General features: G+C 41.1%; 4 non-coding genes across 4 annotated transcripts; all 4 read left to right on the top strand.

The window, feature by feature from the left end:
• The first annotated feature begins 18,512 nt into the window (after positions 1-18,512).
• On the top strand, positions 18,513-18,631 carry LOC138706884 (5S ribosomal RNA). The gene has a single exon (XR_011334130.1). It is a non-coding gene; the product is annotated as a 5S ribosomal RNA (ribosomal RNA).
• A 12,808-nt stretch (positions 18,632-31,439) lies between these two features.
• Positions 31,440-31,558, top strand: LOC138706883 (5S ribosomal RNA). The gene has a single exon (XR_011334129.1). It is a non-coding gene; the product is annotated as a 5S ribosomal RNA (ribosomal RNA).
• Positions 31,559-53,322: 21,764 nt separating this feature from the next.
• Positions 53,323-53,441, top strand: LOC138706882 (5S ribosomal RNA). The gene has a single exon (XR_011334128.1). It is a non-coding gene; the product is annotated as a 5S ribosomal RNA (ribosomal RNA).
• A 15,969-nt stretch (positions 53,442-69,410) lies between these two features.
• LOC138706881 (5S ribosomal RNA) lies at positions 69,411-69,529 on the top strand. The gene has a single exon (XR_011334127.1). It is a non-coding gene; the product is annotated as a 5S ribosomal RNA (ribosomal RNA).
• The last annotated feature ends 2,560 nt before the right edge of the window (positions 69,530-72,089 follow it).

Raw genomic sequence — 72,089 nt, 5'->3', positions numbered from 1 at the left:
TTTTTGCGTTACCTTCTGCTATTGGCGTTGTTGGTTAGTAACGAATGAAAGGGGTAGGACGCGGAATCAAATGTCAAAAAACGATAGGGAAATAATAGTAACTGGTTGTATTTCGATCGAGCTCGGCGTGCTGATTCACCAGTGGGGTGTTTCACAAAGTTTACAATCTTTGGAAATTGTGAACTCTGTTTGTAAACTTCTGTTTCACAATCTTTGTTTGTAAAGGTGGACTGTACAAAGGAAATCAAATCTTTACGAATGAAATTTTGCGCTCTTTACAAGTGATATGTTTGTTTCACAACGAAGGAGTAATTTTACAAACGTGTAAACTAAACTTTACTAGTGAAGTTAGCACATTTTCTACAGTAGCCCTGTTGAAATAGCTTCTAATTGTGAATGAAAAAAATAAACACATATGTATAAAATCAATTTTATAGTAACAGGGTACCATTAAGAATTACACTGAAGCAGTTGTGATGTTATTGAGTAGTTCTAGCGACTCAGACGAAGATTTTGCATTTAGGCCTAACGTAGAATTTTCCGGCCACGTTCGTATCATTGTACGAATATTAATGAAAGGTTTCGAATGAATCCCGCGCTATACTTCAGAATACCGCGTTAGTTCTTATATACGAGGAACGTATTTAATAAATACTCGCACTTAAAGAAGAAAAACTTTGCACCGAAAACCAATCACTTAATAATGCAATGTCGGCATTACTTACGCAGTATTCTGAAGTCGTTCCGAATCCCATTTCGCTGTAATCTCTCCTACAAGATATGGGACATCACATGCAACATCTGAAAGGGAAAAGTGGTGCCCTAACCTCAAAGCGAGAACTGCATTGGTTGCATAGTAGCTCTCAGTTCCCTGCGTTAGCAGATAAGAACGGAATTTATAAGATTACAGTGTGCAAAAGTTCACACATGGTAGTTGATGTTGTTACAAGATTGAAAAAACTCGAGGCGGGTTATTGATCACCGAATGTGCTTACTCGGGCAAAGGATTTTTATGCTCCTCCTGCTGGGTTCCCTAATGTTGGCGAGGTTATGGATGAAACAATAAAATATACTGATGGACCAGCAGAGAGCGAAGTTGATTTTAATGGATGGACATGTTAGCTGCTCTATCAACTGCATATAACTACGTGGGTCAAATCCATTATTTATCAATTATTTGAATGAATTTCGCGCTAACTTTCGTCAGTTAAGTCGTAGGCTAATTAATGCATTGGTATGCTCGACCAATTGCATGCCGCGAAACTCCGTTGTCGCCGATGTAGCAAAATCTAAATAAAATATATATAAAAAAATATAAACATGTCCATCGATAGTTCTAAAATTACAGCTACTTTACCTCTGATCCTTAGTGATTTTTGTAAACTGTCGTTGGCGATTTTGTTCAACCAATTATGCGTATTTGTAAGTTTGTTTCGCCGATTTTGTAAAGTTCGTTAAAACATACAAGTGAATAAGATTGCATTGTGAAACACAGTTAACAAGCATATGTAATATTTCCGTTGTTAATTGTATATTGTTAATTTGTAATTTGTTAGCGTTGTGAAACATGCCCCCATTTACCTTTAGAGGTAATATCTACATTAATATTTAGTTAAAATTTAAAGAAATTTTAAACGAATGGAAGCTGCATTTTAATTCACCCCAAATTACTATGTTCCCTTTCAGATTATCAGCTGTTGTTGTTGTTGTTGTTGTATTGTAAGTTCTCACTTATTGTTAGCTAGCCGTACCCGTTCGCTCCGCTCCACCTGTTAGAAATAAATATAAAGTAATTACATAATTAAAATAGGACGTCTGATCCAGGGAACAACTTTTACAACAGCGCAAGATAATCTGCTTCGCATATTACCCAATTTTTTTTTAGCACTGCATTTATTGCATATATATTTTATGTATTTTAACACGATTCAATTGAGCATAGTTAAAATATGAATTATTAAAATAATGGATTGCCAAGCTAAAGTACTATTACTGCATACTAAATCAATACACTCTCGTTGTTCGTTAATTCTCTGAGATTAAAATGCGTGTACATAAATATTATTTTAAGAAATACAGAAAACGAATGTACAAAATAGCCTATCAAATTTTCTGTGCATAAGAAGCTATTTTAATCTTACCTGTCCTCGATTTACTCAGACGTTACTGTAATAACATTATAGCATTATGTCCATCTAGAGAAACTACAGTTTCCAATGGTGAAATAATAACTAATTATACAAATCAGTTAATTTACGAGCTTGTGATATTACTTCATACAAACACAGAAACATTCCCTGTAGGCTATGTTTAATAGCTTTCGATTGTTTGTTGATGTCCAAGGCCCCTGTTTCGATTGTTGTTGTCCAAGGCCCCTTATAGACGAAGTCATTTGTTCTTAATTCATTGCACCGTCTTAGATAGCGTTATTTTAATTTTAAAACTCATTTATCTCATTAAATATCAGTCCTATCAAAATGTTGTAAAAAAATAAAACTTAACGGAAATCATTTTTAAAGGAACATCTGTTATGTAACATTTTTTCTCAAATATCAATAATAAGCGAGATATTTCGATTTATTTAATTCAGGCCCCCTTATAACTCCCCTTTTAAATAATGTATTTCGAATGCCATATAGCCTAAAATCTAAGTTACAACAAACTTAATTTATATTCCAGTTTTCATATAAATCGGTTCAGCCATTATCGCGTGAAAAGGTAACAAACATACAGACAGACATACAAACAAAAATTTCAAAAATGCGATTTTCGGTTTCAGGGTGGTTAATTATATATGTTAGGACCAATTACTTTTGGAAAATCGAAACTTACCAGAAAAATTTCGGCTACAGATTTATTATTAGTATAGATAGTACGAGATACGACCGCAATTTTGTACGACTAGTGTAATGAAGGAATGCAAAAAATTATTTTGGAACTTTGCAATGTTAGTCTATCATTAAAATAAAATTAAATCTTAATTCGTCCCTTTTGCAGGAGTCTTCTTCATCCAGTATGTTGTTGGCTGATATGGAGGAGGAGGGGGGGGGGACATGCTCTAAAGGGATTAAATTTGCTTAGCAAATCGATATGGTGACTAACGCTTGCAATGCGTCATAGCTATAATTGTACTGCGCGGTAATTTCAGAGTAATAAGAGTTCAGTTCAGGGATCTGCTAATTTCTTCATATTGTGTTCGGCAATGGAATAGTACCGCAGTAGCATTAAGAGGTTTTTATAATTTGAACTGATATGTGCAGGTATATTGACCCCCCCCCCCTCCCACCGCTGGCCGACGCGGACTGCAATGACAACAGTAAGCCACACGTCATACGTAAGCCTTTCTTCTTCTTCATCTTTGCTCGCCTGGCAAATACAGTCTTGGATTTCACATATTCAATTTTTCACAGTCCCAACTCCCTTGCATGGACGTGTTTTCACGTACCTTTAAAGTTTCTCCTCTCATTCATTCAGTCTATTCGCAAGCCTGAGGGTTTTCCGTGGTTTTCCCTAAGGAGCTAAGACAAATGTAGGGATGAGCCCAGAAAGAAAAGGGCATTCACTTCCTTAGACCCTGGTAACTGCTCTTTTTAGAGGAAGGAGGAGGAGAAAGAAACCCCCCCACCCCCACCGACGTGGACTGCAATGACAACAGTAAGCAACACGTTATATGTAAAGCCTTTATTATTATTATTATTATTATTATTATTATTATTTACAATGGGACTAAAGGTGGTGTAGATACACTATGTCAAATGTGCCACAATCTTTCCTGCAATAGAAAGACGAGGCGCTGGCCACTAGCAATATTTTACAACATGCTAAATATTGCAAGTATAAATTCATGGATAATTTATAGTTAGAAGAACTCAGAAAACAATATCAAGAAAACAATTCATTTTCCAATTGTGTGAAGAGCTGACAAAACCGTGGATGCAGCACCGCTTTGCACGTCCTACTTTACACCGATCTCTGCGGGCAACAATTGAAGAACATCTGAACATTGCTGTGCAACAACAATGCCAGGTAATGCAGCCAGATGGTGAACGTACTGTTTGCTATAAATGTCCTGCAAAGAAGAGGAGAATGATGACAACATTTTGTGGACTTTGCAAAAAGGGGTTCTGCAGAGAACATCGCGCTGTTGTTTGCACTAATTGTAAATAGGACAATAACATGAACGTAAAGACTTTATGACAAACTTAAAATTAAATGAACACTAATGGCTACGAAAAGTGTAAAAGTTGTTAAATGTGTGATATTGAGTTGATTTCAGTTAATTAAAATGTGAGTAGTAAAAATTACGAATGCTTACCTTTAACATGAGTACAGTGATGATTACCTGTCTAGGGTTAAGTAGTCGCGTGGTGAGTTTAGGAATTCCCAGACCACCTCTAAGATTGTTTAAAATAAAGGTATTGTAATCGTACGTTTCTGTCTTTTGTCAATAGTAACGTTGACCTTTCTTTTTCGAGAAAACAAAATCTGTTGTACAGTTAAAGGTACTGAAATAGTAAGAAATTTTCTGAAATCCCCACGCGTTTGCAAGTGTAAGTCTCTGTTGTAACCTGTTGATTTACGAGAGACTGCGTGTGCTTCCGTACAGTGTTTCTAAAATGTGCAGTAACGAGTCAGAAATCATTGGAATGTAGTGTAGGTGTGTTTGTTATAACCGGGAATCAATCCGCAGTACTTGACCAATCAACTACGGGAAATATCAGAAAAATTGGCAGGAGTTAGCAAGAAAAACAAAGGTAAAATATCACGTGAACGAGCACCGATACCGAGCACTATGTACAATATACCCTAGAGAAAAAGACAAGAAAACAAAAGTCAACCGCTGCAAGTGTTACGAAGTGGTGTGTGAAACATATAATGAAGAATGTCTGCGGGAAGCGCATCTAGTGAGATAAAGGGTGAAATGGAGGATTCTGCTAAAAATAAAGAAAGGAAGAAAAATGTTTACAGTTAATACAAGTATTGTTTTCTCTTGTGGGTTTATGTTTAGTATAATAGATGTGTGTGTGTGTGTGTGTGTGTGTGTGTGTTTCATTAAAAATTAGCATATCCTTAATGAATACATCCTAAGTGGTATAAATGAAATTGTATAAACTGCAGGGAATCTTAAAATATGAAAATTGCGATAGTTGTTTTCTTTACAGTCCGACCTTTTTTAATAAACTAGTGTGAGATATGAAGTTTTGCACATTTAAGGGTTGTTAACATGAATGTAAGGAATATATATTATGATATGATATGATATGATTCTCAAATACTCTGTCCTGCTGACCCTTCACATTTCTGTATTCGGGCGAGTGTGTATTCTTCTTCTTCTTCTTCTTCTTCTTCTTCTTATTATTATTATTACTATTACTATAATTATTATTATTATTATTATTATTATTATTATTATTATTATTGTGTGAAGAGTTGTATCGGAAGTGCTTTATAGACTAAATTAATAATTTCTATCTTAACTGAAATATTTACATTATATTTCACACAGTATAGTTACAGGTAGCATAAATTCAGATAATGGTTTTTATATGGGAATCTACTTCTTGTGTTTAGAGGCTACATTTATACAGAGTTAATAATTTCTCCCCTATGTAACATATTTCCATGAAATTTTATACGCATCTATGCAAAAACGAATTATGCTCGTGTAATTAGGGAATTAGGGAAAAATTAGTGTTTCTGATAATTTTTAATGTTTTAATAGAAATTATGCTCCTAAAAGATGACTAGCCTGCCATATTTTTCGCAGTTGGTAACAAAATGCTAGATTCATGGATATACTCCATAATTTAGTTGTTCATTATATGTTCAAGAAGTGTTGAATTTTTCTTGGAGAAATTAAGCTCCTTCATCCAGACTCTGAAAAGTGGCTGCTGTCGAATTCGTAAAGCGCCACCAAGAGATGAATATAACATCTAAGTTTGCAGGATGTAGCAGCTAAATTTTAAGCCGTATAGAGTTTAATATTTGATTAATGTGTGGGTAGAAGAATTGAAAGTTAACTCAGGTTTACTTGTAATGCACAGCCTGTTAAATATGTCGTAAAAAAAAAAAAAAAAAAAAAAACTAGTTGCACAAATCTCAGTAAACGTGCCAATTAAATGAATGCTAACGTATTATAGATTGCTTTTCGCGTATTAAATGAAAGTACACATCTTGTCCTATGACCTCCATAAGGGAAGGTTTAACAATATAAAACAGCCACTGACCCCACGAACAAAAATCAACTGAAGAGCGTGACTTAAAAAAAAAAAAAAAAAAAAAAAAAAAAACTCATGTTTTGTCCCACCTCTTACTGATATTGATGTTTTGTATGTTGTTGTGCACAATGCCTAGCTTTTGTTTAAGCCTAGATATTACTTAAACTTCGGTTATGATGAAGTTGATTTTCTTACATAGTTTTGCGTTCTGGACAACTGTGCGCCGGCATCTCTCGGAACATCCGAGATCAGGTCCCTATCCCCTCCACCGCAAAGTCAAATAGCGTCTGTCACTTGATTTTGAATATTAAACAAACATACCATCACGGCATTTCCGTTATGGCATCTGGTGTCATCAATAAGCTACAAATAAAGGAAAGAAAGAAAGAAAGAAAGAAAGAAAGAAAGAAAGAAAGAAAGAAAGAAAGAAAGTAGCACAGTCACTGTCCTGAACAAGGTACGCAAGTATTATTTTAATTAATGCGTATCGCCTACCAGCCGCCGAAACTATTCGACAGGAGAGTGAATATCCTACACGGTCCTGTAAAAATGTTCTGAATACACTAAATGACGTGTAATTTTTTTTCTATTATTAGGACAATTGAACGTGTCATTGCTCCTGCGGGTTGCTTTGTTTCACACCACAGAGAATTCAGGTTCTCTACCCCCCGGGATTCTAGAGATAAGAGAGCGATGAGGTTAAAGGAGTAGGCGTTTGTTCGTGTTTTTGTTTTTACTTTAGAAAAATTGCGAAACGTGACGCAATAGCGATAAGTTTTATGAACAAGTTTGCTGAATCGACCAATTGAAGGTAATTTATATTTTGCTAAAGAAGAGAGGAGATTAATGAAATCAGTTATTGTAATAATCGTAGTAGATTGAAGGAATTGTTTGTATTCAAACTCCTTTTGTGAAATAAGCTGCTCGGATGCTTATCAGGGTGACGGTTATAAATGTTATCGTAATACCCACCCGAGGTCACAAAGGTCACAGTCTTCCGCTTGTCCTTTCCTAAGCAGACCACGTCTGTACTATCGAAAATAATGAGTCACAGTTATAGTTTCGTGAAAGTAAAAAATGTTAGATAGGAGACAAGTAGCTACTCTTATACAATCATAATCACATTTTGTATCCAATATAGTATAAACGAGCTACATGTAAGTACTGTGTAAAGTTTCATTAAAACAATATATTATATATGAGACAAGTCACTAATTTTTGTCAAAACGCATCGTCTATAAAGGGGTAGTTTCTCCTCTTATACAGTAGTGACTATAGTGCGAAGTTTCATGGAAATATGTCACATTTTTAGTCCAGCTAGATTTGCTTTCTGGACCACTTTGAGCCTTGGCGCTTGTGATCGGTCGGACGGAGGATCACTCGTCCCGGCGGCGTTAACCCTTAATTTGGTAAATATATATAATGTGCAATATTATAGAACTGTGAAATTTTTTTTTAATTTTCCTAAGAAACTTTGTTATCCATCGTTCTATTAAAAAATTGTTTATTAACCTATAGGATACATTGCGATATTTGTCAAACAGGCTGTGGGAAAATGCTGATACGGTGAGGAATGGAAAGGGAGAAACCATTTATATTATTGAGGTGACCTTGAACTGAGGGTAGTAGGAACGAGACCTGGAGTACGGTACAACCGGCTCTTCCGAGAAATAACTAGTGGCCCTGAAAAGGGCCTTTTTGCGGGCAGGAGTACCTTTGTTAATTCAAGCCCTCTCGCCGCGGATGCGCCTAGCCAGCTGAATATCCTTGGGCATAATGGTCACGCGCTTGGCGTGGATGGCGCAAAGGTTGGTATCCTCGAAGAGACCGACGAGGTATGCCTCGCTTGCCTCCTGCAAGGCCATTACGGCTGAGCTCTGGAAACGGAGGTCGGTTTTGAAATCCTGAGCGATTTCACGCACCAAGCGCTGGAAAGGCAGCTTGCGGATGAGGAGCTCGGTGCTCTTCTGGTAACGACGGATCTCGCGAAGAGCAACTGTACCAGGTCGGTATCGATGGGGTTTCTTCACGCCTCCAGTAGCCGGTGCGCTCTTCCTAGCGGCCTTCGTTGCCAGCTGCTTTCGTGGAGCCTTGCCTCCCGTGGACTTACGCGCAGTTTGCTTCGTACGTGCCATCGCTTACTCCTTCGTCCTCGCAACCCAAGTTGACGCAATACAGTCGCGCCCGCTGCCCCCAAGAGGGGTATTTATGTCTTCGCCCGTTGAGAAGCCACGCCCCTTCCGTAATGTGATTGGTCCGCGGGTTTTAGTATATAAACCAAAAAATGACCCGCCGTCGAGATCACTTTTAACCTTCGTCACACGAGCAACATGACTGGACGCGGCAAGGGAGGCAAGGGTCTTGGCAAAGGTGGAGCGAAGCGCCACAGGAAGGTTCTCCGAGATAATATTCAGGGCATCACGAAGCCGGCCATTCGTCGTCTCGCCCGACGTGGAGGCGTAAAGCGTATCTCCGGCCTCATCTACGAGGAGACGAGAGGTGTTCTCAAGGTCTTTCTGGAGAACGTAATCCGTGACGCTGTAACATACACCGAGCACGCGAAGCGGAAGACAGTCACGGCCATGGACGTGGTATACGCCTTGAAGAGGCAGGGGAGGACTCTCTACGGGTTCGGCGGTTAGACTGCCTACACACGTCTGCTGCCGAATCCGTCGGCAAAACGGCCCTTTTCAGGGCCATAAAATCCGTCTAAAAAGGGCAGTAGTTGTCGAGATTAATTTAATTCACCTTTACTGTGTGACCACTAGCTCAACAGGCCAGTGCGGAAAACAGAACTTATTTCGTAGGGGCACTTCAGTATCAGCAAAAGACGTTGTAAGAAATGCCTCTCCGTTTTTCAAATGGGTCTGACCCCAACGCTTGGTATATCAAGTGGAAAGACCGGATTCCTCTGTGAAGCCTTGCTCCTCGGATTATGTTACCTGTTACTGTAAACTTCTGTAAGTCAATAATCACTGTCCGAAGAATTGGTGGGTAATATGACAACGCAGGTAGGCAATGCTCACCAGACCGTAACAAGGAACCGAGGGGATTGACACATACTGAACATCACATCACCACGTTTTTGCAATGCCAACTTTTAGGTCATAGGAATCCAGTGTGGTAAACACTGGGGAGAAGAGGTACACATCGCATGTCAGAACACAGGACTTCGTCCTGTCAGACAACTTCCACGTATAGCTTGCGTCATTTCGGTTCGAACGAAACGACAGAGAGAGGGGAAATTCGAACGCAAATTGTCAAAGCCTTCGATTCCTACGAGAAGGTCATGTCATCATCTCAGTATTGGGGTTCCTGCGCGTGCGGCCAATATGTGCACCAACAAACAAACGCATTAGGAACTCTATTATAACGCCGTAAGTTGTTCACCAGTTATCGATTTCTTATTCAAAATTAGTTTCATTCGTAGTATGTAGTAAAGTAAACTAGTATATTCAAACGTATATGTCTAAAACCACGATGGGCACCAAAGAAGGGGACTTGTGATTATTTTCACGATAATCTCCATTACTCTAATATGATAGAAATATATTACATAAATTTCGAAGCCAACTATGTACCTTGGCATCATCATCTAATTTAACTCGTATTGTGTTAAATTATATAATAATAATGAAACCTTTCTATATGCATCAGTATAATGTGTTATCACACAATAGCCTAGTAAATGTACAACGGTTTCAAGTACTTCAGTGCGAACCTGGGACAACGACATCGTTCAGAGCACAAAATTACAGAATGATGATATTAAATCAGCCCACCGGTATAGAGAGAGAGAGAAAGTTGACACGCGTAATGAAATTACATTACGAAGCCGTGAGAGAGGATTAACAATACTGGCTATTTCTGACTTTTGTGAGGTTAGTGGGGCCCTTAAAAGGGCCGTTTTACGGAGAAGGGGCTTAAGCCTTCTTCTCGGTTTTCTTCGGGAGGAGAACCGCCTGGATGTTGGGCAACACACCACCCTGGGCGATGGTGACGCCGGACAGGAGTTTGTTCAGCTCCTCGTCGTTGCGAATGGCGAGCTGTAAGTGACGAGGAATGATCCTAGTCTTCTTGTTGTCACGAGCTGCGTTGCCAGCCAACTCGAGAACTTCGGCCGCCAGGTACTCCATCACCGCGGCCAGGTAGACTGGCGCACCGGCACCAACTCGCTCTGCGTAATTGCCCTTACGCAAAAGACGGTGGATACGGCCTACCGGGAACTGCAACCCAGCACGGCTGGATCGAGACTTTGACTTTCCCTTCACCTTGCCTCCCTTTCCACGACCCGACATGATGCTACTCCTACTTGCAGCTGTTTAACTACAAGAACGACGCCTCGCCCAAAATGATGCAGGGCCCGGTGTCAGAGTTGATTGCTGGCAGAGCCAGCGGTCGTTTTAGGGTCTTACATTACAATGCCCTCTTCGACCGTGAGTGCTTGTGAGTGCAGTGTTAATAGAATGTTGGATATTTAGGGCTTTTATGAGATTGAGATTGAGACGTGGAAAGAAGACAGGTGGGTAGAAAGTAAGAAAGAAGATTTAAGAAGCAGATTTTAAGTTCTGATTTGTTGTTATTTGAGGAGTGACCATGAACTGTTTGTGATGTAAATTATTTACTGGGCTTGCGTGAATTTTGAATGTATTTATTTACTGTTAATTATTCAACGATAGCTATCATGCATCACTAAGCAGTGGTGAGGGCAGTCACAATTTGTTTATATTGTTGTTATCCTTGTGTTTGTGCGTTGGCATTTTGACTTCAGCTATCCAGCAGTCGGAGAGATGTTCGCTGGTACGTTATGTTGTGGGTGGGGTATTTGATTTCGATTTCCTCTCGTTGTAGATGAAAGTGGATTATTAATTGTATGTGTCGGGTTCTGGTCTATGACATGTATGTGCATTCCTCAACGATGGCATTCTTTTGGGGTATTTATGGGAGACAGACCGCGAATGAGCCGACTCCGGGAGACGAGGGGTTTTGTAGAGAGGGAGAGAGAGGGGGAGAGTTTAATGGTTATTTTGTGGATTGAAGTGATCTTGATAGGCTTGTAGGAGTTTTTCAATGGTTGTGTTCTTGTTGGTGTGTGGAGGATTGTTAAACATATGTTGTGTGTATGAGCGACGTAGTGCGAAGTGTGTGTATTTAGTGACTGTTCGGATTAGGTGTGTGGAGAGTGGTTTCGTTTTGGTGTGGATGTATACTGTGTCGTTTCTGGTATGTTTGGGTAGTCGAAATATCTGGCGCAATAATTTCCTTTCACGGGACTCAAATTTCTTTTGTGTTGAGGGTGAAGATTGCAATAGAAAGTAGGAGGAGTAGGTGCACTGGGATCGAACCAGTGCTTTATATAGGTGTAGTAATGTGTTGGCGTGGCAGCCTTGTCGTCTAATGCCGCTTAGGTAGCTTACTGCTTTAGTGGCTTTGTTGTATTTGTCCCATATTGTTTGCGCTATTGTAGTCCAAGAGAGTTTTGATGTGAGTGGAATGCCTAGATATGTTACTTTGTGTTGGAGTGGTATTAATGCTTGTCCGATTGTAATGTGTTGTCTGTTTGTGATTCGTGATTTTAAAGAGGGGCGGAAGACACAGGTTTGGGTTTTTTCGGTGTTGATGGTAATTCTCCAGGTGTTGGCCCACTCAGTGTACTGTCTCAGGGCGTTGTCTATTAGTACCCTGGCGGATCGTAAGCGGGGATGGGTGGCCCAGAAAGCAACATCGTCAGCAAACTGTGCCAGGCCCACTTGATTGTTGTTGGGTTGAGGGATGTCAGATACATATATGTTATAGAGCAGGGGGGAAATCACGCTGCCCTGGGGAACTCCTGCTTCGATTTGGAAGGTGCGGGACAGATCTTGTCTGCCAAGACGGACCTGGCCAGATCGGTTATTCAGGAAGCTGGAGATCCAGCGTGTTATTTCGTGCGGAAATTGCATGTTTGTTAATTTATATCGCAAGGCGTCCAGCCATACTGTGTCAAAGGCTCGTCTGGCGTCGAGCGCTACCAAGATTGAGTAATGTCGTTTAGAGTAGGCCTCCTCAATGGGGGTAAGTACCCGTATCAGCTGATCAGTCGGCTGGACTCCCGGTCTGAAGCCCGCCTGAGAATCGGGAATCATATTTCGGTCGCGCAGGTAAACCTGCAAGCGTGAAACGAGTACTTTCTCCATTAACTTGGCAATAGTCGGGGTGAGGCTTATGGGTCGGTAGTTGGCGGGGTCTGAGGCGTCTTTACCAGGTTTTGGAAATAGAAGTATGTGTGAATGTCTCCAGCGTGTCGGAGCGTGTCCAAGTTTCAAAGAGAGGGTGAAAAGACCAGCAAGAAAATTAAGGGCTGTCGGCGGGAGTTGTTTAAGTGTTTGGTATGTGATACCATCAGGTCCTGGTGCTGAGTTCTTGCATGTTTGGAGGGCAAGTGAGATGTCTAGTATGGTGATGTCATCAATGATGGGGTCGTCGGTTGATCGTGGTGCTGGTGCTGGGAGTGGATTATAGAGGATATGATGGTTATTGATATGATCTGTGATGAAATGGTAATGATCTTGGTCGAAATCTGGATGTATAGGTGTTGTGTGCGTGTTGGATAGAAACTGTCGGAAGGCTTCCAGTTTGCCTGGTGTGTCAATAATCGTTTGTTGTCTGTTGCGTAATGGGTGGGAAGTATATTGGTACTTGCCCCTAATACGCTTTATGGTTTCCCAAAATCGCTTGGGAGCGTTTAGTCTGTCTTTGTCGACTTTCTGAATGAATTTGTCCCATCGTCGCGTCTCGTATCTCTGTATAGCGTCTTTGACATCTTCTTGTAGTGAGCGGTAGAGGCGTCTGTCTTCATCTTCATGGGTGCGCATGTAGAGTCTGTGTGCTGCTCTTTTTGTCTTTATGATTTTTAAGATGTCTGGAGGTAGTGCACGGCGACGGTCAGTGGTATATCGTTTTTGTGGTATTGAGTCTTGAATAGCTTCATTAAGCACCTGTACAAACAAAGTCTCTGCGGTGTCTAAGTCTTCGTGTTTCGTGATTGGAAAATGAGGGAGTGATTTAGATATGTAATCTTTGAATTTCTGCCAATCAGCGTTACGATAATCTCGCATGTATATAGCTTCGTTTACGGGTTGAGAGCGGTAAAAGGGGCAGGCAAGTTTAATTTGTATGGGTGCGTGATCTGAATTTAGAGGGGGAAGGACTAGAGTATTGATGAGTCGGTTATGTAATCTGGGAGAGATGAATATTTTATCAGGAGTTGTAAATTGTTGAGTAGGAGTTGGTAGGCGTGTGGGGGCAGGGAGTGGAACTTGTACTAGGTTGAGACTGGGTAAGAGCGTCACTAGGTGGTTGCCTTTGGTGTTCCGATTGTTATCATGGAGGAAGGGGTGGTGGGCGTTGATATCTGTGGTGATTATGACATTTGGAAGGGTGTGAAGGTAACGCAGGAGTGTGGATGGGAGTGGATTAGCTGGCGGAGAGTAGAAAGAAGCCACATGCATGCGAGAATTTCCTATGTGGATTTGAATTATTACACATTCTTGGTCGTCGAGGTGAAGGGGTAGGGGAATTTGAGTTGTTGTCAAGTTTTTGTTAGTCATAATCATAACTCCTCCTCCTATCGTAGGTCTGTCGCGTCGATATATAGTGAAGTCTCTCATAGTAAAGCGGTCTTTGTCTCGAAGGTGGGTTTCATTTAAACATATGATTTCGGGTTTTTGCTCTTGGATGAGGTGAGTGAGTTCCGTTCTGTTGTTATACAGGTGCCTAATATTGCAATGAATTATCGTGATGTCATGTCGAAGTAGGATGGACGCCATTATAGTGGTATTAGGTTGTTGGTGAGAGGCTGTTTGTGGTGTCTAGGTGCCGTGAATTTCCTGAGGGGCAGGGTAGGGATTGGTAATCCGCCAGGGCTCGTTCTATTGCGCCACCTATCATAGTTTGGACTTTCTGGACTATGGGCGTGATTATTACATCTATATTGTTTCCATAAGGTGCAACGCTGACTTTTCTATTTATGGTCTTTTTGGCTGTGGCATTTATAGTGGCTGTGGTATTTTCGAGTCGTGAGGGTGGGGTCGTGTTTATTGTTGTGGCTGTGATAAATTGTGTTAAATTGTTGATGGCTTGATTGATTTTTTCGTCAATGTATTTTTCAATGCGGGTTATGTGGATGGCGATACGTTCATCTATAAAGTTGGCGATTTGTTGGGGGGTGGGTAGATCATTTCTGTCGGTTTTTTGTGGTGTTGCCAAGATCTGAGCAAATGTGTGGGGTTTGGGACTGTTGGTGGTTTCGTTTGGTATGTTGGATATGTCGCTGTCGACGGAGTTGAGGGTTGGGAAATTGATTGTGTTAAGAGACGGGGGCTGGTTTGGGGGTGTCATTTGGCTGGGTTTAAGTGGCGAATCAATATTTTGTTTCCTAATGAATGGTCTGTAGGTAGGTTCATCGGGGAGTTGGATTTCGCGTGGATATAGTGGACAGTGCATCTGTCCTGTATAATGTCCGTCTCTATTACAGGTGGCGCAATGATGTGGTCGATCTTTATGTGCACAGGAAGTGCCAATGTTCCCACAGTGAAAACAAACTGCGGGGTTTGTGCAGTTTTTCTTCTCATGCAGATACTGATGACAGTTCCTGCATGGAATATGGCGTTTTCCTAGTTTGGGTGGTTCACAATGATATGTTCTGCCCCACAGTCGGAGGCCATCGCTGAGAAGTGTCGATATGGTGTTCGGGTTTTTTGTGAAAATGCGAACAAGGGGCGTTGGTCCGTAGCTATTTCTTATTCTTGTGATCCTAGTGTGTTCTAAGTTGATGTTTGTCATAGCAGCTGATACTGTTTCTATATCTATTTCCGGGGAGATTCCAGTAGCAACTAGATTGGTTTCTTTGGCGTAAGATTGAGCACTCTCCGTATTTCTGTTCTGTCTGTTAATTTTAATTGCATATTCTGCGTTGGGTCCGAAAGTGTTGGGTGGGTAGGAGGAGATGAATTTATCTAAGTGCTCTTGGTTTTCGAAAATAAGAGTTGTTGAACTGAATTTTTGCGACCAGGTTTGTCTAGGTGGTGTGATTTGAATTTTTAGGCAATCTTGATATATGATGGTGGGGTTGTTTTTGTGTAGATCTTGGTTATTGATACGCATAGCTACGCGTGAGTCAATTTGAGTTGCAGCAGGCGGTGGTTGCGTTTGTGATATTCGAATGTCTTTGCTAGGAGTGGTTTGATTATTTGCATTTGATGTGGAAGGTTGTGGCGTGATTTGATTGGGGGCAAAATTAGGATTCGTTTGGATTGGTGACACGGGGGATTGTAGGTCTTGGTGTACTGTGGTGCTTTGAGAGGGAAGTGGCAGAGACGATATCAGATTTTCTAGTCTGTATCGTAGTTCTCTGTTATTTGTTTTGAGTGGAGTTTTTGCGGTAGGGGCAGATATTTCTTTGGTAGCTGCATTTGGTTTGTATTGTCTTTGAGCGGGTTGTGAGAGCCAAGGAGCTTGCAATTTAGCTTGCTCCGGAATCATGTACTGAGTTTTATCACTAGGCCCAAGAATTGAGGGTGGAATGTACTGTGTAAATTTTGAGAGGTGAGCTCGGGTATGGAAATTTATAATAAGTAGGTGTTCATGGTGTTTATACCAGCGAACATGCACACGAATTTGGTTTAGAACTTTTTTGAGCTCTGAGGCACTATAATTATATATTATTAGGGTTGTGTTTGCCTCTGATTCTGTGAAAGCGTCAGGCGGTGACTGCTGGTGTAGTAGACCTGGAAAGGGATTGTCAGTGGATGGAGTGTTTACTGACAAATCCTCAGCGGAGTGAGAGCGGTTTTTTGAGGAGTTGTGACTGCCCTTACCTCTGTCTGCTGGTTGTGTTGCTCTGCTTTCAGGGTTGTTGTTATTCATGGTGGCTCCTCCTTTTGATTTGTGTTGGGGTTATGATGCACTATTTGGTTGAAGATGTAATACGTAGCACTAAACACTGTAATTGACACTGCGGCATTTGAGGTATATATTGGAGAAAGAGATAAGAAAGGTTAAACTAAGTCCAGAAATGAAAAGACAAAGGAGAATATTTGGAGTGTAAAGTTTCGTTGACACTATTTAGTTGGTTCACTCACTGCACGTTAGATTGTTTTGTACTATGAGCACACAGAGCACTGTTTAGTTTTCACTAGCAGAGAGAGTGAAACATGACTGCACGCATAGTAAATGTCTTGCACTCGATACACTTGACGTGATATAAGATTTAATACACGCCCAAATTGTCAGTCACTCGGTATGCTACACTGTGTTGGCTTCTCTCTAACTGGAACAATATTTGTAGTAAAGGTGCGCTACAACTAGATGGAAATTTCCGCAGTAACGTCCTATCGTTAAGCGGAGAGAACTGTATATCTGGATCGGTTAACTAGTGGTCCGTACACTAGCACCACACTAGAGATGATAACAATTGAAGAGTTCACTCGAGGCAATGGCACAAAAACACACAGTCTTGAGGGTTTAGTCACTTGCGTACGGCTTCTCTAGCACTAATGATCACTACTCAGTGGCCACACTGTAGAGGTTCCTTCGTAGCTACATCTTTACGGAAGAGTACACACACACGAACACTGAATAGACCTACCCACTGTTTCGGTTCTCACTGGAAAGAAAACACGCAACTAAAGGGTTTCTCTCTGAAGTATACAAATACGCCTCAGGCGTGTTCTCGTACGGTCCGCGCCCGGTATTATAAGCAAAACGGTGGCCTTCACTTTTCGCCTCGGGCGTGTTCCCGTACGGTCCGCACTCGATGCACAGTACGATGCGGAGCGCGACTGATCAATCCTCTGCCATGCAGGGCCCGACGGTCTCTCATCATCATCACCATCTGCAGGGCCCGACGGTAACCTTCACTTTTACGCCAACGTCAATAATCGACAGCGGACCAATCGTAAAGTCACAAACGTTTGCGCTGTTTCTATTGGCTCGCACTGGGAAGGCAGTACGGCATTGTCCCTGCGACTTAAATATTTTTCTCCCTCCGGGCTCATCATCAGACGAGCACCATGCCCCCCAAAGCTTCCGGAAAGGCTGCCAAGAAGGCCGGCAAGGCCCAGAAGAATATTTCGAAGGGCGATAAGAAGAAGAAGCGCAAGAGGAAGGAGAGCTACGCCATTTACATCTACAAGGTTCTGAAACAAGTTCACCCAGACACGGGAATCAGTTCAAAGGCTATGAGCATCATGAACAGCTTCGTTAACGACATCTTCGAGCGCATCGCCGCGGAAGCTTCGCGGCTCGCGCATTACAACAAGCGGTCGACCATCACCAGTCGGGAGATCCAGACAGCCGTCCGTCTCCTGCTACCCGGTGAGCTGGCCAAGCACGCCGTCAGTGAAGGGACCAAGGCCGTCACAAAATACACTAGTTCCAAGTAAGCGGGAGTGCTTGCTAGGGAATCAGCAACCGGCCCTTTTAAGGGCCACAAGTTATTCATAACAGAGTAGATGAATGAAGAACAACAGCGTTTCCCACCGAGTGAAAATTTAAATAATCACCCCGATAACACTTCTAGGATAGATAATACATTATAGGCAGTCCATGGGAGACTTGGATCCACGAGGCAAATTCGTTTCCTTAATAGTTTCGTACGACTTATATGAGAGCGCGGTGTCATTCCTACTCACTTGGCAGCATTAATTGTTGAGGGAAAACAACTTAGAAGGTAACTTGTCGACCGCGGTCATAATCCTTCCGCAGGCCACTACTGAGAATCTGTGGACATACGGGTAATCTATCTTTATTGAAACTCGGGTTCATAACATACGACTGATACTTTATATATCTGTCACGTAATCCATCAAGAGACAAATGTCCCCCCCCCCCCTAGTCAGTAGCGAGCTTCAGTCCATTCGTAGTAGCCGCCGGTGCAAGAAGTGAATTGAAGTTTGTGTGAAGTTCCGTAGTATGGCATGAAAATGATGTCGAAAATCCGACTACAGTTCCACAACCATGTGGTTGAAAGGAGGCTCCGCTGTTGAACAACAATCCACCTGTGGCTTAACTTAGAATGCCGACTAGCTGTTTTATTAATCCCGTGTCAATCCAGCAGTGTGTGACGTTGAAACGTAACCAAACTGCCGTTGATAGATAGATTTATCATCTATCCCAATGACATCCAACGAGCTTGGTAATTTAGGTACAGAGTCTAAGCAGGCAGTTTACGTGTGTGTGTGAGCGAGTGCAGGTTTTATCGAGTGCACCCCAATCCCATCGTCCTCAAGTGCCTACAGATTACGCAGTTTCATCGGCAACGGCCATACCATGTTGAAAATACCGGTTCTCGTCCGATCACCGAAGTCAAGCAACATTGGGCGTGGTCAGTACTTGGATGGGTGACCGCTTGGGAACACCACGTGCCGTTGGCGATTTTTTTTTTTACGTCACTATTTCCAGCGTGTTCTAATAAGACTTATGGGATATTATGTTCCCTTCCCTATTCCAGCTATAGCTTGGATGATGACGCCGCTGCATAATTGTAGAGTAATTGATAATTCTTAAGTACTTGCAGCTCCGTATTGAAACTTATGACTGGTAGCATATTCATATGAGACGGTTCACTTCTCTGCGTTTTCTCGAAGAAGGGAATATGTATTCAGGGGATTGTGAACGTACCTCGCGCTCTCCCTAGAAGTTAGAGACATTTTAGGTAAAGAATGTAATATACTGTACATATATGGCTAATTAAAATCCCATTAGTTACTACATTTCAGTGGGTAGTACAAATTCCATAATGAAAATATCTCTGTCCTAGTAGTTGTATCCTTTAAAGAAGCTCGTTGTTTTCCCATGATGAAGGGCAGAACTTGGTCGGTAGAAATTTAAACAGACTGCATTATCAGACCAGGCGTTATTTCAATATCAGCGTTTAGTTTAGGAAATATAGCAATAGCGGAGTTGGGAGAAGTAGTTATAGCATGTACAGTAAGTATAAACAGTTCGCTGTACTGTACAGTGAATATAAATATTTGAATGTACGATGGCAAAACATCAGACATACAGTACGTAGCTCACATATCTTTAAAAATAAATAAATAAATAAATAAATAAAAATAAAGAAGACATTCTGAGGAGTGAGTGGAAAGTGCATATTATAATGAATATTTTTAACTCTCAGTTGACATTGAGAGAGAAAGCCATGCATCGGGGAACCGGTGACTGTTTTTGCGTTACCTTCTGCTATTGGCGTTGTTGGTTAGTAACGAATGAAAGGGGTAGGACGCGGAATCAAATGTCAAAAAACGATAGGGAAATAATAGTAACTGGTTGTATTTCGATCGAGCTCGGCGTGCTGATTCACCAGTGGGGTGTTTCACAAAGTTTACAATCTTTGGAAATTGTGAACTCTGTTTGTAAACTTCTGTTTCACAATCTTTGTTTGTAAAGGTGGACTGTACAAAGGAAATCAAATCTTTACGAATGAAATTTTGCGCTCTTTACAAGTGATATGTTTGTTTCACAACGAAGGAGTAATTTTACAAACGTGTAAACTAAACTTTACTAGTGAAGTTAGCACATTTTCTACAGTAGCCCTGTTGAAATAGCTTCTAATTGTGAATGAAAAAAATAAACACATATGTATAAAATCAATTTTATAGTAACAGGGTACCATTAAGAATTACACTGAAGCAGTTGTGATGTTATTGAGTAGTTCTAGCGACTCAGACGAAGATTTTGCATTTAGGCCTAACGTAGAATTTTCCGGCCACGTTCGTATCATTGTACGAATATTAATGAAAGGTTTCGAATGAATCCCGCGCTATACTTCAGAATACCGCGTTAGTTCTTATATACGAGGAACGTATTTAATAAATACTCGCACTTAAAGAAGAAAAACTTTGCACCGAAAACCAATCACTTAATAATGCAATGTCGGCATTACTTACGCAGTATTCTGAAGTCGTTCCGAATCCCATTTCGCTGTAATCTCTCCTACAAGATATGGGACATCACATGCAACATCTGAAAGGGAAAAGTGGTGCCCTAACCTCAAAGCGAGAACTGCATTGGTTGCATAGTAGCTCTCAGTTCCCTGCGTTAGCAGATAAGAACGGAATTTATAAGATTACAGTGTGCAAAAGTTCACACATGGTAGTTGATGTTGTTACAAGATTGAAAAAACTCGAGGCGGGTTATTGATCACCGAATGTGCTTACTCGGGCAAAGGATTTTTATGCTCCTCCTGCTGGGTTCCCTAATGTTGGCGAGGTTATGGATGAAACAATAAAATATACTGATGGACCAGCAGAGAGCGAAGTTGATTTTAATGGATGGACATGTTAGCTGCTCTATCAACTGCATATAACTACGTGGGTCAAATCCATTATTTATCAATTATTTGAATGAATTTCGCGCTAACTTTCGTCAGTTAAGTCGTAGGCTAATTAATGCATTGGTATGCTCGACCAATTGCATGCCGCGAAACTCCGTTGTCGCCGATGTAGCAAAATCTAAATAAAATATATATAAAAAAATATAAACATGTCCATCGATAGTTCTAAAATTACAGCTACTTTACCTCTGATCCTTAGTGATTTTTGTAAACTGTCGTTGGCGATTTTGTTCAACCAATTATGCGTATTTGTAAGTTTGTTTCGCCGATTTTGTAAAGTTCGTTAAAACATACAAGTGAATAAGATTGCATTGTGAAACACAGTTAACAAGCATATGTAATATTTCCGTTGTTAATTGTATATTGTTAATTTGTAATTTGTTAGCGTTGTGAAACATGCCCCCATTTACCTTTAGAGGTAATATCTACATTAATATTTAGTTAAAATTTAAAGAAATTTTAAACGAATGGAAGCTGCATTTTAATTCACCCCAAATTACTATGTTCCCTTTCAGATTATCAGCTGTTGTTGTTGTTGTTGTTGTATTGTAAGTTCTCACTTATTGTTAGCTAGCCGTACCCGTTCGCTCCGCTCCACCTGTTAGAAATAAATATAAAGTAATTACATAATTAAAATAGGACGTCTGATCCAGGGAACAACTTTTACAACAGCGCAAGATAATCTGCTTCGCATATTACCCAATTTTTTTTTAGCACTGCATTTATTGCATATATATTTTATGTATTTTAACACGATTCAATTGAGCATAGTTAAAATATGAATTATTAAAATAATGGATTGCCAAGCTAAAGTACTATTACTGCATACTAAATCAATACACTCTCGTTGTTCGTTAATTCTCTGAGATTAAAATGCGTGTACATAAATATTATTTTAAGAAATACAGAAAACGAATGTACAAAATAGCCTATCAAATTTTCTGTGCATAAGAAGCTATTTTAATCTTACCTGTCCTCGATTTACTCAGACGTTACTGTAATAACATTATAGCATTATGTCCATCTAGAGAAACTACAGTTTCCAATGGTGAAATAATAACTAATTATACAAATCAGTTAATTTACGAGCTTGTGATATTACTTCATACAAACACAGAAACATTCCCTGTAGGCTATGTTTAATAGCTTTCGATTGTTTGTTGATGTCCAAGGCCCCTGTTTCGATTGTTGTTGTCCAAGGCCCCTTATAGACGAAGTCATTTGTTCTTAATTCATTGCACCGTCTTAGATAGCGTTATTTTAATTTTAAAACTCATTTATCTCATTAAATATCAGTCCTATCAAAATGTTGTAAAAAAATAAAACTTAACGGAAATCATTTTTAAAGGAACATCTGTTATGTAACATTTTTTCTCAAATATCAATAATAAGCGAGATATTTCGATTTATTTAATTCAGGCCCCCTTATAACTCCCCTTTTAAATAATGTATTTCGAATGCCATATAGCCTAAAATCTAAGTTACAACAAACTTAATTTATATTCCAGTTTTCATATAAATCGGTTCAGCCATTATCGCGTGAAAAGGTAACAAACATACAGACAGACATACAAACAAAAATTTCAAAAATGCGATTTTCGGTTTCAGGGTGGTTAATTATATATGTTAGGACCAATTACTTTTGGAAAATCGAAACTTACCAGAAAAATTTCGGCTACAGATTTATTATTAGTATAGATAGTACGAGATACGACCGCAATTTTGTACGACTAGTGTAATGAAGGAATGCAAAAAATTATTTTGGAACTTTGCAATGTTAGTCTATCATTAAAATAAAATTAAATCTTAATTCGTCCCTTTTGCAGGAGTCTTCTTCATCCAGTATGTTGTTGGCTGATATGGAGGAGGAGGGGGGGGGGACATGCTCTAAAGGGATTAAATTTGCTTAGCAAATCGATATGGTGACTAACGCTTGCAATGCGTCATAGCTATAATTGTACTGCGCGGTAATTTCAGAGTAATAAGAGTTCAGTTCAGGGATCTGCTAATTTCTTCATATTGTGTTCGGCAATGGAATAGTACCGCAGTAGCATTAAGAGGTTTTTATAATTTGAACTGATATGTGCAGGTATATTGACCCCCCCCCCCTCCCACCGCTGGCCGACGCGGACTGCAATGACAACAGTAAGCCACACGTCATACGTAAGCCTTTCTTCTTCTTCATCTTTGCTCGCCTGGCAAATACAGTCTTGGATTTCACATATTCAATTTTTCACAGTCCCAACTCCCTTGCATGGACGTGTTTTCACGTACCTTTAAAGTTTCTCCTCTCATTCATTCAGTCTATTCGCAAGCCTGAGGGTTTTCCGTGGTTTTCCCTAAGGAGCTAAGACAAATGTAGGGATGAGCCCAGAAAGAAAAGGGCATTCACTTCCTTAGACCCTGGTAACTGCTCTTTTTAGAGGAAGGAGGAGGAGAAAGAAACCCCCCCACCCCCACCGACGTGGACTGCAATGACAACAGTAAGCAACACGTTATATGTAAAGCCTTTATTATTATTATTATTATTATTATTATTATTATTTACAATGGGACTAAAGGTGGTGTAGATACACTATGTCAAATGTGCCACAATCTTTCCTGCAATAGAAAGACGAGGCGCTGGCCACTAGCAATATTTTACAACATGCTAAATATTGCAAGTATAAATTCATGGATAATTTATAGTTAGAAGAACTCAGAAAACAATATCAAGAAAACAATTCATTTTCCAATTGTGTGAAGAGCTGACAAAACCGTGGATGCAGCACCGCTTTGCACGTCCTACTTTACACCGATCTCTGCGGGCAACAATTGAAGAACATCTGAACATTGCTGTGCAACAACAATGCCAGGTAATGCAGCCAGATGGTGAACGTACTGTTTGCTATAAATGTCCTGCAAAGAAGAGGAGAATGATGACAACATTTTGTGGACTTTGCAAAAAGGGGTTCTGCAGAGAACATCGCGCTGTTGTTTGCACTAATTGTAAATAGGACAATAACATGAACGTAAAGACTTTATGACAAACTTAAAATTAAATGAACACTAATGGCTACGAAAAGTGTAAAAGTTGTTAAATGTGTGATATTGAGTTGATTTCAGTTAATTAAAATGTGAGTAGTAAAAATTACGAATGCTTACCTTTAACATGAGTACAGTGATGATTACCTGTCTAGGGTTAAGTAGTCGCGTGGTGAGTTTAGGAATTCCCAGACCACCTCTAAGATTGTTTAAAATAAAGGTATTGTAATCGTACGTTTCTGTCTTTTGTCAATAGTAACGTTGACCTTTCTTTTTCGAGAAAACAAAATCTGTTGTACAGTTAAAGGTACTGAAATAGTAAGAAATTTTCTGAAATCCCCACGCGTTTGCAAGTGTAAGTCTCTGTTGTAACCTGTTGATTTACGAGAGACTGCGTGTGCTTCCGTACAGTGTTTCTAAAATGTGCAGTAACGAGTCAGAAATCATTGGAATGTAGTGTAGGTGTGTTTGTTATAACCGGGAATCAATCCGCAGTACTTGACCAATCAACTACGGGAAATATCAGAAAAATTGGCAGGAGTTAGCAAGAAAAACAAAGGTAAAATATCACGTGAACGAGCACCGATACCGAGCACTATGTACAATATACCCTAGAGAAAAAGACAAGAAAACAAAAGTCAACCGCTGCAAGTGTTACGAAGTGGTGTGTGAAACATATAATGAAGAATGTCTGCGGGAAGCGCATCTAGTGAGATAAAGGGTGAAATGGAGGATTCTGCTAAAAATAAAGAAAGGAAGAAAAATGTTTACAGTTAATACAAGTATTGTTTTCTCTTGTGGGTTTATGTTTAGTATAATAGATGTGTGTGTGTGTGTGTGTGTGTGTGTGTTTCATTAAAAATTAGCATATCCTTAATGAATACATCCTAAGTGGTATAAATGAAATTGTATAAACTGCAGGGAATCTTAAAATATGAAAATTGCGATAGTTGTTTTCTTTACAGTCCGACCTTTTTTAATAAACTAGTGTGAGATATGAAGTTTTGCACATTTAAGGGTTGTTAACATGAATGTAAGGAATATATATTATGATATGATATGATATGATTCTCAAATACTCTGTCCTGCTGACCCTTCACATTTCTGTATTCGGGCGAGTGTGTATTCTTCTTCTTCTTCTTCTTCTTCTTCTTATTATTATTATTATTACTATTACTATAATTATTATTATTATTATTATTATTATTATTATTATTATTATTATTATTGTGTGAAGAGTTGTATCGGAAGTGCTTTATAGACTAAATTAATAATTTCTATCTTAACTGAAATATTTACATTATATTTCACACAGTATAGTTACAGGTAGCATAAATTCAGATAATGGTTTTTATATGGGAATCTACTTCTTGTGTTTAGAGACATTTATACAGAGTTAATAATTTCTCCCCTATGTAACATATTTCCATGAAATTTTATACGCATCTATGCAAAAACGAATTATGCTCGTGTAATTAGGGAATTAGGGAAAAATTAGTGTTTCTGATAATTTTTAATGTTTTAATAGAAATTATGCTCCTAAAAGATGACTAGCCTGCCATATTTTTCGCAGTTGGTAACAAAATGCTAGATTCATGGATATACTCCATAATTTAGTTGTTCATTATATGTTCAAGAAGTGTTGAATTTTTCTTGGAGAAATTAAGCTCCTTCATCCAGACTCTGAAAAGTGGCTGCTGTCGAATTCGTAAAGCGCCACCAAGAGATGAATATAACATCTAAGTTTGCAGGATGTAGCAGCTAAATTTTAAGCCGTATAGAGTTTAATATTTGATTAATGTGTGGGTAGAAGAATTGAAAGTTAACTCAGGTTTACTTGTAATGCACAGCCTGTTAAATATGTCGTAAAAAAAAAAAAAAAAAAAAAAACTAGTTGCACAAATCTCAGTAAACGTGCCAATTAAATGAATGCTAACGTATTATAGATTGCTTTTCGCGTATTAAATGAAAGTACACATCTTGTCCTATGACCTCCATAAGGGAAGGTTTAACAATATAAAACAGCCACTGACCCCACGAACAAAAATCAACTGAAGAGCGTGACTTAAAAAAAAAAAAAAAAAAAAAAAAAAAAAAAAAAAAAAAAAAAAAAAAAACTCATGTTTTGTCCCACCTCTTACTGATATTGATGTTTTGTATGTTGTTGTGCACAATGCCTAGCTTTTGTTTAAGCCTAGATATTACTTAAACTTCGGTTATGATGAAGTTGATTTTCTTACATAGTTTTGCGTTCTGGACAACTGTGCGCCGGCATCTCTCGGAACATCCGAGATCAGGTCCCTATCCCCTCCACCGCAAAGTCAAATAGCGTCTGTCACTTGATTTTGAATATTAAACAAACATACCATCACGGCATTTCCGTTATGGCATCTGGTGTCATCAATAAGCTACAAATAAAGGAAAGAAAGAAAGAAAGAAAGAAAGAAAGAAAGAAAGAAAGAAAGAAAGAAAGAAAGTAGCACAGTCACTGTCCTGAACAAGGTACGCAAGTATTATTTTAATTAATGCGTATCGCCTACCAGCCGCCGAAACTATTCGACAGGAGAGTGAATATCCTACACGGTCCTGTAAAAATGTTCTGAATACACTAAATGACGTGTAATTTTTTTTCTATTATTAGGACAATTGAACGTGTCATTGCTCCTGCGGGTTGCTTTGTTTCACACCACAGAGAATTCAGGTTCTCTACCCCCCGGGATTCTAGAGATAAGAGAGCGATGAGGTTAAAGGAGTAGGCGTTTGTTCGTGTTTTTGTTTTTACTTTAGAAAAATTGCGAAACGTGACGCAATAGCGATAAGTTTTATGAACAAGTTTGCTGAATCGACCAATTGAAGGTAATTTATATTTTGCTAAAGAAGAGAGGAGATTAATGAAATCAGTTATTGTAATAATCGTAGTAGATTGAAGGAATTGTTTGTATTCAAACTCCTTTTGTGAAATAAGCTGCTCGGATGCTTATCAGGGTGACGGTTATAAATGTTATCGTAATACCCACCCGAGGTCACAAAGGTCACAGTCTTCCGCTTGTCCTTTCCTAAGCAGACCACGTCTGTACTATCGAAAATAATGAGTCACAGTTATAGTTTCGTGAAAGTAAAAAATGTTAGATAGGAGACAAGTAGCTACTCTTATACAATCATAATCACATTTTGTATCCAATATAGTATAAACGAGCTACATGTAAGTACTGTGTAAAGTTTCATTAAAACAATATATTATATATGAGACAAGTCACTAATTTTTGTCAAAACGCATCGTCTATAAAGGGGTAGTTTCTCCTCTTATACAGTAGTGACTATAGTGCGAAGTTTCATGGAAATATGTCACATTTTTAGTCCAGCTAGATTTGCTTTCTGGACCACTTTGAGCCTTGGCGCTTGTGATCGGTCGGACGGAGGATCACTCGTCCCGGCGGCGTTAACCCTTAATTTGGTAAATATATATAATGTGCAATATTATAGAACTGTGAAATTTTTTTTTAATTTTCCTAAGAAACTTTGTTATCCATCGTTCTATTAAAAAATTGTTTATTAACCTATAGGATACATTGCGATATTTGTCAAACAGGCTGTGGGAAAATGCTGATACGGTGAGGAATGGAAAGGGAGAAACCATTTATATTATTGAGGTGACCTTGAACTGAGGGTAGTAGGAACGAGACCTGGAGTACGGTACAACCGGCTCTTCCGAGAAATAACTAGTGGCCCTGAAAAGGGCCTTTTTGCGGGCAGGAGTACCTTTGTTAATTCAAGCCCTCTCGCCGCGGATGCGCCTAGCCAGCTGAATATCCTTGGGCATAATGGTCACGCGCTTGGCGTGGATGGCGCAAAGGTTGGTATCCTCGAAGAGACCGACGAGGTATGCCTCGCTTGCCTCCTGCAAGGCCATTACGGCTGAGCTCTGGAAACGGAGGTCGGTTTTGAAATCCTGAGCGATTTCACGCACCAAGCGCTGGAAAGGCAGCTTGCGGATGAGGAGCTCGGTGCTCTTCTGGTAACGACGGATCTCGCGAAGAGCAACTGTACCAGGTCGGTATCGATGGGGTTTCTTCACGCCTCCAGTAGCCGGTGCGCTCTTCCTAGCGGCCTTCGTTGCCAGCTGCTTTCGTGGAGCCTTGCCTCCCGTGGACTTACGCGCAGTTTGCTTCGTACGTGCCATCGCTTACTCCTTCGTCCTCGCAACCCAAGTTGACGCAATACAGTCGCGCCCGCTGCCCCCAAGAGGGGTATTTATGTCTTCGCCCGTTGAGAAGCCACGCCCCTTCCGTAATGTGATTGGTCCGCGGGTTTTAGTATATAAACCAAAAAATGACCCGCCGTCGAGATCACTTTTAACCTTCGTCACACGAGCAACATGACTGGACGCGGCAAGGGAGGCAAGGGTCTTGGCAAAGGTGGAGCGAAGCGCCACAGGAAGGTTCTCCGAGATAATATTCAGGGCATCACGAAGCCGGCCATTCGTCGTCTCGCCCGACGTGGAGGCGTAAAGCGTATCTCCGGCCTCATCTACGAGGAGACGAGAGGTGTTCTCAAGGTCTTTCTGGAGAACGTAATCCGTGACGCTGTAACATACACCGAGCACGCGAAGCGGAAGACAGTCACGGCCATGGACGTGGTATACGCCTTGAAGAGGCAGGGGAGGACTCTCTACGGGTTCGGCGGTTAGACTGCCTACACACGTCTGCTGCCGAATCCGTCGGCAAAACGGCCCTTTTCAGGGCCATAAAATCCGTCTAAAAAGGGCAGTAGTTGTCGAGATTAATTTAATTCACCTTTACTGTGTGACCACTAGCTCAACAGGCCAGTGCGGAAAACAGAACTTATTTCGTAGGGGCACTTCAGTATCAGCAAAAGACGTTGTAAGAAATGCCTCTCCGTTTTTCAAATGGGTCTGACCCCAACGCTTGGTATATCAAGTGGAAAGACCGGATTCCTCTGTGAAGCCTTGCTCCTCGGATTATGTTACCTGTTACTGTAAACTTCTGTAAGTCAATAATCACTGTCCGAAGAATTGGTGGGTAATATGACAACGCAGGTAGGCAATGCTCACCAGACCGTAACAAGGAACCGAGGGGATTGACACATACTGAACATCACATCACCACGTTTTTGCAATGCCAACTTTTAGGTCATAGGAATCCAGTGTGGTAAACACTGGGGAGAAGAGGTACACATCGCATGTCAGAACACAGGACTTCGTCCTGTCAGACAACTTCCACGTATAGCTTGCGTCATTTCGGTTCGAACGAAACGACAGAGAGAGGGGAAATTCGAACGCAAATTGTCAAAGCCTTCGATTCCTACGAGAAGGTCATGTCATCATCTCAGTATTGGGGTTCCTGCGCGTGCGGCCAATATGTGCACCAACAAACAAACGCATTAGGAACTCTATTATAACGCCGTAAGTTGTTCACCAGTTATCGATTTCTTATTCAAAATTAGTTTCATTCGTAGTATGTAGTAAAGTAAACTAGTATATTCAAACGTATATGTCTAAAACCACGATGGGCACCAAAGAAGGGGACTTGTGATTATTTTCACGATAATCTCCATTACTCTAATATGATAGAAATATATTACATAAATTTCGAAGCCAACTATGTACCTTGGCATCATCATCTAATTTAACTCGTATTGTGTTAAATTATATAATAATAATGAAACCTTTCTATATGCATCAGTATAATGTGTTATCACACAATAGCCTAGTAAATGTACAACGGTTTCAAGTACTTCAGTGCGAACCTGGGACAACGACATCGTTCAGAGCACAAAATTACAGAATGATGATATTAAATCAGCCCACCGGTATAGAGAGAGAGAGAAAGTTGACACGCGTAATGAAATTACATTACGAAGCCGTGAGAGAGGATTAACAATACTGGCTATTTCTGACTTTTGTGAGGTTAGTGGGGCCCTTAAAAGGGCCGTTTTACGGAGAAGGGGCTTAAGCCTTCTTCTCGGTTTTCTTCGGGAGGAGAACCGCCTGGATGTTGGGCAACACACCACCCTGGGCGATGGTGACGCCGGACAGGAGTTTGTTCAGCTCCTCGTCGTTGCGAATGGCGAGCTGTAAGTGACGAGGAATGATCCTAGTCTTCTTGTTGTCACGAGCTGCGTTGCCAGCCAACTCGAGAACTTCGGCCGCCAGGTACTCCATCACCGCGGCCAGGTAGACTGGCGCACCGGCACCAACTCGCTCTGCGTAATTGCCCTTACGCAAAAGACGGTGGATACGGCCTACCGGGAACTGCAACCCAGCACGGCTGGATCGAGACTTTGACTTTCCCTTCACCTTGCCTCCCTTTCCACGACCCGACATGATGCTACTCCTACTTGCAGCTGTTTAACTACAAGAACGACGCCTCGCCCAAAATGATGCAGGGCCCGACGGTAACCTTCACTTTTACGCCAACGTCAATAATCGACAGCGGACCAATCGTAAAGTCACAAACGTTTGCGCTGTTTCTATTGGCTCGCACTGGGAAGGCAGTACGGCATTGTCCCTGCGACTTAAATATTTTTCTCCCTCCGGGCTCATCATCAGACGAGCACCATGCCCCCCAAAGCTTCCGGAAAGGCTGCCAAGAAGGCCGGCAAGGCCCAGAAGAATATTTCGAAGGGCGATAAGAAGAAGAAGCGCAAGAGGAAGGAGAGCTACGCCATTTACATCTACAAGGTTCTGAAACAAGTTCACCCAGACACGGGAATCAGTTCAAAGGCTATGAGCATCATGAACAGCTTCGTTAACGACATCTTCGAGCGCATCGCCGCGGAAGCTTCGCGGCTCGCGCATTACAACAAGCGGTCGACCATCACCAGTCGGGAGATCCAGACAGCCGTCCGTCTCCTGCTACCCGGTGAGCTGGCCAAGCACGCCGTCAGTGAAGGGACCAAGGCCGTCACAAAATACACTAGTTCCAAGTAAGCGGGAGTGCTTGCTAGGGAATCAGCAACCGGCCCTTTTAAGGGCCACAAGTTATTCATAACAGAGTAGATGAATGAAGAACAACAGCGTTTCCCACCGAGTGAAAATTTAAATAATCACCCCGATAACACTTCTAGGATAGATAATACATTATAGGCAGTCCATGGGAGACTTGGATCCACGAGGCAAATTCGTTTCCTTAATAGTTTCGTACGACTTATATGAGAGCGCGGTGTCATTCCTACTCACTTGGCAGCATTAATTGTTGAGGGAAAACAACTTAGAAGGTAACTTGTCGACCGCGGTCATAATCCTTCCGCAGGCCACTACTGAGAATCTGTGGACATACGGGTAATCTATCTTTATTGAAACTCGGGTTCATAACATACGACTGATACTTTATATATCTGTCACGTAATCCATCAAGAGACAAATGTCCCCCCCCCCCCTAGTCAGTAGCGAGCTTCAGTCCATTCGTAGTAGCCGCCGGTGCAAGAAGTGAATTGAAGTTTGTGTGAAGTTCCGTAGTATGGCATGAAAATGATGTCGAAAATCCGACTACAGTTCCACAACCATGTGGTTGAAAGGAGGCTCCGCTGTTGAACAACAATCCACCTGTGGCTTAACTTAGAATGCCGACTAGCTGTTTTATTAATCCCGTGTCAATCCAGCAGTGTGTGACGTTGAAACGTAACCAAACTGCCGTTGATAGATAGATTTATCATCTATCCCAATGACATCCAACGAGCTTGGTAATTTAGGTACAGAGTCTAAGCAGGCAGTTTACGTGTGTGTGTGAGCGAGTGCAGGTTTTATCGAGTGCACCCCAATCCCATCGTCCTCAAGTGCCTACAGATTACGCAGTTTCATCGGCAACGGCCATACCATGTTGAAAATACCGGTTCTCGTCCGATCACCGAAGTCAAGCAACATTGGGCGTGGTCAGTACTTGGATGGGTGACCGCTTGGGAACACCACGTGCCGTTGGCGATTTTTTTTTTTACGTCACTATTTCCAGCGTGTTCTAATAAGACTTATGGGATATTATGTTCCCTTCCCTATTCCAGCTATAGCTTGGATGATGACGCCGCTGCATAATTGTAGAGTAATTGATAATTCTTAAGTACTTGCAGCTCCGTATTGAAACTTATGACTGGTAGCATATTCATATGAGACGGTTCACTTCTCTGCGTTTTCTCGAAGAAGGGAATATGTATTCAGGGGATTGTGAACGTACCTCGCGCTCTCCCTAGAAGTTAGAGACATTTTAGGTAAAGAATGTAATATACTGTACATATATGGCTAATTAAAATCCCATTAGTTACTACATTTCAGTGGGTAGTACAAATTCCATAATGAAAATATCTCTGTCCTAGTAGTTGTATCCTTTAAAGAAGCTCGTTGTTTTCCCATGATGAAGGGCAGAACTTGGTCGGTAGAAATTTAAACAGACTGCATTATCAGACCAGGCGTTATTTCAATATCAGCGTTTAGTTTAGGAAATATAGCAATAGCGGAGTTGGGAGAAGTAGTTATAGCATGTACAGTAAGTATAAACAGTTCGCTGTACTGTACAGTGAATATAAATATTTGAATGTACGATGGCAAAACATCAGACATACAGTACGTAGCTCACATATCTTTAAAAATAAATAAATAAATAAATAAATAAAAATAAAGAAGACATTCTGAGGAGTGAGTGGAAAGTGCATATTATAATGAATATTTTTAACTCTCAGTTGACATTGAGAGAGAAAGCCATGCATCGGGGAACCGGTGACTGTTTTTGCGTTACCTTCTGCTATTGGCGTTGTTGGTTAGTAACGAATGAAAGGGGTAGGACGCGGAATCAAATGTCAAAAAACGATAGGGAAATAATAGTAACTGGTTGTATTTCGATCGAGCTCGGCGTGCTGATTCACCAGTGGGGTGTTTCACAAAGTTTACAATCTTTGGAAATTGTGAACTCTGTTTGTAAACTTCTGTTTCACAATCTTTGTTTGTAAAGGTGGACTGTACAAAGGAAATCAAATCTTTACGAATGAAATTTTGCGCTCTTTACAAGTGATATGTTTGTTTCACAACGAAGGAGTAATTTTACAAACGTGTAAACTAAACTTTACTAGTGAAGTTAGCACATTTTCTACAGTAGCCCTGTTGAAATAGCTTCTAATTGTGAATGAAAAAAATAAACACATATGTATAAAATCAATTTTATAGTAACAGGGTACCATTAAGAATTACACTGAAGCAGTTGTGATGTTATTGAGTAGTTCTAGCGACTCAGACGAAGATTTTGCATTTAGGCCTAACGTAGAATTTTCCGGCCACGTTCGTATCATTGTACGAATATTAATGAAAGGTTTCGAATGAATCCCGCGCTATACTTCAGAATACCGCGTTAGTTCTTATATACGAGGAACGTATTTAATAAATACTCGCACTTAAAGAAGAAAAACTTTGCACCGAAAACCAATCACTTAATAATGCAATGTCGGCATTACTTACGCAGTATTCTGAAGTCGTTCCGAATCCCATTTCGCTGTAATCTCTCCTACAAGATATGGGACATCACATGCAACATCTGAAAGGGAAAAGTGGTGCCCTAACCTCAAAGCGAGAACTGCATTGGTTGCATAGTAGCTCTCAGTTCCCTGCGTTAGCAGATAAGAACGGAATTTATAAGATTACAGTGTGCAAAAGTTCACACATGGTAGTTGATGTTGTTACAAGATTGAAAAAACTCGAGGCGGGTTATTGATCACCGAATGTGCTTACTCGGGCAAAGGATTTTTATGCTCCTCCTGCTGGGTTCCCTAATGTTGGCGAGGTTATGGATGAAACAATAAAATATACTGATGGACCAGCAGAGAGCGAAGTTGATTTTAATGGATGGACATGTTAGCTGCTCTATCAACTGCATATAACTACGTGGGTCAAATCCATTATTTATCAATTATTTGAATGAATTTCGCGCTAACTTTCGTCAGTTAAGTCGTAGGCTAATTAATGCATTGGTATGCTCGACCAATTGCATGCCGCGAAACTCCGTTGTCGCCGATGTAGCAAAATCTAAATAAAATATATATAAAAAAATATAAACATGTCCATCGATAGTTCTAAAATTACAGCTACTTTACCTCTGATCCTTAGTGATTTTTGTAAACTGTCGTTGGCGATTTTGTTCAACCAATTATGCGTATTTGTAAGTTTGTTTCGCCGATTTTGTAAAGTTCGTTAAAACATACAAGTGAATAAGATTGCATTGTGAAACACAGTTAACAAGCATATGTAATATTTCCGTTGTTAATTGTATATTGTTAATTTGTAATTTGTTAGCGTTGTGAAACATGCCCCCATTTACCTTTAGAGGTAATATCTACATTAATATTTAGTTAAAATTTAAAGAAATTTTAAACGAATGGAAGCTGCATTTTAATTCACCCCAAATTACTATGTTCCCTTTCAGATTATCAGCTGTTGTTGTTGTTGTTGTTGTATTGTAAGTTCTCACTTATTGTTAGCTAGCCGTACCCGTTCGCTCCGCTCCACCTGTTAGAAATAAATATAAAGTAATTACATAATTAAAATAGGACGTCTGATCCAGGGAACAACTTTTACAACAGCGCAAGATAATCTGCTTCGCATATTACCCAATTTTTTTTTAGCACTGCATTTATTGCATATATATTTTATGTATTTTAACACGATTCAATTGAGCATAGTTAAAATATGAATTATTAAAATAATGGATTGCCAAGCTAAAGTACTATTACTGCATACTAAATCAATACACTCTCGTTGTTCGTTAATTCTCTGAGATTAAAATGCGTGTACATAAATATTATTTTAAGAAATACAGAAAACGAATGTACAAAATAGCCTATCAAATTTTCTGTGCATAAGAAGCTATTTTAATCTTACCTGTCCTCGATTTACTCAGACGTTACTGTAATAACATTATAGCATTATGTCCATCTAGAGAAACTACAGTTTCCAATGGTGAAATAATAACTAATTATACAAATCAGTTAATTTACGAGCTTGTGATATTACTTCATACAAACACAGAAACATTCCCTGTAGGCTATGTTTAATAGCTTTCGATTGTTTGTTGATGTCCAAGGCCCCTGTTTCGATTGTTGTTGTCCAAGGCCCCTTATAGACGAAGTCATTTGTTCTTAATTCATTGCACCGTCTTAGATAGCGTTATTTTAATTTTAAAACTCATTTATCTCATTAAATATCAGTCCTATCAAAATGTTGTAAAAAAATAAAACTTAACGGAAATCATTTTTAAAGGAACATCTGTTATGTAACATTTTTTCTCAAATATCAATAATAAGCGAGATATTTCGATTTATTTAATTCAGGCCCCCTTATAACTCCCCTTTTAAATAATGTATTTCGAATGCCATATAGCCTAAAATCTAAGTTACAACAAACTTAATTTATATTCCAGTTTTCATATAAATCGGTTCAGCCATTATCGCGTGAAAAGGTAACAAACATACAGACAGACATACAAACAAAAATTTCAAAAATGCGATTTTCGGTTTCAGGGTGGTTAATTATATATGTTAGGACCAATTACTTTTGGAAAATCGAAACTTACCAGAAAAATTTCGGCTACAGATTTATTATTAGTATAGATAGTACGAGATACGACCGCAATTTTGTACGACTAGTGTAATGAAGGAATGCAAAAAATTATTTTGGAACTTTGCAATGTTAGTCTATCATTAAAATAAAATTAAATCTTAATTCGTCCCTTTTGCAGGAGTCTTCTTCATCCAGTATGTTGTTGGCTGATATGGAGGAGGAGGGGGGGGGGACATGCTCTAAAGGGATTAAATTTGCTTAGCAAATCGATATGGTGACTAACGCTTGCAATGCGTCATAGCTATAATTGTACTGCGCGGTAATTTCAGAGTAATAAGAGTTCAGTTCAGGGATCTGCTAATTTCTTCATATTGTGTTCGGCAATGGAATAGTACCGCAGTAGCATTAAGAGGTTTTTATAATTTGAACTGATATGTGCAGGTATATTGACCCCCCCCCCCTCCCACCGCTGGCCGACGCGGACTGCAATGACAACAGTAAGCCACACGTCATACGTAAGCCTTTCTTCTTCTTCATCTTTGCTCGCCTGGCAAATACAGTCTTGGATTTCACATATTCAATTTTTCACAGTCCCAACTCCCTTGCATGGACGTGTTTTCACGTACCTTTAAAGTTTCTCCTCTCATTCATTCAGTCTATTCGCAAGCCTGAGGGTTTTCCGTGGTTTTCCCTAAGGAGCTAAGACAAATGTAGGGATGAGCCCAGAAAGAAAAGGGCATTCACTTCCTTAGACCCTGGTAACTGCTCTTTTTAGAGGAAGGAGGAGGAGAAAGAAACCCCCCCACCCCCACCGACGTGGACTGCAATGACAACAGTAAGCAACACGTTATATGTAAAGCCTTTATTATTATTATTATTATTATTATTATTATTATTTACAATGGGACTAAAGGTGGTGTAGATACACTATGTCAAATGTGCCACAATCTTTCCTGCAATAGAAAGACGAGGCGCTGGCCACTAGCAATATTTTACAACATGCTAAATATTGCAAGTATAAATTCATGGATAATTTATAGTTAGAAGAACTCAGAAAACAATATCAAGAAAACAATTCATTTTCCAATTGTGTGAAGAGCTGACAAAACCGTGGATGCAGCACCGCTTTGCACGTCCTACTTTACACCGATCTCTGCGGGCAACAATTGAAGAACATCTGAACATTGCTGTGCAACAACAATGCCAGGTAATGCAGCCAGATGGTGAACGTACTGTTTGCTATAAATGTCCTGCAAAGAAGAGGAGAATGATGACAACATTTTGTGGACTTTGCAAAAAGGGGTTCTGCAGAGAACATCGCGCTGTTGTTTGCACTAATTGTAAATAGGACAATAACATGAACGTAAAGACTTTATGACAAACTTAAAATTAAATGAACACTAATGGCTACGAAAAGTGTAAAAGTTGTTAAATGTGTGATATTGAGTTGATTTCAGTTAATTAAAATGTGAGTAGTAAAAATTACGAATGCTTACCTTTAACATGAGTACAGTGATGATTACCTGTCTAGGGTTAAGTAGTCGCGTGGTGAGTTTAGGAATTCCCAGACCACCTCTAAGATTGTTTAAAATAAAGGTATTGTAATCGTACGTTTCTGTCTTTTGTCAATAGTAACGTTGACCTTTCTTTTTCGAGAAAACAAAATCTGTTGTACAGTTAAAGGTACTGAAATAGTAAGAAATTTTCTGAAATCCCCACGCGTTTGCAAGTGTAAGTCTCTGTTGTAACCTGTTGATTTACGAGAGACTGCGTGTGCTTCCGTACAGTGTTTCTAAAATGTGCAGTAACGAGTCAGAAATCATTGGAATGTAGTGTAGGTGTGTTTGTTATAACCGGGAATCAATCCGCAGTACTTGACCAATCAACTACGGGAAATATCAGAAAAATTGGCAGGAGTTAGCAAGAAAAACAAAGGTAAAATATCACGTGAACGAGCACCGATACCGAGCACTATGTACAATATACCCTAGAGAAAAAGACAAGAAAACAAAAGTCAACCGCTGCAAGTGTTACGAAGTGGTGTGTGAAACATATAATGAAGAATGTCTGCGGGAAGCGCATCTAGTGAGATAAAGGGTGAAATGGAGGATTCTGCTAAAAATAAAGAAAGGAAGAAAAATGTTTACAGTTAATACAAGTATTGTTTTCTCTTGTGGGTTTATGTTTAGTATAATAGATGTGTGTGTGTGTGTGTGTGTGTGTGTGTTTCATTAAAAATTAGCATATCCTTAATGAATACATCCTAAGTGGTATAAATGAAATTGTATAAACTGCAGGGAATCTTAAAATATGAAAATTGCGATAGTTGTTTTCTTTACAGTCCGACCTTTTTTAATAAACTAGTGTGAGATATGAAGTTTTGCACATTTAAGGGTTGTTAACATGAATGTAAGGAATATATATTATGATATGATATGATATGATTCTCAAATACTCTGTCCTGCTGACCCTTCACATTTCTGTATTCGGGCGAGTGTGTATTCTTCTTCTTCTTCTTCTTCTTCTTCTTATTATTATTATTATTACTATTACTATAATTATTATTATTATTATTATTATTATTATTATTATTATTATTATTGTGTGAAGAGTTGTATCGGAAGTGCTTTATAGACTAAATTAATAATTTCTATCTTAACTGAAATATTTACATTATATTTCACACAGTATAGTTACAGGTAGCATAAATTCAGATAATGGTTTTTATATGGGAATCTACTTCTTGTGTTTAGAGGCTACATTTATACAGAGTTAATAATTTCTCCCCTATGTAACATATTTCCATGAAATTTTATACGCATCTATGCAAAAACGAATTATGCTCGTGTAATTAGGGAATTAGGGAAAAATTAGTGTTTCTGATAATTTTTAATGTTTTAATAGAAATTATGCTCCTAAAAGATGACTAGCCTGCCATATTTTTCGCAGTTGGTAACAAAATGCTAGATTCATGGATATACTCCATAATTTAGTTGTTCATTATATGTTCAAGAAGTGTTGAATTTTTCTTGGAGAAATTAAGCTCCTTCATCCAGACTCTGAAAAGTGGCTGCTGTCGAATTCGTAAAGCGCCACCAAGAGATGAATATAACATCTAAGTTTGCAGGATGTAGCAGCTAAATTTTAAGCCGTATAGAGTTTAATATTTGATTAATGTGTGGGTAGAAGAATTGAAAGTTAACTCAGGTTTACTTGTAATGCACAGCCTGTTAAATATGTCGTAAAAAAAAAAAAAAAAAAAAAAAACTAGTTGCACAAATCTCAGTAAACGTGCCAATTAAATGAATGCTAACGTATTATAGATTGCTTTTCGCGTATTAAATGAAAGTACACATCTTGTCCTATGACCTCCATAAGGGAAGGTTTAACAATATAAAACAGCCACTGACCCCACGAACAAAAATCAACTGAAGAGCGTGACTTAAAAAAAAAAAAAAAAAAAAAAAAAAAAAAAAAAAAAAAAAAAAAAAAAAACTCATGTTTTGTCCCACCTCTTACTGATATTGATGTTTTGTATGTTGTTGTGCACAATGCCTAGCTTTTGTTTAAGCCTAGATATTACTTAAACTTCGGTTATGATGAAGTTGATTTTCTTACATAGTTTTGCGTTCTGGACAACTGTGCGCCGGCATCTCTCGGAACATCCGAGATCAGGTCCCTATCCCCTCCACCGCAAAGTCAAATAGCGTCTGTCACTTGATTTTGAATATTAAACAAACATACCATCACGGCATTTCCGTTATGGCATCTGGTGTCATCAATAAGCTACAAATAAAGGAAAGAAAGAAAGAAAGAAAGAAAGAAAGAAAGAAAGAAAGAAAGAAAGAAAGAAAGTAGCACAGTCACTGTCCTGAACAAGGTACGCAAGTATTATTTTAATTAATGCGTATCGCCTACCAGCCGCCGAAACTATTCGACAGGAGAGTGAATATCCTACACGGTCCTGTAAAAATGTTCTGAATACACTAAATGACGTGTAATTTTTTTTCTATTATTAGGACAATTGAACGTGTCATTGCTCCTGCGGGTTGCTTTGTTTCACACCACAGAGAATTCAGGTTCTCTACCCCCCGGGATTCTAGAGATAAGAGAGCGATGAGGTTAAAGGAGTAGGCGTTTGTTCGTGTTTTTGTTTTTACTTTAGAAAAATTGCGAAACGTGACGCAATAGCGATAAGTTTTATGAACAAGTTTGCTGAATCGACCAATTGAAGGTAATTTATATTTTGCTAAAGAAGAGAGGAGATTAATGAAATCAGTTATTGTAATAATCGTAGTAGATTGAAGGAATTGTTTGTATTCAAACTCCTTTTGTGAAATAAGCTGCTCGGATGCTTATCAGGGTGACGGTTATAAATGTTATCGTAATACCCACCCGAGGTCACAAAGGTCACAGTCTTCCGCTTGTCCTTTCCTAAGCAGACCACGTCTGTACTATCGAAAATAATGAGTCACAGTTATAGTTTCGTGAAAGTAAAAAATGTTAGATAGGAGACAAGTAGCTACTCTTATACAATCATAATCACATTTTGTATCCAATATAGTATAAACGAGCTACATGTAAGTACTGTGTAAAGTTTCATTAAAACAATATATTATATATGAGACAAGTCACTAATTTTTGTCAAAACGCATCGTCTATAAAGGGGTAGTTTCTCCTCTTATACAGTAGTGACTATAGTGCGAAGTTTCATGGAAATATGTCACATTTTTAGTCCAGCTAGATTTGCTTTCTGGACCACTTTGAGCCTTGGCGCTTGTGATCGGTCGGACGGAGGATCACTCGTCCCGGCGGCGTTAACCCTTAATTTGGTAAATATATATAATGTGCAATATTATAGAACTGTGAAATTTTTTTTTAATTTTCCTAAGAAACTTTGTTATCCATCGTTCTATTAAAAAATTGTTTATTAACCTATAGGATACATTGCGATATTTGTCAAACAGGCTGTGGGAAAATGCTGATACGGTGAGGAATGGAAAGGGAGAAACCATTTATATTATTGAGGTGACCTTGAACTGAGGGTAGTAGGAACGAGACCTGGAGTACGGTACAACCGGCTCTTCCGAGAAATAACTAGTGGCCCTGAAAAGGGCCTTTTTGCGGGCAGGAGTACCTTTGTTAATTCAAGCCCTCTCGCCGCGGATGCGCCTAGCCAGCTGAATATCCTTGGGCATAATGGTCACGCGCTTGGCGTGGATGGCGCAAAGGTTGGTATCCTCGAAGAGACCGACGAGGTATGCCTCGCTTGCCTCCTGCAAGGCCATTACGGCTGAGCTCTGGAAACGGAGGTCGGTTTTGAAATCCTGAGCGATTTCACGCACCAAGCGCTGGAAAGGCAGCTTGCGGATGAGGAGCTCGGTGCTCTTCTGGTAACGACGGATCTCGCGAAGAGCAACTGTACCAGGTCGGTATCGATGGGGTTTCTTCACGCCTCCAGTAGCCGGTGCGCTCTTCCTAGCGGCCTTCGTTGCCAGCTGCTTTCGTGGAGCCTTGCCTCCCGTGGACTTACGCGCAGTTTGCTTCGTACGTGCCATCGCTTACTCCTTCGTCCTCGCAACCCAAGTTGACGCAATACAGTCGCGCCCGCTGCCCCCAAGAGGGGTATTTATGTCTTCGCCCGTTGAGAAGCCACGCCCCTTCCGTAATGTGATTGGTCCGCGGGTTTTAGTATATAAACCAAAAAATGACCCGCCGTCGAGATCATCATCACATCATTCTGCCGACGGACGAGGTACAGAGACGTACAACAGAGGCTCCACTGCATCTCCGAGAACTTCGCGTCACAGCATCGCAGTTTGGCCTTGAGATGAGCACCAGCAGCGGCGGGCGCGGACCGCCGCGACAACCACCTGACGCAGCAGTCGTCACGGACGATCACGGCGGGCAACTTTTCATCGTTCCGACAACTACGAAGAAGGGAAAGAAGAAAAAGAAGACTCACACTACCACGACTGGGACTACACTCGACCAACCTACAACTGACTCCCATGAGACCACTACGCTACAGACTAAATTGACAACACTAGACCCGTGGACCGAACTAAAAAACTGGCCGTCTGAAAGAGCGAACCGATCAGTAATGGTCGAAGACGCTGACCCAGACTTACTAGCGACGCTCCAACCTCCTCATCGAGCCGACACATTGACACTTGGACCAAGAACGAGAGTGTTCACATTCTCGACACGACTCAAACTACAGAAAGCTACGAGACCCGACCCAAAGCAATTCGGGAAGAAAGCCCGCTACATTGCGCCACCGACCGCAACTCTACAAGGACCTTGGACGCTACCGACTGATCCTCCTGCACCATCCCGATCCGTGAAACCCGACCGGCCCTCAGAAGGTCCTTCCTCTGAACCCACCAGACCCGAAACCCCTCCACTGCAACACATTCAGGACTCGTACTTTTACACCACGAGTGAATCTGCCTCTTCTGAAGGTTCAAATGAATCCGAAGGAGAGGTAGACCAAGACTGGCAGAACGCCAAGTCACGGCGCAAGAAGAAGACTCGACCAACCGCGAGCGCCGTTTCGACCACGGCAGCCGAGAAGGTCACGCCCAGTCCACAACCTGCTCCCCAGAATTCCCTTGCACCCACACCACCACCAGACCGAGACACCACAGCCGCAAGTGAACGACTCAAGAGCAGAACGACTGTGAAAATCACTAGACACACGACTGACAACAATAACCCACTGTTCATCCAGAAGCTTATAAGACAGAACAACTTAAACATGGAAACTCCGAGACAATACTGGGCCTACTCTACAGGAACGACGACACTTACCTTCCCGACGATTGACGAGGCGGAACGATTTGTTAAAGCCATACCGGCCAGAACTTTTGGACCGTCCGCACAACTTTTCATCGTCCATACACCATCTCACCAAGGACAAAGACTTCCACGAAACCGAGAGATCAGTGTCGTCATGAAGAATGTCGGCACCCAGATCCCGGAGGACGAATTGTTGCAGATTCTACGGGAAAAGTTCCCTGGAATCAAGCGCATCTCTAGAATAACCTCCGCCCAGACTAACCAGCCGACGCAGATGGTTCGACTTATAGTACAAGACGTGACCACAGCCGACCAACTTCTATGTGGAATCAACATAGCCGGACGTAATTACAAAGTCGAGCCAGCCCACGAGACAGTATTCCACAGACCGTGTCAGAACTGCGCCCAGTATGGACATGACAAAACCGACTGCCGAAACGACAAGACGTGTTTCACTTGCGGAAAAAATCCCGTCCACTGCAAACACCCACCAGACAACCAAGTCAAGTTCTGCGCCAGCTGCAAGAGCGATACCCACTATACGGGCCAAGCACGCTGTCCAAACTACCCCCGACATAACCCAACCCAACAAACTCCAACCCACATCCCGGTTCAAACACCCCAACAGATCCCTCCACCAATTCCTAAACCCTCACAATCCAGTCCAATCCAACTTCCCGAACCAAGACCTGGAATATCGTACGCCAGTGCGGTAAACCCGACAACGACCGACACGACAGAACCAACAACGGAACCGACACAGACTAACACCGAACAAATCGTAGCAGCAGCTCTAAATTCTGCAATGCAGAAAATAGAAAGCTACATCGACCAACAGATCAACAGACTGCGAGATGAAATTGTGATGTTCACAATTTCACTCCTCACGACAGACGCCCAACCCAAGACAAGACGAACGACTTTAGCAACAGCTAACCAGACAGCAAGACGGCTCTTACGCAGACAAGTTGCTCACCACTTTGTGGGTAACAAACTACAACTATCACTAGCACCACTGAAACGTGACACGACCAACCACAGACAAGCAACCAACAGCGGCCCTTCATAGGGCCGCGCGACAAAAGTAAACCACAACCAACACAGACAACAGCTTCATCCAGCCACATAAATCTGCAAGATAACAGCATCCAAGGCCAACGCAGCAGCCTGGTGTGAGCGGAGAAGACGCTGACCCGTAGAGAGTCCAACGAGCGAAGCCTAGCCGGGACCACGCCTCAACTGTCGCTACAGACAAAACATCGTAACCTGAAGAGGGCATATGTAAGACCCTAAAACAGGTTGCCCTTTGGGCAAACAACTTTGAGCTTGAGCTTGAGCCGTCGAGATCACTTTTAACCTTCGTCACACGAGCAACATGACTGGACGCGGCAAGGGAGGCAAGGGTCTTGGCAAAGGTGGAGCGAAGCGCCACAGGAAGGTTCTCCGAGATAATATTCAGGGCATCACGAAGCCGGCCATTCGTCGTCTCGCCCGACGTGGAGGCGTAAAGCGTATCTCCGGCCTCATCTACGAGGAGACGAGAGGTGTTCTCAAGGTCTTTCTGGAGAACGTAATCCGTGACGCTGTAACATACACCGAGCACGCGAAGCGGAAGACAGTCACGGCCATGGACGTGGTATACGCCTTGAAGAGGCAGGGGAGGACTCTCTACGGGTTCGGCGGTTAGACTGCCTACACACGTCTGCTGCCGAATCCGTCGGCAAAACGGCCCTTTTCAGGGCCATAAAATCCGTCTAAAAAGGGCAGTAGTTGTCGAGATTAATTTAATTCACCTTTACTGTGTGACCACTAGCTCAACAGGCCAGTGCGGAAAACAGAACTTATTTCGTAGGGGCACTTCAGTATCAGCAAAAGACGTTGTAAGAAATGCCTCTCCGTTTTTCAAATGGGTCTGACCCCAACGCTTGGTATATCAAGTGGAAAGACCGGATTCCTCTGTGAAGCCTTGCTCCTCGGATTATGTTACCTGTTACTGTAAACTTCTGTAAGTCAATAATCACTGTCCGAAGAATTGGTGGGTAATATGACAACGCAGGTAGGCAATGCTCACCAGACCGTAACAAGGAACCGAGGGGATTGACACATACTGAACATCACATCACCACGTTTTTGCAATGCCAACTTTTAGGTCATAGGAATCCAGTGTGGTAAACACTGGGGAGAAGAGGTACACATCGCATGTCAGAACACAGGACTTCGTCCTGTCAGACAACTTCCACGTATAGCTTGCGTCATTTCGGTTCGAACGAAACGACAGAGAGAGGGGAAATTCGAACGCAAATTGTCAAAGCCTTCGATTCCTACGAGAAGGTCATGTCATCATCTCAGTATTGGGGTTCCTGCGCGTGCGGCCAATATGTGCACCAACAAACAAACGCATTAGGAACTCTATTATAACGCCGTAAGTTGTTCACCAGTTATCGATTTCTTATTCAAAATTAGTTTCATTCGTAGTATGTAGTAAAGTAAACTAGTATATTCAAACGTATATGTCTAAAACCACGATGGGCACCAAAGAAGGGGACTTGTGATTATTTTCACGATAATCTCCATTACTCTAATATGATAGAAATATATTACATAAATTTCGAAGCCAACTATGTACCTTGGCATCATCATCTAATTTAATTCGTATTGTGTTAAATTATATAATAATAATGAAACCTTTCTATATGCATCAGTATAATGTGTTATCACACAATAGCCTAGTAAATGTACAACGGTTTCAAGTACTTCAGTGCGAACCTGGGACAACGACATCGTTCAGAGCACAAAATTACAGAATGATGATATTAAATCAGCCCACCGGTATAGAGAGAGAGAGAAAGTTGACACGCGTAATGAAATTACATTACGAAGCCGTGAGAGAGGATTAACAATACTGGCTATTTCTGACTTTTGTGAGGTTAGTGGGGCCCTTAAAAGGGCCGTTTTACGGAGAAGGGGCTTAAGCCTTCTTCTCGGTTTTCTTCGGGAGGAGAACCGCCTGGATGTTGGGCAACACACCACCCTGGGCGATGGTGACGCCGGACAGGAGTTTGTTCAGCTCCTCGTCGTTGCGAATGGCGAGCTGTAAGTGACGAGGAATGATCCTAGTCTTCTTGTTGTCACGAGCTGCGTTGCCAGCCAACTCGAGAACTTCGGCCGCCAGGTACTCCATCACCGCGGCCAGGTAGACTGGCGCACCGGCACCAACTCGCTCTGCGTAATTGCCCTTACGCAAAAGACGGTGGATACGGCCTACCGGGAACTGCAACCCAGCACGGCTGGATCGAGACTTTGACTTTCCCTTCACCTTGCCTCCCTTTCCACGACCCGACATGATGCTACTCCTACTTGCAGCTGTTTAACTACAAGAACGACGCCTCGCCCAAAATGATGCAGGGCCCGGTGTCAGAGTTGATTGCTGGCAGAGCCAGCGGTCGTTTTAGGGTCTTACATTACAATGCCCTCTTCGACCGTGAGTGCTTGTGAGTGCAGTGTTATTAGAATGTTGGATATTTAGGGCTTTTATGAGATTGAGGTTGAGACGTGGAAAGAAGACAGGTGGGTAGAAAGTAAGAAAGAAGATTTAAGAAGCAGATTTTAAGTTCTGATTTGTTGTTATTTGAGGAGTAACCATGAACTATTTGTGATGTAAATTATTTACTGGGCTTGCGTGAATTTTGAATGTATTTATTTATTGTTTAGTTATTCAACGGTAGCTATCATGCATCACTAAGCAGTGGTGAGGGCAGTCACAATTTGTTTATATTGTTGTTATCCTTGTGTTTGGGCGTTGGCATTTTGACTTCAGCTATCCAGCAGTCGGAGTGATGTTCGCTGGTACGTTATGTTGTGGGTGGGGTGTTTGATTTCGATTTCCTCTCGTTGTAGATGAAGGTGGATTATTAATTGTATGTGTCGGGTTCTGGTCCATGACATATATGTGTATTCCTCAACGATGGCATTCTTGTGGAGTATTTATGGGAAACAGGCCGCGAATTTGCCGATTCCGGGAGACGAGGGGTGTTGTAGAGAGGGAGAGAGGGGGGGGGAGAGTTTAATAGTTATTTTGTGGATTGAAGTGATCTTGATAGGCTTGTAGGAGTTTTTCAATGGTTGTGTTCTTATTGGTGTGTGGAGGATTGTTAAACATATGTTGTGTGTATGAGCGACGTAGTGCGAAGTGTGTGTATTTAGTGACTGTTCGGATTAGGTGTGTGGAGAGTGGTTTCGTTTTAGTGTGGATGTATACTGTGTCGTTTCTGGTATGTTTGGGTAGTCGAAATATCTGGCGCAATAATTTCCTTTCACGGGACTCAAATTTCTTTTGTGTTGAGGGTGAAGATTGCAGTAGAAAATAGGAGGAGTAGGTGCACTGGGATCGAACCAGTGCTTTATATAGGTGTAGTAATGTGTTGGCGTGGCAGCCTTGTCTTCTAATGCCGCTTAGGTAGCTTACTGCTTTAGTGGCTTTGTTGTATTTGTCCCATATTGTTTGCGCTATTGTGGTCCAAGAGAGTTTTGATGTGAGTGGAATGCCTAGATATGTTACTTTGTGTTGGAGTGGTATTAATGCTTGTCCGATGGTAATGTGTTGTCTGTTTGTGATTCGTGATTTTAAAGAAGGGCGGAAGACACAGGTTTGGGTTTTTTCGGTGTTGATGGTAATTCTCCAGGTGTTGGCCCACTCAGTGTACTGTCTCAGGGCGTTGTCTATTAGTACCCTGGCGGATCGTAAGCGGGGATGGGTGACCCAGAATGCCACATCGTCAGCAAACTGTGCCAGGCCCACTTGATTGTTGTTGGGTTGGGGGATGTCAGATACATATATGTTATAGAGCAGGGGGGAAATCACGCTGCCCTGGGGAACTCCTGCTTCGATTTGGAAGGTGCGGGACAGATCTTGTCTGCCAAGACGCACCTGGCCAGATCGGTTTTTCAGGAAGCTGGAGATCCAGCGTGTTATTTCGTGCGGAAATTCCATGTTTGTTAGTTTATATCGCAAGGCGTCCAGCCATACTGTGTCAAAAGCTCGTCTGGCGTCGAGCGCTACCATGATTGAGTAATGTCGTTTAGAGTAGGCCTCCTCAATGGGGGTAAGTACCCGTATCAGCTGATCAGTCGGCTGGACTCCCGGTCTGAAGCCCGCCTGAGAATCGGGAATCATATTTCGGTCGCGCAGGTAAACCTGCAAGCGTGAAACGAGTACTTTCTCCATTAACTTGGCAATAGTCGGGGTGAGGCTTATGGGTCGGTAGTTGGCGGGGTCTGAGGCGTCTTTACCAGGTTTTGGAAATAGAATTATGTGTGAATGTCTCCAGCGTGTTGGAGCGTGTCCAAGTTTCAAAGAGAGGGTGAAAAGCCCAGCAAGAAAATTAAGGGCTGTCGGCGGGAGTTGTTTAAGTGTTTGGTATGTGATACCATCAGGTCCTGGTGCTGAGTTCTTGCATGTTTGAAGGGCAAGTGAGATGTCTAGTATGGTGATGTCATCAATGATGGGGTCGTCGGTTGATCGTGGTGCTGGTGCTGGGAGTGGATTATAGAGGATAGGATGGTTAGTGATATGATCTGTGATGAAATGGTAATGATCTTGGTCGAAGTCTGGATGTATAGGTATTGTGTGCGTGTTGGATAGAAACTGCCGGAAGACTTCCAGTTTGCCTGGTGTGTCAATAATCGTTTGTTGTCTGTAGCGTAATGGGTGGGAAGTATATTGGTACTTGCCCCTAATACGCTTTATGGTTTCCCAAAATCGCTTGGGAGCGTTTAGTCTGTCTTTGTCGACTTTCTGAATGAATTTGTCCCATCGTCGCGTCTCGTATCTCTGTATAGCGTCTTTGACATCTTCTTGCAGTGAGCGGTAGAGGCGTCTGTCTTCATCTTCATGGGTGCGCATGTAGAGTCTGTGTGCTGCTCTTTTTGTCTTTATGATTTTTAAGATGTCTGGAGGTAATGCACGGCGACGGTCAGTGGTATATCGTTTTTGTGGTATTGAGTCTTGAATAGCTTCATTAAGCACCTGTACAAACAAAGTCTCTGCGGTGTCTAAGTCTTCGTGTTTCGTGATTGGAAAATGAGGGAGTGATTTAGATATGTAATCTTTGAATTTCTGCCAATCAGCGTTACGATAATCTCGCATGTATATAGCTTCGTTCACGGGTTGAGAGCGGTAAAAGGGGCAGGCAAGTTTTATTAGTATGGGTGCGTGGTCTGAATTTAGAGGGGGAAGGACTAAAGTATTGATGAGTCGGTTATGTAATCTGGGAGAGATGAATATTTTATCAGGAGTTGTAAATTGTTGAGTAGGAGTTGGTAGGCGTGTGGGGGCAGGGAGTGGAACTTGTACTAGGTTGAGACTGGGTAAGAGCGTCACTAGGTGGTTGCCTTTGGTGTTCCGATTGTTATCATGGAGGAAGGGGTGGTGGGCGTTGATATCTGTGGTGATTATGACATTTGGAAGGGTGTGAAGGTAACGCAGGAGTGTGGATGGGAGTGGATTGGCTGGCGGAGAGTAGAAAGAAGCCACATGCATGCGAGAATTACCTATGTGGATTTGAATTATTACACATTCTTGGTCGTCGAGGTGGAGGGGTAGGGGAATTTGAGTTGTTGTCAAGTTTTTGTTAGTCATAATCATAACTCCTCCTCCTATCGTAGGTCTGTCGCGTCGATATATAGTGAAGTCTCTCATAGTAAAGCGGTCTTTGTCTCGAAGGTGGGTTTCATTTAAACATATAATTTCAGGTTTTTGCTCTTGGATGAGGTGAGTGAGTTCCGTTCTGTTGTTATACAGGTGTCTAATATTGCAATGAATTATCGTGATGTCATGTCGAAGTAGGATGGACGCCATTATAGTGGTATTAGGTTGTTGGTGAGAGGCTGTTTGTGGTGTCTAGGTGCCGTGAATTTCCTGAGGGGCAGGGTAGGGATTGGTAATCCGCCAGGGCTCGTTCTATTGCGCCACCTATCATAGTTTGGACTTTCTGGACTATGGGCGTGATTATTACATCTATATTGTTTCCATAAGGTGCAACGCTGACTTTCCTATTTATGGTCTTTTTGGCTGTGGCATTTATAGTGGCTGTGGTATTTTCGAGTCGTGAGGGTGGGGTTGTGTTTATTGTTGTGGCTGTGATAAATTGTGTTAAATTATTAATGGCTTGATTGATTTTTTCGTCAATGTATTTTTCAATGCGGGTTATGTGGATGGCGATACGTTCATCTATAAAGTTGGCGATTTGTTGGGGGGTGGGGAGATCATTTCTGTCGGTTTTTTGTGGTGTTGCCAAGATCTGCGCAAATGTGTGGGGTTTGGGGCTGTTGGTGGTTTCGTTTGGTATGTTGGATATGTCGCTGTCGACGGAGTTGAGGGATGGGAAATTTATTGTGTTAAGAGACGGGGGCTGGTTTGGGGGTGTCATTTGGCTGGGTTTAAGTGGCGAATCAATATTTTGTTTCCTAATGAATGGTCTGTAGGTAGGTTCATCGGGGAGTTGGATTTCGCGTGGATATAGTGGACAGTGCATCTGTCCTGTATAATGTCCGTCTCTATTACAGGTGGCGCAATGATGTGGTCGATCTTTATGTGCACAGGAAGTGCCAATGTTCCCACAGTGAAAACAAACTGCGGGGTTTGTGCAGTTTTTCTTTTCATGCAGATACTGATGACAGTTCCTGCATGGAATATGGCGTTTTCCTAGTTTGGGCGGTTCACAATGATATGTTCTGCCCCACAGTCGGAGGCCATCGCTGAGAAGTGTCGATATGGTGTTCGGGTTTTTTGTGAAAATGCGAACAAGTGGCGTTGGTCCGTAGCTATTTCTTATTCTTGTGATCCTAGTGTGTTCTAAGTTGATGTTTGTCATAGCAGCTGATACTGTTTCTGTATCTATTTCCGGGGAGATTCCAGTAGCAACTAGATTGGTTTCTTTGGTGTAAAATTGAGCACTCTCCGTATTTCTGTTCTGTCTGTTAATTTTAATTGCATATTCTGCGTTGGGTCCGAAAGTGTTGGGTGGGTAGGAGGAGATGAATTTATCTAAGTGCTCTTGGTTTTCGAAAATAAGAGTTGTTGAACTGAATTTTTGCGACCAGGTTTGTCGAGGTGGTGTGATTTGAATTTTTAGGCAATTTTGATATATGATGGTGGGGTTGTTTTTGTGTAGATCTTGGTTATTGATACGCATAGCTACGCGTGAGTCAATTTGAGTTGCGGCAGGCGGTGGTTGCGTTTGTGATATTCGAATGTCTTTGCCAGGTGTGGTATTATTATTTGCATTTGATGTGGAAGGTTGTGGCGTGATTTGATTGGGGGCAAAATTAGGATTCGTTTGGATTGGTGACACGGGGGATTGTAGGTCTTGGTGTACTGTGGTGCTTTGAGAGGGAAGTGGCAGAGACGATATCAGATTTTCTAGTCTGTATCGTAGTTCTCTGTTATTTGTTTTGAGTGGAGTTTTTGCGGTAGGGGCAGATATTTCTTTGGTAGCTGCATTTGGTTTGTATTGTCTTTGAGCGGGTTGTGAGAGCCAAGGAGCTTGCAATTTCGCTTGCTCCGGAATCATGTACTGAGTTTTATCACTAGGCCCAAGAATTGAGGGTGGAATGTACTGTGTAAATTTTGAGAGGTGAGCTCGGGTATGGAAATTTATAATAAGCAGGTGTTCATGGTGTTTGTACCAGCGAACATGGACACGAATTTGGTTTAGAACTTTTTTGAGTTCTGAGGCACTATAATTATATATTATAAGGGTTGTGTTCGCCTCTGATTCTGTGAAAGCGTCAGGCGGTGACTGCTGGTGTATTAGACCGGGAAAAGGATTGTCAGAGGATGGAGTATTTACTGACAAATCCTCAGCGGAGTGAGAGCGGTTTTTTGAGGTGTTGTGACTGCCCTTACCTTTGTATGCTGGTTGTGTTGCTCTGCTTTCAGGGTTGTTGTTATTCATGGTGGCTCCTCCTTTTGATTTGTGTTGGAGTTATGATGCACTATTTGGTTGAAGATGTAATACGTAGCACTAAACACTGTAATTGACACTGCGGCATTTGAGGTATATATTGGAGAAAGAGATAGGAAAGGTTAAACTAAGTCCAGAAATGAAAAGACAAAGGAGAATATTTGGAGTGTAAAGTTTCGTTGACACTATTTAGTTGGTTCACTCACTGCACGTTAGATTGTTTTGTACTATGAGCACACAGAGCACTGTTTAGTTTTCACTAGCAGAGTGAGTGAAACATGTCTGCAAGCATAGTAAATGTTTTGCACTCGAATACACTTGACGTGATATAAGATTTAATACACGCCCAAATTGTCAGTCACTCGGTATGCTACACTGTGTTGGCTTCTCTCTAACTGGAACAATATTTGTAGAAAAGGTGCGCTACAACTAGATGGAAATTTCCGCAGTAACGTCCTATCGTTAAGCGGAGAGAACTGTATATCTGGATCGATTAACTAGTGGTCCGTACACTAGCACCACACTAGAGATGTTGACAATTGGAGAGTTCACTCGAGGCAATGGCACAAAAACACACAGTCTTGAGGGTTTAGTCACTTGCGTACGGGTTCTCTCGCACTATTGATCACTACTCAGTGGCCACACTGTAGAGGTTCCTTCGTAGCTACATCTTTACGGAAGAGTACACACACACGAACACTGAATAGACCTACCCACTGTTTCGGTTCTCACTGGAAAGAAAACACGCAACGAAAGGGTTTCTCTCTGAAGTATACAAATACGCCTCAGGCGTGTTCTCGTACGGTCCGCGCCCGGTATTATAAGCAAAACGGTGGCCTTCACTTTTCGCCTCGGGCGTGTTCCCGTACGGTCCGCACCCGATGCACAGTACGATGCGGAGCGCGGCCACTTGCGATGCAACTCTGACGAACGATGATCTGCCGATCTCATCGACCATCATCATCATCATGCAGGGCCCGACGGTAACCTTCACTTTTACGCCAACGTCAATAATCGACAGCGGACCAATCGTAAAGTCACAAACGTTTGCGCTGTTTCTATTGGCTCGCACTGGGAAGGCAGTACGGCATTGTCCCTGCGACTTAAATATTTTTCTCCCTCCGGGCTCATCATCAGACGAGCACCATGCCCCCCAAAGCTTCCGGAAAGGCTGCCAAGAAGGCCGGCAAGGCCCAGAAGAATATTTCGAAGGGCGATAAGAAGAAGAAGCGCAAGAGGAAGGAGAGCTACGCCATTTACATCTACAAGGTTCTGAAACAAGTTCACCCAGACACGGGAATCAGTTCAAAGGCTATGAGCATCATGAACAGCTTCGTTAACGACATCTTCGAGCGCATCGCCGCGGAAGCTTCGCGGCTCGCGCATTACAACAAGCGGTCGACCATCACCAGTCGGGAGATCCAGACAGCCGTCCGTCTCCTGCTACCCGGTGAGCTGGCCAAGCACGCCGTCAGTGAAGGGACCAAGGCCGTCACAAAATACACTAGTTCCAAGTAAGCGGGAGTGCTTGCTAGGGAATCAGCAACCGGCCCTTTTAAGGGCCACAAGTTATTCATAACAGAGTAGATGAATGAAGAACAACAGCGTTTCCCACCGAGTGAAAATTTAAATAATCACCCCGATAACACTTCTAGGATAGATAATACATTATAGGCAGTCCATGGGAGACTTGGATCCACGAGGCAAATTCGTTTCCTTAATAGTTTCGTACGACTTATATGAGAGCGCGGTGTCATTCCTACTCACTTGGCAGCATTAATTGTTGAGGGAAAACAACTTAGAAGGTAACTTGTCGACCGCGGTCATAATCCTTCCGCAGGCCACTACTGAGAATCTGTGGACATACGGGTAATCTATCTTTATTGAAACTCGGGTTCATAACATACGACTGATACTTTATATATCTGTCACGTAATCCATCAAGAGACAAATGTCCCCCCCCCCCTAGTCAGTAGCGAGCTTCAGTCCATTCGTAGTAGCCGCCGGTGCAAGAAGTGAATTGAAGTTTGTGTGAAGTTCCGTAGTATGGCATGAAAATGATGTCGAAAATCCGACTACAGTTCCACAACCATGTGGTTGAAAGGAGGCTCCGCTGTTGAACAACAATCCACCTGTGGCTTAACTTAGAATGCCGACTAGCTGTTTTATTAATCCCGTGTCAATCCAGCAGTGTGTGACGTTGAAACGTAACCAAACTGCCGTTGATAGATAGATTTATCATCTATCCCAATGACATCCAACGAGCTTGGTAATTTAGGTACAGAGTCTAAGCAGGCAGTTTACGTGTGTGTGTGAGCGAGTGCAGGTTTTATCGAGTGCACCCCAATCCCATCGTCCTCAAGTGCCTACAGATTACGCAGTTTCATCGGCAACGGCCATACCATGTTGAAAATACCGGTTCTCGTCCGATCACCGAAGTCAAGCAACATTGGGCGTGGTCAGTACTTGGATGGGTGACCGCTTGGGAACACCACGTGCCGTTGGCGATTTTTTTTTTTACGTCACTATTTCCAGCGTGTTCTAATAAGACTTATGGGATATTATGTTCCCTTCCCTATTCCAGCTATAGCTTGGATGATGACGCCGCTGCATAATTGTAGAGTAATTGATAATTCTTAAGTACTTGCAGCTCCGTATTGAAACTTATGACTGGTAGCATATTCATATGAGACGGTTCACTTCTCTGCGTTTTCTCGAAGAAGGGAATATGTATTCAGGGGATTGTGAACGTACCTCGCGCTCTCCCTAGAAGTTAGAGACATTTTAGGTAAAGAATGTAATATACTGTACATATATGGCTAATTAAAATCCCATTAGTTACTACATTTCAGTGGGTAGTACAAATTCCATAATGAAAATATCTCTGTCCTAGTAGTTGTATCCTTTAAAGAAGCTCGTTGTTTTCCCATGATGAAGGGCAGAACTTGGTCGGTAGAAATTTAAACAGACTGCATTATCAGACCAGGCGTTATTTCAATATCAGCGTTTAGTTTAGGAAATATAGCAATAGCGGAGTTGGGAGAAGTAGTTATAGCATGTACAGTAAGTATAAACAGTTCGCTGTACTGTACAGTGAATATAAATATTTGAATGTACGATGGCAAAACATCAGACATACAGTACGTAGCTCACATATCTTTAAAAATAAATAAATAAATAAATAAATAAAAATAAAGAAGACATTCTGAGGAGTGAGTGGAAAGTGCATATTATAATGAATATTTTTAACTCTCAGTTGACATTGAGAGAGAAAGCCATGCATCGGGGAACCGGTGACTGTTTTTGCGTTACCTTCTGCTATTGGCGTTGTTGGTTAGTAACGAATGAAAGGGGTAGGACGCGGAATCAAATGTCAAAAAACGATAGGGAAATAATAGTAACTGGTTGTATTTCGATCGAGCTCGGCGTGCTGATTCACCAGTGGGGTGTTTCACAAAGTTTACAATCTTTGGAAATTGTGAACTCTGTTTGTAAACTTCTGTTTCACAATCTTTGTTTGTAAAGGTGGACTGTACAAAGGAAATCAAATCTTTACGAATGAAATTTTGCGCTCTTTACAAGTGATATGTTTGTTTCACAACGAAGGAGTAATTTTACAAACGTGTAAACTAAACTTTACTAGTGAAGTTAGCACATTTTCTACAGTAGCCCTGTTGAAATAGCTTCTAATTGTGAATGAAAAAAATAAACACATATGTATAAAATCAATTTTATAGTAACAGGGTACCATTAAGAATTACACTGAAGCAGTTGTGATGTTATTGAGTAGTTCTAGCGACTCAGACGAAGATTTTGCATTTAGGCCTAACGTAGAATTTTCCGGCCACGTTCGTATCATTGTACGAATATTAATGAAAGGTTTCGAATGAATCCCGCGCTATACTTCAGAATACCGCGTTAGTTCTTATATACGAGGAACGTATTTAATAAATACTCGCACTTAAAGAAGAAAAACTTTGCACCGAAAACCAATCACTTAATAATGCAATGTCGGCATTACTTACGCAGTATTCTGAAGTCGTTCCGAATCCCATTTCGCTGTAATCTCTCCTACAAGATATGGGACATCACATGCAACATCTGAAAGGGAAAAGTGGTGCCCTAACCTCAAAGCGAGAACTGCATTGGTTGCATAGTAGCTCTCAGTTCCCTGCGTTAGCAGATAAGAACGGAATTTATAAGATTACAGTGTGCAAAAGTTCACACATGGTAGTTGATGTTGTTACAAGATTGAAAAAACTCGAGGCGGGTTATTGATCACCGAATGTGCTTACTCGGGCAAAGGATTTTTATGCTCCTCCTGCTGGGTTCCCTAATGTTGGCGAGGTTATGGATGAAACAATAAAATATACTGATGGACCAGCAGAGAGCGAAGTTGATTTTAATGGATGGACATGTTAGCTGCTCTATCAACTGCATATAACTACGTGGGTCAAATCCATTATTTATCAATTATTTGAATGAATTTCGCGCTAACTTTCGTCAGTTAAGTCGTAGGCTAATTAATGCATTGGTATGCTCGACCAATTGCATGCCGCGAAACTCCGTTGTCGCCGATGTAGCAAAATCTAAATAAAATATATATAAAAAAATATAAACATGTCCATCGATAGTTCTAAAATTACAGCTACTTTACCTCTGATCCTTAGTGATTTTTGTAAACTGTCGTTGGCGATTTTGTTCAACCAATTATGCGTATTTGTAAGTTTGTTTCGCCGATTTTGTAAAGTTCGTTAAAACATACAAGTGAATAAGATTGCATTGTGAAACACAGTTAACAAGCATATGTAATATTTCCGTTGTTAATTGTATATTGTTAATTTGTAATTTGTTAGCGTTGTGAAACATGCCCCCATTTACCTTTAGAGGTAATATCTACATTAATATTTAGTTAAAATTTAAAGAAATTTTAAACGAATGGAAGCTGCATTTTAATTCACCCCAAATTACTATGTTCCCTTTCAGATTATCAGCTGTTGTTGTTGTTGTTGTTGTATTGTAAGTTCTCACTTATTGTTAGCTAGCCGTACCCGTTCGCTCCGCTCCACCTGTTAGAAATAAATATAAAGTAATTACATAATTAAAATAGGACGTCTGATCCAGGGAACAACTTTTACAACAGCGCAAGATAATCTGCTTCGCATATTACCCAATTTTTTTTTAGCACTGCATTTATTGCATATATATTTTATGTATTTTAACACGATTCAATTGAGCATAGTTAAAATATGAATTATTAAAATAATGGATTGCCAAGCTAAAGTACTATTACTGCATACTAAATCAATACACTCTCGTTGTTCGTTAATTCTCTGAGATTAAAATGCGTGTACATAAATATTATTTTAAGAAATACAGAAAACGAATGTACAAAATAGCCTATCAAATTTTCTGTGCATAAGAAGCTATTTTAATCTTACCTGTCCTCGATTTACTCAGACGTTACTGTAATAACATTATAGCATTATGTCCATCTAGAGAAACTACAGTTTCCAATGGTGAAATAATAACTAATTATACAAATCAGTTAATTTACGAGCTTGTGATATTACTTCATACAAACACAGAAACATTCCCTGTAGGCTATGTTTAATAGCTTTCGATTGTTTGTTGATGTCCAAGGCCCCTGTTTCGATTGTTGTTGTCCAAGGCCCCTTATAGACGAAGTCATTTGTTCTTAATTCATTGCACCGTCTTAGATAGCGTTATTTTAATTTTAAAACTCATTTATCTCATTAAATATCAGTCCTATCAAAATGTTGTAAAAAAATAAAACTTAACGGAAATCATTTTTAAAGGAACATCTGTTATGTAACATTTTTTCTCAAATATCAATAATAAGCGAGATATTTCGATTTATTTAATTCAGGCCCCCTTATAACTCCCCTTTTAAATAATGTATTTCGAATGCCATATAGCCTAAAATCTAAGTTACAACAAACTTAATTTATATTCCAGTTTTCATATAAATCGGTTCAGCCATTATCGCGTGAAAAGGTAACAAACATACAGACAGACATACAAACAAAAATTTCAAAAATGCGATTTTCGGTTTCAGGGTGGTTAATTATATATGTTAGGACCAATTACTTTTGGAAAATCGAAACTTACCAGAAAAATTTCGGCTACAGATTTATTATTAGTATAGATAGTACGAGATACGACCGCAATTTTGTACGACTAGTGTAATGAAGGAATGCAAAAAATTATTTTGGAACTTTGCAATGTTAGTCTATCATTAAAATAAAATTAAATCTTAATTCGTCCCTTTTGCAGGAGTCTTCTTCATCCAGTATGTTGTTGGCTGATATGGAGGAGGAGGGGGGGGGGACATGCTCTAAAGGGATTAAATTTGCTTAGCAAATCGATATGGTGACTAACGCTTGCAATGCGTCATAGCTATAATTGTACTGCGCGGTAATTTCAGAGTAATAAGAGTTCAGTTCAGGGATCTGCTAATTTCTTCATATTGTGTTCGGCAATGGAATAGTACCGCAGTAGCATTAAGAGGTTTTTATAATTTGAACTGATATGTGCAGGTATATTGACCCCCCCCCCCTCCCACCGCTGGCCGACGCGGACTGCAATGACAACAGTAAGCCACACGTCATACGTAAGCCTTTCTTCTTCTTCATCTTTGCTCGCCTGGCAAATACAGTCTTGGATTTCACATATTCAATTTTTCACAGTCCCAACTCCCTTGCATGGACGTGTTTTCACGTACCTTTAAAGTTTCTCCTCTCATTCATTCAGTCTATTCGCAAGCCTGAGGGTTTTCCGTGGTTTTCCCTAAGGAGCTAAGACAAATGTAGGGATGAGCCCAGAAAGAAAAGGGCATTCACTTCCTTAGACCCTGGTAACTGCTCTTTTTAGAGGAAGGAGGAGGAGAAAGAAACCCCCCCACCCCCACCGACGTGGACTGCAATGACAACAGTAAGCAACACGTTATATGTAAAGCCTTTATTATTATTATTATTATTATTATTATTATTATTTACAATGGGACTAAAGGTGGTGTAGATACACTATGTCAAATGTGCCACAATCTTTCCTGCAATAGAAAGACGAGGCGCTGGCCACTAGCAATATTTTACAACATGCTAAATATTGCAAGTATAAATTCATGGATAATTTATAGTTAGAAGAACTCAGAAAACAATATCAAGAAAACAATTCATTTTCCAATTGTGTGAAGAGCTGACAAAACCGTGGATGCAGCACCGCTTTGCACGTCCTACTTTACACCGATCTCTGCGGGCAACAATTGAAGAACATCTGAACATTGCTGTGCAACAACAATGCCAGGTAATGCAGCCAGATGGTGAACGTACTGTTTGCTATAAATGTCCTGCAAAGAAGAGGAGAATGATGACAACATTTTGTGGACTTTGCAAAAAGGGGTTCTGCAGAGAACATCGCGCTGTTGTTTGCACTAATTGTAAATAGGACAATAACATGAACGTAAAGACTTTATGACAAACTTAAAATTAAATGAACACTAATGGCTACGAAAAGTGTAAAAGTTGTTAAATGTGTGATATTGAGTTGATTTCAGTTAATTAAAATGTGAGTAGTAAAAATTACGAATGCTTACCTTTAACATGAGTACAGTGATGATTACCTGTCTAGGGTTAAGTAGTCGCGTGGTGAGTTTAGGAATTCCCAGACCACCTCTAAGATTGTTTAAAATAAAGGTATTGTAATCGTACGTTTCTGTCTTTTGTCAATAGTAACGTTGACCTTTCTTTTTCGAGAAAACAAAATCTGTTGTACAGTTAAAGGTACTGAAATAGTAAGAAATTTTCTGAAATCCCCACGCGTTTGCAAGTGTAAGTCTCTGTTGTAACCTGTTGATTTACGAGAGACTGCGTGTGCTTCCGTACAGTGTTTCTAAAATGTGCAGTAACGAGTCAGAAATCATTGGAATGTAGTGTAGGTGTGTTTGTTATAACCGGGAATCAATCCGCAGTACTTGACCAATCAACTACGGGAAATATCAGAAAAATTGGCAGGAGTTAGCAAGAAAAACAAAGGTAAAATATCACGTGAACGAGCACCGATACCGAGCACTATGTACAATATACCCTAGAGAAAAAGACAAGAAAACAAAAGTCAACCGCTGCAAGTGTTACGAAGTGGTGTGTGAAACATATAATGAAGAATGTCTGCGGGAAGCGCATCTAGTGAGATAAAGGGTGAAATGGAGGATTCTGCTAAAAATAAAGAAAGGAAGAAAAATGTTTACAGTTAATACAAGTATTGTTTTCTCTTGTGGGTTTATGTTTAGTATAATAGATGTGTGTGTGTGTGTGTGTGTGTGTGTGTTTCATTAAAAATTAGCATATCCTTAATGAATACATCCTAAGTGGTATAAATGAAATTGTATAAACTGCAGGGAATCTTAAAATATGAAAATTGCGATAGTTGTTTTCTTTACAGTCCGACCTTTTTTAATAAACTAGTGTGAGATATGAAGTTTTGCACATTTAAGGGTTGTTAACATGAATGTAAGGAATATATATTATGATATGATATGATATGATTCTCAAATACTCTGTCCTGCTGACCCTTCACATTTCTGTATTCGGGCGAGTGTGTATTCTTCTTCTTCTTCTTCTTCTTCTTCTTCTTCTTATTATTATTATTACTATTACTATAATTATTATTATTATTATTATTATTATTATTATTATTATTATTATTGTGTGAAGAGTTGTATCGGAAGTGCTTTATAGACTAAATTAATAATTTCTATCTTAACTGAAATATTTACATTATATTTCACACAGTATAGTTACAGGTAGCATAAATTCAGATAATGGTTTTTATATGGGAATCTACTTCTTGTGTTTAGAGGCTACATTTATACAGAGTTAATAATTTCTCCCCTATGTAACATATTTCCATGAAATTTTATACGCATCTATGCAAAAACGAATTATGCTCGTGTAATTAGGGAATTAGGGAAAAATTAGTGTTTCTGATAATTTTTAATGTTTTAATAGAAATTATGCTCCTAAAAGATGACTAGCCTGCCATATTTTTCGCAGTTGGTAACAAAATGCTAGATTCATGGATATACTCCATAATTTAGTTGTTCATTATATGTTCAAGAAGTGTTGAATTTTTCTTGGAGAAATTAAGCTCCTTCATCCAGACTCTGAAAAGTGGCTGCTGTCGAATTCGTAAAGCGCCACCAAGAGATGAATATAACATCTAAGTTTGCAGGATGTAGCAGCTAAATTTTAAGCCGTATAGAGTTTAATATTTGATTAATGTGTGGGTAGAAGAATTGAAAGTTAACTCAGGTTTACTTGTAATGCACAGCCTGTTAAATATGTCGTAAAAAAAAAAAAAAAAAAAAAAAACTAGTTGCACAAATCTCAGTAAACGTGCCAATTAAATGAATGCTAACGTATTATAGATTGCTTTTCGCGTATTAAATGAAAGTACACATCTTGTCCTATGACCTCCATAAGGGAAGGTTTAACAATATAAAACAGCCACTGACCCCACGAACAAAAATCAACTGAAGAGCGTGACTTAAAAAAAAAAAAAAAAAAAAAAAAAAAAAAAAAAAAAAAAAAAAAAAAAAACTCATGTTTTGTCCCACCTCTTACTGATATTGATGTTTTGTATGTTGTTGTGCACAATGCCTAGCTTTTGTTTAAGCCTAGATATTACTTAAACTTCGGTTATGATGAAGTTGATTTTCTTACATAGTTTTGCGTTCTGGACAACTGTGCGCCGGCATCTCTCGGAACATCCGAGATCAGGTCCCTATCCCCTCCACCGCAAAGTCAAATAGCGTCTGTCACTTGATTTTGAATATTAAACAAACATACCATCACGGCATTTCCGTTATGGCATCTGGTGTCATCAATAAGCTACAAATAAAGGAAAGAAAGAAAGAAAGAAAGAAAGAAAGAAAGAAAGAAAGAAAGAAAGAAAGAAAGTAGCACAGTCACTGTCCTGAACAAGGTACGCAAGTATTATTTTAATTAATGCGTATCGCCTACCAGCCGCCGAAACTATTCGACAGGAGAGTGAATATCCTACACGGTCCTGTAAAAATGTTCTGAATACACTAAATGACGTGTAATTTTTTTTCTATTATTAGGACAATTGAACGTGTCATTGCTCCTGCGGGTTGCTTTGTTTCACACCACAGAGAATTCAGGTTCTCTACCCCCCGGGATTCTAGAGATAAGAGAGCGATGAGGTTAAAGGAGTAGGCGTTTGTTCGTGTTTTTGTTTTTACTTTAGAAAAATTGCGAAACGTGACGCAATAGCGATAAGTTTTATGAACAAGTTTGCTGAATCGACCAATTGAAGGTAATTTATATTTTGCTAAAGAAGAGAGGAGATTAATGAAATCAGTTATTGTAATAATCGTAGTAGATTGAAGGAATTGTTTGTATTCAAACTCCTTTTGTGAAATAAGCTGCTCGGATGCTTATCAGGGTGACGGTTATAAATGTTATCGTAATACCCACCCGAGGTCACAAAGGTCACAGTCTTCCGCTTGTCCTTTCCTAAGCAGACCACGTCTGTACTATCGAAAATAATGAGTCACAGTTATAGTTTCGTGAAAGTAAAAAATGTTAGATAGGAGACAAGTAGCTACTCTTATACAATCATAATCACATTTTGTATCCAATATAGTATAAACGAGCTACATGTAAGTACTGTGTAAAGTTTCATTAAAACAATATATTATATATGAGACAAGTCACTAATTTTTGTCAAAACGCATCGTCTATAAAGGGGTAGTTTCTCCTCTTATACAGTAGTGACTATAGTGCGAAGTTTCATGGAAATATGTCACATTTTTAGTCCAGCTAGATTTGCTTTCTGGACCACTTTGAGCCTTGGCGCTTGTGATCGGTCGGACGGAGGATCACTCGTCCCGGCGGCGTTAACCCTTAATTTGGTAAATATATATAATGTGCAATATTATAGAACTGTGAAATTTTTTTTTAATTTTCCTAAGAAACTTTGTTATCCATCGTTCTATTAAAAAATTGTTTATTAACCTATAGGATACATTGCGATATTTGTCAAACAGGCTGTGGGAAAATGCTGATACGGTGAGGAATGGAAAGGGAGAAACCATTTATATTATTGAGGTGACCTTGAACTGAGGGTAGTAGGAACGAGACCTGGAGTACGGTACAACCGGCTCTTCCGAGAAATAACTAGTGGCCCTGAAAAGGGCCTTTTTGCGGGCAGGAGTACCTTTGTTAATTCAAGCCCTCTCGCCGCGGATGCGCCTAGCCAGCTGAATATCCTTGGGCATAATGGTCACGCGCTTGGCGTGGATGGCGCAAAGGTTGGTATCCTCGAAGAGACCGACGAGGTATGCCTCGCTTGCCTCCTGCAAGGCCATTACGGCTGAGCTCTGGAAACGGAGGTCGGTTTTGAAATCCTGAGCGATTTCACGCACCAAGCGCTGGAAAGGCAGCTTGCGGATGAGGAGCTCGGTGCTCTTCTGGTAACGACGGATCTCGCGAAGAGCAACTGTACCAGGTCGGTATCGATGGGGTTTCTTCACGCCTCCAGTAGCCGGTGCGCTCTTCCTAGCGGCCTTCGTTGCCAGCTGCTTTCGTGGAGCCTTGCCTCCCGTGGACTTACGCGCAGTTTGCTTCGTACGTGCCATCGCTTACTCCTTCGTCCTCGCAACCCAAGTTGACGCAATACAGTCGCGCCCGCTGCCCCCAAGAGGGGTATTTATGTCTTCGCCCGTTGAGAAGCCACGCCCCTTCCGTAATGTGATTGGTCCGCGGGTTTTAGTATATAAACCAAAAAATGACCCGCCGTCGAGATCACTTTTAACCTTCGTCACACGAGCAACATGACTGGACGCGGCAAGGGAGGCAAGGGTCTTGGCAAAGGTGGAGCGAAGCGCCACAGGAAGGTTCTCCGAGATAATATTCAGGGCATCACGAAGCCGGCCATTCGTCGTCTCGCCCGACGTGGAGGCGTAAAGCGTATCTCCGGCCTCATCTACGAGGAGACGAGAGGTGTTCTCAAGGTCTTTCTGGAGAACGTAATCCGTGACGCTGTAACATACACCGAGCACGCGAAGCGGAAGACAGTCACGGCCATGGACGTGGTATACGCCTTGAAGAGGCAGGGGAGGACTCTCTACGGGTTCGGCGGTTAGACTGCCTACACACGTCTGCTGCCGAATCCGTCGGCAAAACGGCCCTTTTCAGGGCCATAAAATCCGTCTAAAAAGGGCAGTAGTTGTCGAGATTAATTTAATTCACCTTTACTGTGTGACCACTAGCTCAACAGGCCAGTGCGGAAAACAGAACTTATTTCGTAGGGGCACTTCAGTATCAGCAAAAGACGTTGTAAGAAATGCCTCTCCGTTTTTCAAATGGGTCTGACCCCAACGCTTGGTATATCAAGTGGAAAGACCGGATTCCTCTGTGAAGCCTTGCTCCTCGGATTATGTTACCTGTTACTGTAAACTTCTGTAAGTCAATAATCACTGTCCGAAGAATTGGTGGGTAATATGACAACGCAGGTAGGCAATGCTCACCAGACCGTAACAAGGAACCGAGGGGATTGACACATACTGAACATCACATCACCACGTTTTTGCAATGCCAACTTTTAGGTCATAGGAATCCAGTGTGGTAAACACTGGGGAGAAGAGGTACACATCGCATGTCAGAACACAGGACTTCGTCCTGTCAGACAACTTCCACGTATAGCTTGCGTCATTTCGGTTCGAACGAAACGACAGAGAGAGGGGAAATTCGAACGCAAATTGTCAAAGCCTTCGATTCCTACGAGAAGGTCATGTCATCATCTCAGTATTGGGGTTCCTGCGCGTGCGGCCAATATGTGCACCAACAAACAAACGCATTAGGAACTCTATTATAACGCCGTAAGTTGTTCACCAGTTATCGATTTCTTATTCAAAATTAGTTTCATTCGTAGTATGTAGTAAAGTAAACTAGTATATTCAAACGTATATGTCTAAAACCACGATGGGCACCAAAGAAGGGGACTTGTGATTATTTTCACGATAATCTCCATTACTCTAATATGATAGAAATATATTACATAAATTTCGAAGCCAACTATGTACCTTGGCATCATCATCTAATTTAACTCGTATTGTGTTAAATTATATAATAATAATGAAACCTTTCTATATGCATCAGTATAATGTGTTATCACACAATAGCCTAGTAAATGTACAACGGTTTCAAGTACTTCAGTGCGAACCTGGGACAACGACATCGTTCAGAGCACAAAATTACAGAATGATGATATTAAATCAGCCCACCGGTATAGAGAGAGAGAGAAAGTTGACACGCGTAATGAAATTACATTACGAAGCCGTGAGAGAGGATTAACAATACTGGCTATTTCTGACTTTTGTGAGGTTAGTGGGGCCCTTAAAAGGGCCGTTTTACGGAGAAGGGGCTTAAGCCTTCTTCTCGGTTTTCTTCGGGAGGAGAACCGCCTGGATGTTGGGCAACACACCACCCTGGGCGATGGTGACGCCGGACAGGAGTTTGTTCAGCTCCTCGTCGTTGCGAATGGCGAGCTGTAAGTGACGAGGAATGATCCTAGTCTTCTTGTTGTCACGAGCTGCGTTGCCAGCCAACTCGAGAACTTCGGCCGCCAGGTACTCCATCACCGCGGCCAGGTAGACTGGCGCACCGGCACCAACTCGCTCTGCGTAATTGCCCTTACGCAAAAGACGGTGGATACGGCCTACCGGGAACTGCAACCCAGCACGGCTGGATCGAGACTTTGACTTTCCCTTCACCTTGCCTCCCTTTCCACGACCCGACATGATGCTACTCCTACTTGCAGCTGTTTAACTACAAGAACGACGCCTCGCCCAAAATGATGCAGGGCCCGGTGTCAGAGTTGATTGCTGGCAGAGCCAGCGGTCGTTTTAGGGTCTTACATTACAATGCCCTCTTCGACCGTGAGTGCTTGTGAGTGCAGTGTTATTAGAATGTTGGATATTTAGGGCTTTTATGAGATTGAGGTTGAGACGTGGAAAGAAGACAGGTGGGTAGAAAGTAAGAAAGAAGATTTAAGAAGCAGATTTTAAGTTCTGATTTGTTGTTATTTGAGGAGTAACCATGAACTATTTGTGATGTAAATTATTTACTGGGCTTGCGTGAATTTTGAATGTATTTATTTATTGTTTAGTTATTCAACGGTAGCTATCATGCATCACTAAGCAGTGGTGAGGGCAGTCACAATTTGTTTATATTGTTGTTATCCTTGTGTTTGGGCGTTGGAATTTTGACTTCAGCTATCCAGCAGTCGGAGTGATGTTCGCTGGTACGTTATGTTGTGGGTGGGGTGTTTGATTTCGATTTCCTCTCGTTGTAGATGAAGGTGGATTATTAATTGTATGTGTCGGGTTCTGGTCCATGACATATATGTGCATTCCTCAACGATGGCATTCTTGTGGAGTATTTATGGGAAACAGGCCGCGAATTTGCCGATTCCGGGAGACGAGGGGTGTTGTAGAGAGGGAGAGAGGGGGGGAGAGTTTAATGGTTATTTTGTGGATTGAAGTGATCTTGATAGGCTTGTAGGAGTTTTTCAATGGTTGTGTTCTTGTTGGTGTGTGGAGGATTGTTAAACATATGTTGTGTGTATGAGCGACGTAGTGCGAAGTGTGTGTATTTAGTGACTGTTCGGATTAGGTGTGTGGAGAGTGGTTTCGTTTTGGTGTGGATGTATACTGTGTCGTTTCTGGTATGTTTGGGTAGTCGAAATATCTGGCGCAATAATTTCCTTTCACGGGACTCAAATTTCTTTTGTGTTGAGGGTGAAGATTGCAATAGAAAGTAGGAGGAGTAGGTGCACTGGGATCGAACCAGTGCTTTATATAGGTGTAGTAATGTGTTGGCGTGGCAGCCTTGTCGTCTAATGCCGCTTAGGTAGCTTACTGCTTTAGTGGCTTTGTTGTATTTGTCCCATATTGTTTGCGCTATTGTAGTCCAAGAGAGTTTTGATGTGAGTGGAATGCCTAGATATGTTACTTTGTGTTGGAGTGGTATTAATGCTTGTCCGATTGTAATGTGTTGTCTGTTTGTGATTCGTGATTTTAAAGAGGGGCGGAAGACACAGGTTTGGGTTTTTTCGGTGTTGATGGTAATTCTCCAGGTGTTGGCCCACTCAGTGTACTGTCTCAGGGCGTTGTCTATTAGTACCCTGGCGGATCGTAAGCGGGGATGGGTGGCCCAGAAAGCAACATCGTCAGCAAACTGTGCCAGGCCCACTTGATTGTTGTTGGGTTGAGGGATGTCAGATACATATATGTTATAGAGCAGGGGGGAAATCACGCTGCCCTGGGGAACTCCTGCTTCGATTTGGAAGGTGCGGGACAGATCTTGTCTGCCAAGACGGACCTGGCCAGATCGGTTATTCAGGAAGCTGGAGATCCAGCGTGTTATTTCGTGCGGAAATTGCATGTTTGTTAATTTATATCGCAAGGCGTCCAGCCATACTGTGTCAAAGGCTCGTCTGGCGTCGAGCGCTACCAAGATTGAGTAATGTCGTTTAGAGTAGGCCTCCTCAATGGGGGTAAGTACCCGTATCAGCTGATCAGTCGGCTGGACTCCCGGTCTGAAGCCCGCCTGAGAATCGGGAATCATATTTCGGTCGCGCAGGTAAACCTGCAAGCGTGAAACGAGTACTTTCTCCATTAACTTGGCAATAGTCGGGGTGAGGCTTATGGGTCGGTAGTTGGCGGGGTCTGAGGCGTCTTTACCAGGTTTTGGAAATAGAAGTATGTGTGAATGTCTCCAGCGTGTCGGAGCGTGTCCAAGTTTCAAAGAGAGGGTGAAAAGACCAGCAAGAAAATTAAGGGCTGTCGGCGGGAGTTGTTTAAGTGTTTGGTATGTGATACCATCAGGTCCTGGTGCTGAGTTCTTGCATGTTTGGAGGGCAAGTGAGATGTCTAGTATGGTGATGTCATCAATGATGGGGTCGTCGGTTGATCGTGGTGCTGGTGCTGGGAGTGGATTATAGAGGATATGATGGTTATTGATATGATCTGTGATGAAATGGTAATGATCTTGGTCGAAATCTGGATGTATAGGTGTTGTGTGCGTGTTGGATAGAAACTGTCGGAAGGCTTCCAGTTTGCCTGGTGTGTCAATAATCGTTTGTTGTCTGTTGCGTAATGGGTGGGAAGTATATTGGTACTTGCCCCTAATACGCTTTATGGTTTCCCAAAATCGCTTGGGAGCGTTTAGTCTGTCTTTGTCGACTTTCTGAATGAATTTGTCCCATCGTCGCGTCTCGTATCTCTGTATAGCGTCTTTGACATCTTCTTGTAGTGAGCGGTAGAGGCGTCTGTCTTCATCTTCATGGGTGCGCATGTAGAGTCTGTGTGCTGCTCTTTTTGTCTTTATGATTTTTAAGATGTCTGGAGGTAGTGCACGGCGACGGTCAGTGGTATATCGTTTTTGTGGTATTGAGTCTTGAATAGCTTCATTAAGCACCTGTACAAACAAAGTCTCTGCGGTGTCTAAGTCTTCGTGTTTCGTGATTGGAAAATGAGGGAGTGATTTAGATATGTAATCTTTGAATTTCTGCCAATCAGCGTTACGATAATCTCGCATGTATATAGCTTCGTTTACGGGTTGAGAGCGGTAAAAGGGGCAGGCAAGTTTAATTTGTATGGGTGCGTGATCTGAATTTAGAGGGGGAAGGACTAGAGTATTGATGAGTCGGTTATGTAATCTGGGAGAGATGAATATTTTATCAGGAGTTGTAAATTGTTGAGTAGGAGTTGGTAGGCGTGTGGGGGCAGGGAGTGGAACTTGTACTAGGTTGAGACTGGGTAAGAGCGTCACTAGGTGGTTGCCTTTGGTGTTCCGATTGTTATCATGGAGGAAGGGGTGGTGGGCGTTGATATCTGTGGTGATTATGACATTTGGAAGGGTGTGAAGGTAACGCAGGAGTGTGGATGGGAGTGGATTAGCTGGCGGAGAGTAGAAAGAAGCCACATGCATGCGAGAATTTCCTATGTGGATTTGAATTATTACGGTAACCTTCACTTTTACGCCAACGTCAATAATCGACAGCGGACCAATCGTAAAGTCACAAACGTTTGCGCTGTTTCTATTGGCTCGCACTGGGAAGGCAGTACGGCATTGTCCCTGCGACTTAAATATTTTTCTCCCTCCGGGCTCATCATCAGACGAGCACCATGCCCCCCAAAGCTTCCGGAAAGGCTGCCAAGAAGGCCGGCAAGGCCCAGAAGAATATTTCGAAGGGCGATAAGAAGAAGAAGCGCAAGAGGAAGGAGAGCTACGCCATTTACATCTACAAGGTTCTGAAACAAGTTCACCCAGACACGGGAATCAGTTCAAAGGCTATGAGCATCATGAACAGCTTCGTTAACGACATCTTCGAGCGCATCGCCGCGGAAGCTTCGCGGCTCGCGCATTACAACAAGCGGTCGACCATCACCAGTCGGGAGATCCAGACAGCCGTCCGTCTCCTGCTACCCGGTGAGCTGGCCAAGCACGCCGTCAGTGAAGGGACCAAGGCCGTCACAAAATACACTAGTTCCAAGTAAGCGGGAGTGCTTGCTAGGGAATCAGCAACCGGCCCTTTTAAGGGCCACAAGTTATTCATAACAGAGTAGATGAATGAAGAACAACAGCGTTTCCCACCGAGTGAAAATTTAAATAATCACCCCGATAACACTTCTAGGATAGATAATACATTATAGGCAGTCCATGGGAGACTTGGATCCACGAGGCAAATTCGTTTCCTTAATAGTTTCGTACGACTTATATGAGAGCGCGGTGTCATTCCTACTCACTTGGCAGCATTAATTGTTGAGGGAAAACAACTTAGAAGGTAACTTGTCGACCGCGGTCATAATCCTTCCGCAGGCCACTACTGAGAATCTGTGGACATACGGGTAATCTATCTTTATTGAAACTCGGGTTCATAACATACGACTGATACTTTATATATCTGTCACGTAATCCATCAAGAGACAAATGTCCCCCCCCCCCCTAGTCAGTAGCGAGCTTCAGTCCATTCGTAGTAGCCGCCGGTGCAAGAAGTGAATTGAAGTTTGTGTGAAGTTCCGTAGTATGGCATGAAAATGATGTCGAAAATCCGACTACAGTTCCACAACCATGTGGTTGAAAGGAGGCTCCGCTGTTGAACAACAATCCACCTGTGGCTTAACTTAGAATGCCGACTAGCTGTTTTATTAATCCCGTGTCAATCCAGCAGTGTGTGACGTTGAAACGTAACCAAACTGCCGTTGATAGATAGATTTATCATCTATCCCAATGACATCCAACGAGCTTGGTAATTTAGGTACAGAGTCTAAGCAGGCAGTTTACGTGTGTGTGTGAGCGAGTGCAGGTTTTATCGAGTGCACCCCAATCCCATCGTCCTCAAGTGCCTACAGATTACGCAGTTTCATCGGCAACGGCCATACCATGTTGAAAATACCGGTTCTCGTCCGATCACCGAAGTCAAGCAACATTGGGCGTGGTCAGTACTTGGATGGGTGACCGCTTGGGAACACCACGTGCCGTTGGCGATTTTTTTTTTTACGTCACTATTTCCAGCGTGTTCTAATAAGACTTATGGGATATTATGTTCCCTTCCCTATTCCAGCTATAGCTTGGATGATGACGCCGCTGCATAATTGTAGAGTAATTGATAATTCTTAAGTACTTGCAGCTCCGTATTGAAACTTATGACTGGTAGCATATTCATATGAGACGGTTCACTTCTCTGCGTTTTCTCGAAGAAGGGAATATGTATTCAGGGGATTGTGAACGTACCTCGCGCTCTCCCTAGAAGTTAGAGACATTTTAGGTAAAGAATGTAATATACTGTACATATATGGCTAATTAAAATCCCATTAGTTACTACATTTCAGTGGGTAGTACAAATTCCATAATGAAAATATCTCTGTCCTAGTAGTTGTATCCTTTAAAGAAGCTCGTTGTTTTCCCATGATGAAGGGCAGAACTTGGTCGGTAGAAATTTAAACAGACTGCATTATCAGACCAGGCGTTATTTCAATATCAGCGTTTAGTTTAGGAAATATAGCAATAGCGGAGTTGGGAGAAGTAGTTATAGCATGTACAGTAAGTATAAACAGTTCGCTGTACTGTACAGTGAATATAAATATTTGAATGTACGATGGCAAAACATCAGACATACAGTACGTAGCTCACATATCTTTAAAAATAAATAAATAAATAAATAAATAAAAATAAAGAAGACATTCTGAGGAGTGAGTGGAAAGTGCATATTATAATGAATATTTTTAACTCTCAGTTGACATTGAGAGAGAAAGCCATGCATCGGGGAACCGGTGACTGTTTTTGCGTTACCTTCTGCTATTGGCGTTGTTGGTTAGTAACGAATGAAAGGGGTAGGACGCGGAATCAAATGTCAAAAAACGATAGGGAAATAATAGTAACTGGTTGTATTTCGATCGAGCTCGGCGTGCTGATTCACCAGTGGGGTGTTTCACAAAGTTTACAATCTTTGGAAATTGTGAACTCTGTTTGTAAACTTCTGTTTCACAATCTTTGTTTGTAAAGGTGGACTGTACAAAGGAAATCAAATCTTTACGAATGAAATTTTGCGCTCTTTACAAGTGATATGTTTGTTTCACAACGAAGGAGTAATTTTACAAACGTGTAAACTAAACTTTACTAGTGAAGTTAGCACATTTTCTACAGTAGCCCTGTTGAAATAGCTTCTAATTGTGAATGAAAAAAATAAACACATATGTATAAAATCAATTTTATAGTAACAGGGTACCATTAAGAATTACACTGAAGCAGTTGTGATGTTATTGAGTAGTTCTAGCGACTCAGACGAAGATTTTGCATTTAGGCCTAACGTAGAATTTTCCGGCCACGTTCGTATCATTGTACGAATATTAATGAAAGGTTTCGAATGAATCCCGCGCTATACTTCAGAATACCGCGTTAGTTCTTATATACGAGGAACGTATTTAATAAATACTCGCACTTAAAGAAGAAAAACTTTGCACCGAAAACCAATCACTTAATAATGCAATGTCGGCATTACTTACGCAGTATTCTGAAGTCGTTCCGAATCCCATTTCGCTGTAATCTCTCCTACAAGATATGGGACATCACATGCAACATCTGAAAGGGAAAAGTGGTGCCCTAACCTCAAAGCGAGAACTGCATTGGTTGCATAGTAGCTCTCAGTTCCCTGCGTTAGCAGATAAGAACGGAATTTATAAGATTACAGTGTGCAAAAGTTCACACATGGTAGTTGATGTTGTTACAAGATTGAAAAAACTCGAGGCGGGTTATTGATCACCGAATGTGCTTACTCGGGCAAAGGATTTTTATGCTCCTCCTGCTGGGTTCCCTAATGTTGGCGAGGTTATGGATGAAACAATAAAATATACTGATGGACCAGCAGAGAGCGAAGTTGATTTTAATGGATGGACATGTTAGCTGCTCTATCAACTGCATATAACTACGTGGGTCAAATCCATTATTTATCAATTATTTGAATGAATTTCGCGCTAACTTTCGTCAGTTAAGTCGTAGGCTAATTAATGCATTGGTATGCTCGACCAATTGCATGCCGCGAAACTCCGTTGTCGCCGATGTAGCAAAATCTAAATAAAATATATATAAAAAAATATAAACATGTCCATCGATAGTTCTAAAATTACAGCTACTTTACCTCTGATCCTTAGTGATTTTTGTAAACTGTCGTTGGCGATTTTGTTCAACCAATTATGCGTATTTGTAAGTTTGTTTCGCCGATTTTGTAAAGTTCGTTAAAACATACAAGTGAATAAGATTGCATTGTGAAACACAGTTAACAAGCATATGTAATATTTCCGTTGTTAATTGTATATTGTTAATTTGTAATTTGTTAGCGTTGTGAAACATGCCCCCATTTACCTTTAGAGGTAATATCTACATTAATATTTAGTTAAAATTTAAAGAAATTTTAAACGAATGGAAGCTGCATTTTAATTCACCCCAAATTACTATGTTCCCTTTCAGATTATCAGCTGTTGTTGTTGTTGTTGTTGTATTGTAAGTTCTCACTTATTGTTAGCTAGCCGTACCCGTTCGCTCCGCTCC

Source organism: Periplaneta americana, chromosome 9 (assembly GCF_040183065.1).
Source record: "Periplaneta americana isolate PAMFEO1 chromosome 9, P.americana_PAMFEO1_priV1, whole genome shotgun sequence".
NCBI lineage: Eukaryota > Metazoa > Arthropoda > Insecta > Blattodea > Blattidae > Periplaneta > Periplaneta americana.
The sequence above is the reverse complement of the archived record's forward strand: the minus strand, read 5'-3'. Positions and strand labels throughout refer to the sequence as shown.